The sequence below is a fragment of the Cynocephalus volans genome, chromosome 7 (assembly GCF_027409185.1).
Source record: "Cynocephalus volans isolate mCynVol1 chromosome 7, mCynVol1.pri, whole genome shotgun sequence".
Lineage (NCBI taxonomy): Eukaryota > Metazoa > Chordata > Mammalia > Dermoptera > Cynocephalidae > Cynocephalus > Cynocephalus volans.
Genome location: NC_084466.1, coordinates 112,109,096 through 112,181,184, shown reverse-complemented (window position 1 = coordinate 112,181,184; position 72,089 = coordinate 112,109,096). Strand labels below are relative to the sequence as shown.

General features: G+C 33.7%; 1 pseudogene; it reads left to right on the top strand.

The window, feature by feature from the left end:
* The first annotated feature begins 29,962 nt into the window (after positions 1-29,962).
* LOC134381718 (ATP synthase subunit g, mitochondrial-like) lies at positions 29,963-58,844 on the top strand (annotated as a pseudogene).
* The last annotated feature ends 13,245 nt before the right edge of the window (positions 58,845-72,089 follow it).

Sequence of the window (72,089 nt, the reverse complement as noted above, 5' to 3'; positions counted from 1 at the left end):
GTTTGGCCGAGGCCCTCATCTCCCACCCTCAGGATTGGTTGCAGGTGTCAAGAGATATGGCTGAGGCTCCCAGCCCTCCCCCTTTTCTGGCTTGGTATCCCAGGGGACTTATGGTCCTGCTAGTTGTTATAGGTGCTCTTTGGTGAAATTAGACCTTTACTAGTTAATATGAAACTTTGTCTCTGATTGCAGGTACTTTGTTTTTTCTTTCAGTTCTGTGTTGGATTATTTGCTCTTCCCACCATTTAAACTCTGTGCTGGAACTAATTTGTTGTCCTTTGCTTACTTCTAAAATGGGGGAACTTCCTGTGGGGACCAGTACCTGAGCTGTGTGGTTGAGCTAAATTCCCTAGGGAAGGCATTTTGTGCAGCTCGGATTTTAATGGTTTACTTTATAGGTACTTCTGGCTCTTGAGAGATCCAAAACTCTGGTCTGGGCCTGAGTCTTTTCATCAAAATGCACCTCATGCAATTCTGTATTCCTGACCAGTCTCCTCTGAGTGGTCCTTTGCTGATACGGGTACAGATCAGCTGTCCTTGCTGTGCCCCAGGGTTCTCCCAGTGGGCCTGTCTCCGCCACTGCCCATGCTGCAAACACTTGCCATGGGATTGGCCATGCCCCAGCCCCTTGCAATGACTCATGGCCTCTGAGTGGCTCCTTTTCTACAGTTGTTGTAGCTCATCGCTCCTATGTGATTACACAGGAACCATATTTGTGGTCTTGCTGGCCTGGGGGTCACCAAAGCCCTCTTCTCCCCTGCCTCCTCCAAGCAACTTCAGAGAGCACAGCTCTCTTGGAGAGCACAGCTGTGGCTTTTGCCAGCTCCTACTCCATGTGCTCAGCAGCTCCAGCCTGGATGTGGCCAGCGCTTGAAATGGTCTGAACAGTTTTTTCTTTCTCTCGTCTTGGCTTCTTTCATCTTCATCTTCCTCTTCCCTTGAGGTCTAGAAGCCCCAGCTTGGCTGTCATTGCTTTTTTATAGTCATAAATTGGTTGATTTGTGGGAGAGAGTGATGCTGGGGACCATCTATTCTGTCATCTTGACCAGAAGCCAGAGATGTTATTGTTCTTTCACCCTCCAGAACATCAACAACCAAAATGCATTGAGCATCCCTAGAAACTGTTGCCATGACCTTTGCTCTTGACTAGTTCACTTTTGCTTTGACTGGACCACTTCCACTTCTTGGTAGCCATGGTTCTGATTGTGCTTTGTCTTTAGAATCATACTGGTAAAACCATGTTTCATCTCCTGTTATAATTCTTTGAAGAAATGCTTCAGGATCCTGATCCCACTTGTTTAAAATTTCCGTTGAAAGCTCTGCTCTTGTCTGAACTTGATCTGAATGCAACAGTTTTGGCACCCATTGAGTGGAAAGTGCTCAGCTATAATTTTTCAGTCAGTATTATGTAAGCTGAACCAATTGAGATGTCTGTGGTGTTGGCTATTGTTTCTGTTGTTAATTATTGGTCTACTTCATTTAGGAATAAACAAGATTAGTGTTTTCCTCACAAATTGATGTGGATGGTCTGCTGCTGCAGGCTTCATCTTCAACATGGTCTCCCTTCTTAAAATGAGTTATCCATTTGTAAATTGCTGATGGGGGGGCATTGTTCCTATAAACTTTTGATAAAGCATCAGTGATTTCATCACTCTTCCATCCAAACTTCACCATAAATTGGATGGTTGTTCTTGCTTAAACTTTAGCAGAATTCATGTTGCTCTGATAGGGACTCTTTTCAAGCAGTCATACTATTTTTGGTAACTGTAACTAGATCCTGTTCATACATGTCATAATAAGTTAGTATGAGTTTATTGTGATGCAAAAAATTTTGCAATCCATTCATAGTTCTTTCATGACATGCATTTTTCATAAGCGTTTTGAAGAAACCCCTCATATAACAGTTTTATACTAAGTATCTAAGTATTGAAAAAAAATTAGTAAAATAGTCATTCTTGGTACACATTCACATATTTTCATCAGTTTTTTATTGCTGCCTTTCAGTAATATTAAGCCATTAATGTTTATCAGAATAATTAATTTTTCTAATATATTTATATTGTTTAAATTTTTTACAAAATTTATACTAAATTTTAAAAAATTGCATTTTATGATAAATATATTTGAAATTGTTCACACTTTAATTGCTCTTCTCAGTAGATCATATTTAATTGTACAAACACTGTCTCTACAGGAACTGAGGTAACTGGAAAAGTCAGATCAATTCTGCTAAATGGCAAGCATTATCAAGCCTATTTTATAGATAGAATGCATAAATATTTTATCCCAAATATTTAAACAAAATATTTAAATATATCTTAGCCTAAATTAAGAGTACTTTTCTTTAACAAATATTTAAAGGACAAAACTCATAAAGTGAGTTATTTTCTTTCTCATTTTTTTGAATGTTTAGCCAAATTGTGATGTAAAATAGTTGGCTTTTTTTCTTTCTATTAAAATATAGAATATAACTTATCTAATTAAAAATAAGAATTCCAAGTTTTACTTCCAGAATGGCAATGTGAGGAGCTCTGCAGACACACTTTCTAGTGAAACAAGTATAAATTGTGAAAAATAAATAAATGAAAAGAACTTTTAAAGTCTCTTGAAATGGTCTTAAAGACATATTGTAAATTAAGAAACATTATTCAAGGAAATCTACTGATACACAGTAGGAGCAGTGAGAGTCTGTGGTATTTGAACTGAGACCTACTCCATTTCTCTTGTACCCCTTTGAGCTCAGTATGACAGGTTTCAACTCTAGATGGATGCAACCAGGACACAGGATTTCCACTCCCACCTCTCAGCTGAAGGCTATGGTATCTTCCTGGGAAGTTTAAAATACCAATATTTCTCATCTTGCCCCAACCCCAGCTACCTGTTGCAGAGGCTAAATTTCAGGTGAGTGTGGCCAAGAGGTTGGAGGCTCCACCCTTCCACTACACCCTACTCATAAGCAGGGGCTCTGTCACAGGTGCAGCATGCTGGCAATACTGGTGCCCAACTGCCCCGCTGCAGTGCATTAATAGAGTAGAGGTTCTATTCTTCTCTATGTAAAGGTAAAGGGAAGTGAAAAAGATCCGAGGTGCCACTTCTACCCATAGATCTTCTGAAGTAGCAGTGCCACTCTAAAAGAAACAGGTCACTGTCCCTAGCATCAGCTTCAGATCTGTAGCTCAGAGATTTTGACCAGGGGGAGATGCAGGCCATTTAAACAGGGAGCTCTTAAGAGCTCCCCAATTTGAAACAAATTGTGGGCAAGTTTAAGCTTACAGACACTATCAAAAATAATAGTTTTGGTGGAAAGCAGCTAAGAGAAGAAAGTTGGTGGCTTTATTAGACATGTAAACTCAAATATAGGTAAGCTAGTTTACCAGACAGAAACAAGCAAAGAAATAAAGAAGAGACCTTGTAAAGCCAGAACATATTTCAAATATTGACCTCAAAAACCACCCTTTTATCCACTCATCTGATGATGGACCTTGGGCTGGTTCCAACTCTTGGCTATTGTAAATTGTGCTGTAATAAACATTGGAGTACAGGTATTCCTTCAGCATGATGATTTTCATTCCTCTGGGTATATTCCCAGCAGTGAAATAGCTGGGTCATATGGTAGATCTATCTGTAATTGTTTGAGGAACCTCCATACCATTTCCCATAAATGCTGCACCATTTTGCAGTCCCGCCAACAGTGTACACAATGGAATTCTACTCTGCTATAAAAAAAGAATGAAATACTAGCATTCGCAACAACGTGGAAGGACTTAGAGAAAATTATATTAAGTGAAACAAGTCAGGCACATATGTGCTTACCTATTTGTGGGAGCTAAAAATAAACAATAAATACATAAACAAGTAAAGTGGGGGGAGGGAAGAAGACACAACAATCACAACAATTCCTTGAACTTGTTAAGACAAGTGAATAGATATTATGTGGGGGCGGGGAAGGAACTGATAAAGGGTCATGAAAGTCAACTACAATGTATATTGAGAAGTTAAAATTAAAAAATACAAAACAAAAATACACCCTTTTAAAGGAACCATAATATAATAAGATGGCTCTGTGAAGTAATTTATGCTTCAGAGCAGTTGTAAACAACAGAGAAATCAGCAATTTATGATGTTAACAGCTGGTGGTGATCAGAAAAGAGACGAAGAGATCCTGCTAAAACCACTGGCACCGCAAGGTTGTGCCCTGGAGTACCAACAAAAGTTTTTCATTTGCAGGGAAATAGACTTTATTAAAACAGTCCCATCAGTCACTAAACAAATACACAACAATGTGTACTTCCATGATGTATGCTTTATGTCTTCTAAATTTGTATTGACTTTTTCAGTAGCTATATTGATGATGCTTCTTTAAAAGATCTGCCTTCTGGGCCAGCCCCGTGGCTCACCGGGGAGAGTGCAGCGCTGGTATCTCTGAGGCCGCAAGCAGGTTCGGATTCTATATGGGGATGGCCAGTGCGCTCACTGGTTGAGCGTGGTGCAGACAACACCCCATGCAGAGGGTTGAAATCTCCTTACCGGTCAAAAAAAAAAAAAAAAAAAAAAATCTGCCTTCTCATTTTCATGGTCTCTGTGATATCACTATAATCATTATAGCCCCAATGATAGGTTTTAAATGTTGATGAATATTTCATGCAAATTATACTTTAATCATCGCATTTTTTAGTACTTAAAATGCCATATCTAAAGTCTTACTTTTAAATTATTTTAAAAGGATTTATTGTAGATTAAAAATATATTCCTAAAAACTAAAAGCAAACCTCTGCTGCAAAAATATTTATCTATTCTCTACCAGCTCTATGACAGAACTGTTCAGCCTATTTCTGAGCACATTTCATGTACACCTAATGTACAATTTCCCATATTTCTCCTGACCTGCAAAAGACGTAGAACGTTAGGACATTTGATAGCCGCAGCATAACCCATGACAGCAGTGCTGACTGTTCAGCAAGTGTCCAGCTGAGTCAATAACATCAGATATTTCTCCAGTTTTCCTTTTGAACTCACCCTACATGACATCCATTGCAAGAAAGGAATGGGTTACGCTGTGTCTAGAGCTGTTGTGGAAAAGATAGAGTTGTTGCTATTAGCCATTTTTCATATTTAAGCATAGTAAATGACAGCCATGAAAAGTGCAAAAGCTGGAAGTACAAAGCGAAGGCTTTTGGAACTCATCTCCAGTGATGTTCATACATTAAAAAAGAATAATAGTAATACATGTACTCTACCACAGCACATTGCTTAAAAATGGAAATCCAAGAGATGCTGAATTGGATAGCACCCAAGACTATAGGTATAATTGGAACTCTCACAGAAAAACATCTAGTATGGTTACATTACCATTGGTGGAAAAAATTTAAACTAACTCAACATATTTAATCAAAAATGGATATGTGCTTACAAGAATACAAAACGATCTAATACAGTTGAAGAACACAAGAAATGAGGTTTCCTAAGAGGAACTGCATCTAAAAGGTGCTTTTCTTTGCATAGCTGCTCTTAATCTCTCACTGTCTAGTACCTCTCTCTTGCTGTATGCTATGGGGGAGAGAGGTAGACTAGCACTAAATTCTAAGGCAATAAGAAATGGATTGGCTGGATAATGAGTGGTATTATGAACCATGTTAGGATGTTTGAATTTATCCTCCATGTTATGAATAATTAAGGGATGTAGCAAAAAAAATATGATTTACATGTTAGAAAGATAATTGTTACTGTAGAAAAAAATATCTTAGGACTATCCCTTCTTTCCATTAAAATTCCAATAGAAGAAAATGTAAAATCTCATTTTTGGAAATTTTCTATGCCTCACCGACAGCAGGCTCCCAGGAAGTGATTTACTTGCTGATAGGATGCAGCCTAAGTGTACAAATTAAGCATTCCTTCCGAACCAATCTCATAGGCACTAAAAAGAATCCTCTGAATTGTACTTATATTTCTCATTATGCTCCAGGTGCTCAAATTAGTGTGAAACAACTTCCTCTGTGAACAGTGTTTTGGATACTATGCCAAGGGAATTACACCACAGGGTGATAAATGAAGATGTTTTCTGAGTGGAAGCTTCCCCTAAGTAAGATCATATGATTTCAATCAAACTTTCTTTCATGGCTATGAATATTTGCAACATCAGAATACAGATAAAATGGCTTAACATGTGTAAATATTAAATTTTAAATACCCCAATATTAAGTATAAATGTCAAGTATTGATTTCTGTACCGTATTTTATCATATTATATCTTTTTAGTATTTTATTTCCTTTAGAATGTCTATTTCAATATAGTATGTATTGGATATTATCTTCAAGGAACAATGACACATCAGTTAGGGCTGTGTTACAAGGTCCTGTCTGTAGATCAGCAGCAGGCTGGCTCTTTGAGATTCTTCTCTACAGTTTATTAAGTACAAATTTTGTAATTCCCCTCCTCAAAACTCTGATTCAGTGGATCTGAGAACCATTTATGTAAGTATTATAAAGATGACCTGGGGAAATTCTCTATCTAAATATTTAATATTTAATACTTAATATTACTATTTAATATTTAAGTTAGAAATGTTTCATATCAGCTCCTTGTATTCCACTCTCCCTGCTCCATCTCAATATATGAAGGTACTTAAAAAAGTTCATGGAAAAAAAGAATTGAAAGATAATATGAATCTTTTCATGAACTTTTTGAAGTTCCCTAGTATAGTATAATCACCTTTATTCATGCTTACTCTAACACCTGAGCCTTCTAGGTGGAAATCTTCCTGCCTGTGGTTGCAGTGTATCTTATCTACTCCTGTACATGATATATGAGGGTACCTCAGAACATGTATACAAAAATTGTGCTACCTGTTAAACCCATTTTTCCATGAACTTTTAAAAGTACTTTTGTACTTCAAAGCACTTTGATTGTGTAAATTCCTATCAATTTTACCTTCTAATGAATACAGTTACTTCTCACCATCTTGACTAACACCACTCAAATCTAAGTTACACTCTTCCTTTAATAAGCTACAGATTTAGTTTCCTAACTAGTTTACTTTATCCATGATACCCTTTCTCAAATATGTTTTTCAAAATACAGAGAATAGTTGACTTTCAAAAATGCAAATCTAATCATACCATCACCATCTTACCCTCACTTCCTTATATTAAACATTGTCCTTTACAGCTTTATACTGCATTTATTTTATTTTTATCTTTTTATTGGTTGTGTATATTCATGAGATACAGAGCTGATTGTCACTCCTTTTACCCAAGATATGGAGGCCAGATTCATACTGACAGCATACCCATTAGCACAAATTGCGTTTGTACCCTATTTCCCCACCCAATTATCCCCAACCTCTCTCCCCTCCTTCCTTCCCCCCACACTCCACTTTGTATCCCAAGGTATGTTCTCTCCCTCTGCAAGTCCAATGCACCACTGTGGTCTTTCTTTCTTTCCTTCTTTCTCTCTTAGCTCCCACTTATAAACGAGTATATGAGGTATTTATCCCTCTGTGCTTTGTTTATTTCACTCAACATAAGTTTCTCCAGGCTCATCCATGTTGTTGCAAATGGGAGAATTTCATTCTTTTTGATGGCAGAGTAGTATTCCATGGTGTATGTATACCACAGTTTCCTTATTCAATCATCCATCAATGGACATTTAGGTTGGTTGTATGTCTTGGCTTTTGTAAACAGAGCTGCGATGAATGTGGAAGTACAGGTATCCCTTCGACATGATGATATCCATTCCTCTGGGTATGTACCCAGAAGTGGGATTGCTGGGTCGTATGGAAGATCTATCTGTAGTTGTTTGAGAAATCTCCATACTGTTTTCCATACACTGTGTTTATCATTAAGTCTACATTCCTTAAAAGAACTACAAAGTCTACACATCCTAGCCATAATGACCTTTCCAACATCACCTCATGCCAGGATTTCATTTTTCTTCTCTGCTGTAATCACTGCACCCTTCTTTTAGATCTCTGGTCTGAGGTTGACAGATTAGTGGTCCTCCCCAAGATGTACAAGTACTAATTCCTAAAATTTTTAAATATGTCACACCATATAGGAAAAGGATATTAGCATTGCAGATGGAATCATGGTTGCCAATAAATTAATTTTAAGGTAAGAAGACTATCCTCTGTTATCTTGTTGGGACCAATTTAATCATATTCATCCTTAATAGTGGAAGAGGAAGGCAGAAGACTGAGTGAGAGATATGTGACTTGCCATCTTAACTGAGGAATGTAGCTCCCTCTAGAAGCTGGGAACAGCTTCTCACTTCCAGTTTACAAGAAAATGGTGACCTTAATCTTCCAACCATAAGGAGCTGAACTACATCCATAATGAGCAAGGAAGTGGATTCTTTCCTAGAGACTCCAGAAAGAAACAGAACCTGCCAGCACCTTGATTTTAGCACCATGAAACCAGTGTTGGATTTCCAACCTACAAGACTGTAAGATAATTAATTCAGTTTGTTTAATGCCACTAAGTTGGTGGTGAATTGTTACAGCAGCAGTAGAAGATAAAAAGGGTTCATATACCCAAGACCTTAACAAATGATGTTCCCTGCCTGGAATATGCTTTCCTCTTATCTTCACATAGTTAAGTATTATTAATTTGTCATATTTCAGTTTCATAAATTCCACTCAGTTTTCAATTTTTCTATAAAAACTTCTCTCTCATGTAGGATCAGAAATTAACCCCATTTTGAAAATCAACTTTTGTATCTATGCTATTTAGTGAGTCTAGACTTATCTAAAATCCAGGACTTCTTTTAGTTATCAAACAGCTAAAAGTTAAAATCCTTCAAAAGGAATACATAATTATTTTGGCTGAAAAATTGAAGTGTAGTGCAGAAGGATGCTAAAGGAGTAATTTCTTTATAGTTGTCCGTGATTTTCAAGACAATTTCTTTCCCAGAATTTTTTTCAGGATCTCAAAAAGTTTTTTAGCCTGCCTATGTAGTGCTTACTTTTTTATAAGAATAGCTTCATTGATAGGAGTGAAGAAAAAGTTGTGAAGGGGAAATCATGCTGGGTATATATTTGTTGACCACAGCTTATTTCCCAGGTTTCATAGATCTCACATTCCATCCTAATGCAGCCAATGTCATAACCAAGATTTAGACATAACAATTTAATATGCCTGAGCTCTTTGATATTACCAAGGACTTGCCCTGGTCTGTCTCTTGATGGAGCCATGTGTAGTGTAGAAAAAACACCATAGACTTTGCAATTTGACAGGCCTCAATCTGAATTTGGCTTGATCACTAACAATTGGTCTGAACTTTGAAAAATTGCATAACTATTTTGAGCTTCAAAATTCTACTCTATAGAATGGGAATAATTCCTGAATTCATTTGATTAGTGAGAAAATTATTGATATATGTAGTGGATTGAGTTATGTCCCCCCAAACTCCCTGAAGCTTGAATTGTGTCCCCCAAGTTTTATGTATTAGGAACTTAGACCCCACTGTGACTGTAAAGAGGATGGGAAATCCCATTATGGTAATGTAAGGTGGGGCCTTGAAGAGGTGATTGGGTTGTAGGACCATGCAGTAGTGAATGGATTAAAAATGGTGGTCAGGGGCTTGGTTCTGAGGGCTTTAAAAGAAGGGGAGAGTCTGTTTTTTTCTCTCTGCTTCTTCCATCTGGCAATGTGAGACCCCTGGGTCACTGTTGCCACCACCAGATGGACTTTGGACTTCCCAGCCTCAGAAACTGTAAGCAATAAATGTCGTTTTTCTTTATAATTACCCAGTTCTGTGTATTTTTTATAAGCAACACAAAACAGACTAGAACAATATATTTTAAAAGTATTGGCTTTAAACATTCTGTATGTTCATGCTTTTGATGGTTTGAGAACTGAGTTAAAAGCTTTGATTTTAAATATGTTCTTATGAGAAACAGTGAAATTTATCAGATATTTCATTTAATTCTTTAAAATTAAGATTTGTCACAAATAATTTGATGTTGTATAAGCAATGAAAATTAATCATATATCTTCCCTTATAAAAACCTATCAATGACTCCTCACTGATTGGGGGGTAAAGTTCAAACTTATTATCATGAGTTAAAAGTCTGTGCTGTTTTCCTCTTACATAATTGATTTTCAACTTTCATATGTAGCCTCAACTCACACTGTCTCTAAATCCCACAATTGTGTTTAGTCATTTTAATTCTTTAAGTTTCCTAAACATAGGCTTATCTTTTGCCTGTGGACATTTGGAAATTATGAGGCTATTATAGTCCATTTTATAAAATGTTTTCTTCAAATACTGCAATTATATGACAATGTAAGAGAAAATAATACAGTTAAATTCTACTACTCAAGAAAATGAAGTAGAATCTAAGCCCTACCATTTTACTGTTATTTTCCTAGCAGTATGCCTTTTTTTAAAGAAATATTTTTGATGTTTTTCACGCTTTTCACATAATTACAAATTTTTTTGCAAAAAAAAAAAAATGCTGACAAATGATTTTCCATTGGTCGCTAGTCTTAAAAAAAACATTTAAACAGTTTTTAATATACCTAATTTCTGAATATAATCTTGTTTTTTTCTACTTTTAGTGAACGAATAAGTGAAGTAAAAAATAAAGAAGCAATATGTTTCACTTCCTGGCTTTGTGATCTTGGGCAAATTGTAAAACTCTTTAAGCTTCCAATTTTCTATGCATAAAATTCAATAATGAAGGAGTTGTGAATTCAATATTGGATGATGAAATTTCAAAATGAGTAAGTTGAGTAGACTTCTGGCTTCCATGTAGGATGCAGATGTCACTCAGTATTTATGAGAAAGACTGAAGGCAGAGTGAGAAATGGGGTCTGAGAAAGCCATCCCGGAGCAGCATGTCTGGGAAATGGGGGGCCAGGGCATAAGTTTCTGCAGAAATGACACAAAGGCCCAAGCAGATTATATTCTTCTATACTTCCTGTCATAAAACAGCCTTAGATTTTGGAAGAAGAGGAGCAAATGATGTTTTTATAAAACAGTGGAAGTAAGTAATGATAAAGGAGTCAATTCACTAAGAAAGTATAACAATGCTAAATGTACATGCACCTAATAGTAAAGATTCAGAAGCAAAACTCATGGAACTGAAAGGGGAAATAGACAAGTTTACAAGAATTATATCTAATTTTTTCATAGATTTAATAAGTAAAGTATAGAGAAAATCAGTAAGGATAAAAAAAAGTGAGCAACACCATCAACCAAATTGATTTACTCAACAGCTATAGAATGCTCTGTATAAATAGAAGAGAATGCATATTTTTTTCGGTGCATATGTGCCATTCACCCAGGTAGATCATATTAATGATTAAAAAAAAAAAGTTCAAAATATTAAAATCTCACAAAACTATATTTTTGGGACATAATTAAACAACACTCAGTAGCAGAAAAATATCTGTAAAACAGCCCAACTATTTAGAAATTAAAAATACAATTCTAAACAACCAATGGGTAAAGAGAAAGTCTAAAGTGATATTGAAACATATGTACCATTGAACAAAATTTCTGATAAAAACTCATTAAATTTGGAAGATGAATCTATAATAATGCTTAGAGAGAGACATGTATAAAATTAAGTCCCTATATTAGAAAAACACTGATGTCTCAAAAATTAACTATGATAATAGAAGGGAAAATTAAATGTAAAGCTAGCAGCAGAAAGTAAAAAATAGAGATAAGAGCATAGCAAAAAGAGATTGAAATAGAAAACTTATACAGAAAATCAATCTGTTGTAAACATGTTTCTTTGACACTCTACTTAAAAAAAGAATGAAATTCTGCCATTTACAGCAACATGAAATTCTGCCATTTACAGCAACATGGATGACCGTAGAGAAAATCATATTGAGTGAAATAAGGCAGGCATAGAAAGAGAAATACAGCATGTCCTCACTCATAAGTAGGATCTAAAAAAAAGAAAGAAAGAAAGAAAGAAAAGATACAACACTTACAATAATGCATTTAACTTACAAAAGGAGAAAACAGAACTGAGGTTACCAGAGGTGGGAAAGGGGGAGGGTGAAGGAGGGTAAAGTAGGAATTGGTAAAGGGTCACAAAAAATGATCACATTGTATAATGTTGAATATACTAATTATCCTGATTTGAGCATCACATATCACAGATATTGTTATTCAACTCTGTATCACACAAATATGTACAATCAACTATGTTACAATAAAAAAATAAAAAGTAATCTGCATGCAAAAAAATAATTAATTAGTAAAATTTATGCACCTCTCATTACACTGACCAAATACACAAAGAAAAGGCACAAATTTTAATATAAGGAAAGAAAAACAGGACATAGCTACAGACCCTACAGACATTAAAAGGTTAAGGGAATATTAAAAACTCTATGTCCTTAAAGTTGGTTATTAGATTAATTGGGCACTTTTTTAAAGGATATTAATTGCCAAAGATTCTTCAAGAAGAAATAGAGCAAACAATCATAATTGTATTTAAGAAATTGAATCCATAAGATATATCCAAGGAAAACTCCAAATTCAAATGGCTTCCTGAGGACTCCTACCAAATATTTAATGAAGAAATGATACCAATTTTATACAATCAGTTCTCAAGTAAAGAATGAAGGGATTACTTCCAAACTCACTTTTATGAGGCTCAGAATTAACCTAACACCAAAACCCAAAACTGATTTACAATAAAAGAAAACCATAGGTAAGTGTCCTCTCCACAAATTACTAGTAAGTCAAATCCAGAAATATGTAAAACTGGTGACACACATCGACCAATTGTAGCTTATCTGGTCACTAAAGACTGATTCAAAGTTGAAAAATCATTCAATGTAATTCTCCACATCAACATACTAAAGAAAAAAAAATACAGTCATTTTAATAAGTGAAGAAAAACCTTTTGAGGAAATTTAGCATTTATTCATGATATACAACTTTCAGCAAACAATAAACAGAAGTAAGTCTCTTCAGTATGAAAAGGATATCTTACGCAAACCAACCAAAAAACTGCAGCTCACACAATACTTAATGATCAACCATTAATTTAGTTATGACGCCACTCTATTAAATTAAGAGGATGATAGGATGATAAACAACTATTGAAAGTATCTTGAAAGAAGAGTCAACAGTTATTCCCCAGAGCTGCCACATGTGGTAGCCAGGAAATGCAATGATGGCACATTTTTGTTTTTGAGGAAAGGTAACAGGTCCGTGTGTGTGTGTGTGTGTGTACCTGTTTATCACTTCAGGAAACTCTCTTGCCTATCTTTATGAAGACCAACTCTGGGAGGGAGCTGAAGAGACATAGAATTATAATGAGAAGTTGTTGGAGGTATTTGATCAAACACTCACACACATCTGATATGAAGCTAGAGAAAATTTGATTTCCTGTACAAGAAACAAGCCTTTAGTCTAGAAAAATAAAACTGTTACATTTCTTGATGACTGTCTGTAAACATAGCATTTGTGTTTAGATATACTTTATGAAAATTCTCTCATTATCAAAAATAATAATTGTGTTCTGTTATAAATCTTTTGAATTGTGTCCTCCCTTCATATGTAGAAGTTCCTACAGTTCTTCAGAAAGTGACTGTTTTTAGAAGTAGGGCCTTTAAAGAGGAAATTAAGTTAATCGAGGTCATATGCATGGGCCCTACTTCAATATGTTAACTGGTTTCCTTATAAAAAGGGGAGATTAGGACACAGAAAATGCACAAACCAAGGGGCAACCACGTGAGCACACAGAAGGAAGGAGGTCATCTTGAAGCAAAGGAGAGAGGCCTCAGAAGAGACCAAACTGCATCACCTTGATCTTGGCCTTCTAGTTTCCAGAACTGTGAAAAACAAATTTCTGTTGCTTAAGCCACCTAATCTGTGTTATGTTGTGATGGCAGGCCAAGAAAACTAAGACATGTTCTCATTTCTTCTTCCTTCCAGACCACAATGCCACTTTCTGCCTCATTTCCACAAACAATTCTACAAAATAGGAGTAAATTAATTAGTCATTTAGAATAAAAACATGATTGCTTTACTTCTCTGTCCAAAAAATTCAAGGTTATTGCGCAAATAAAAATTATCTAGCATAAAATCTATAATATGTCAGAAATTAGTTCCAATCTACTTTTATAAACCTTCATTACCAGCTTACCATTCCCCAAACAAGTCTTGCTCTTTATTTTTCCTGCTTCCCTGACTTTGCAGATGTTAAGCAGTTTTCTTATGATGTCCTTTCTCTCCTTTTCCAGCTGGGAATTTTTGATCCTGCTCCAAATGTTATCACAGAAACCTCTCATTTTTCAAACTTTATTTGACTACCTCCAGTAAGAAATATCTTTCTCTCTATACTCTATAGAACTTTGTACTTATTTATCCATTCTTGAATATTTGTTGAATACTTATTTGATACCACACACTCTTCTAGGTAAGGGGAAACAGCAATAAACCATATGAAGCTTCATGAACCTTACATTCTATTAAAAGACAGGTATTAAATAAAAATGTATACACATTGTTAGAATTATGGTAGCACATGCATTTGTATTTATCATCTATCTTTGTTAAGTTGTGCATAATACATTTGTATGTATTCATATCAGTAAATTACAAATGCCAAAAATTAAGAATGAATTCATACATAAACAGGGCTAATATTGTTAGCCAGGTGGAGTCAGAGGCTTCCTACATTCCATGATGCCAAACACCTTATTCACCTAAAACCCAATCTATCTGCTTGTTAATAATTGTTAATTTGTTACAAGGAAGGAACAATTTGCAAACAGTATGGAGAAAAAGGTTCAATTGCAAATATAGTGTGGTTTTGACATACTAAGATGTGACTTACCGGATTCCTTTTTTTTTTTTTTTTTAATAGAGGTAATGATAGGTTCACGTGAAGTTGTAAATAATAATACAGAAAGACCCTTGGTAAACTTTACCCAGTTATCCCCAATGTTAACAGTTTGTAAAACTCCAGTATAATATCACAACCAGAATATTGACATTATACAATGTATTAATCTTATTCAGATTTATTAAGTTTTACTTTCAGTCATCTGAATGTATTTAGATAGTGAATTAGGCCCTTAGATAGTGGAGTCATCAGATTTAAATTTACTTTTAGTATGATTTTATGTCATCTACATAGGTCTACCACCACAGTCAGGATACTGAACTGTTCTAATACTCAAAAATTTCTCTTGTTAATTATTTATCCAACCCCATCCGATGATATTGAGATATGTTTTACTATTCATTTAAAAAAAATTTTTTAGGTAAAGATCACATAGTATCCCATGAAGAAAAACAGTGGTAATTTTCAATTAGTGGAAAGTTAATTACAAGAAGAAAACAAAAAGGGAGGAGCAAGAGGATTCATTACTCATTTTGAGTCATTACCACAACCCAGTGAAACCAATACTAGGTGCTACTTATATTCCAGGAATTTCACTAAACACAAGAAAGTTTAAAAAGATAAGTAAGATAGTAACGGAGTTTATTTTTTTCCCCTCAGTTATGAGAAGTCATTCTGAGCAAGATAAATACTGTAAGATCTATAATATGCAATCCCTGGACAAAGTAATGGCAGAGAAAAGGAGTGGTTCTGTCCATGTTAAACTATTTCTAGATTAGATTTTTAGACATACACAAGCTAGATTTATGTGTAAACACATTTTTATATAATATTGTCCAATCATAAATGATTCACAGGTTTTAGGGAATGTGAATAAAACTTTTCATTTCTAGACTTTTCAGTATTTTATTTTATTTTTTTAACAATTGACAATAATCTATAAGTTAATATTTGTTCATCATTACTCACTACACCTCTTGGGAATCTCCTGGATTTGTCTCTCCTCTTCAAGAACTATCTCCAGTGAGAGATCTTTGCATGGCAAACTTTCTTAGAACCTGTTTGTCTGAAAACATTTTGATGAGGACCTCAGAACCGAATAACAATTTATCTGAATACAGAATTCTATAATGTAAGTGCTTTGTGTTAAGTATGTTGAAAATATTCTTCTGGCAGATTTTTGTCTTTGTGATTTCCAAATGCAGGTGAAGCCTGAAGGTCCAGCAATCATTTTGGCACCATGAAGGTCTCCACCTTCAGAGGGGATGCCATTATGCTGAAGATGGCAAAACACAGAGTCGCGTAGAAGCTGAGTCTTCGGTTATGTTGATGAGGTGCTGAAATAACCAACATTAAAAAGAAAAAGAAACAGAAAATACTATTGTATCGTTAAATTTTATCTAATGTTGCTGTTAGAAATCTGACAGTTACGCCTTTGTACGTAATTTTATTTTTTAGCTTTTCAAAATTTATTAGGATATTATTTCTTTGTAATATTTTAATTTTTTACTATAATGGACTAGTTGAAAATCAATTTTATCTAGTTGTACCCAGGATGAGTTTCATAAGGCTCGAGGTTGGTTATTGGAGTGCAGAGAATGTCTTAAGATCTCTGGGGTAAATTGTCAGACCACTGACATTGCCAATATAGCCTTTTCTTAGCACATCTACTGTCTGCTATTATGCTACATCTCCTCTTTTTAAAAGTTAACTTCATTGTCTGACGGGCCCTCAAAATGGGATTGTGTGAGTCAGATTGTGAGAAGAATGATGGAGGAAAAAGAAAAACACCAGCATTCTAAAACTTTTATACAAAGTCAAATCTCTGAGTTCTGAGATGCTCTGTTTTTCTTATCCCCAATGTACAAAGCACAGCACCTCATAGCACAGAATAAATATGAGGACAGTGAATGTAGATGGTGGAATCAACAATTTCATTAGACAGAGGCTCATAAGAACACATTCTAAAAGAAGTCTTTACATCTACATTTTAAAATTAAACATAAAATTAATTTAGTACATTTTTGGTTATTTGACTGTCAGCAACCTGCAACAGATTTTTTAAAATTTATTTTTAGTATGGTTTTATAGAGCCATATCTATTGTTTTTTGTTTCTATGAATGAGGGCAATCCAGAATTCTTCAAGCTGCTTTACAAACTTCCTCAGTCATAAAATAGCTTCTAGTCTATCACTAGGTTTATTGAAGAATTTTGTTTTCTGTCTTTTTATTGTATTGAGTGCTGTCCAAGTAGAATATAAACCTAGTGCATTTATATTGTACTAAGTCTCTTTGTACCATTAAAATTTTAAACAAAAACGTCAAGCCATTAGCTTTGTGGAAGTCTAATTAATTTTTAAAACTTCATTGATTCCAGTCTTTAAAAAAGTAAAACTATAAAATCATCTTTGTTTCATGTTGAAGTTTTTCATGAATTAAAATGAACAAAGTCTATTCAAATTAGGTTATTTATTTTTCAACAAATAATATCTTTTTAATGTTTTTTTTAAATGTTTTCTGTATAAAATAAGTAATCTAAATTTGGAGTCTCTGCTTCCTCAACATTCATACATTCACTTCTCAACCCTTTAAAATACAGTCTCTGCTGTAATGCTTTAATGATATGTGTCTCTATGTGTTCACTAATTGTATCTTATGTGATCAATACACTAACAACTTCCAGGCTTCCTACTTCACTATTCTATTTCATTGACTGTTGTGAAAGTGCAGTCTCAAATTTTTTTGGTCTAAACCCATATAAGTACTGTGTGGAATTGTGTAATTCCTTGGATGATTTTAAATTGACTTATTTAAATGCATGTTTTAGATATTTGCAAAGGACATGATTTTGGAAATATTAAGTTGTCATTTAAAGATAAAAATGATTTATTTTTTTCTTGTGAATTAATGAAATCAAAACGTTATAGTGATTTAATACCTATACCATCAGTTTAAAAAATATATGTGCTCATTTTCACTATTCAGAAATTTTATGCTTTTTTTTCTTTGTATATTCATAAATTTATTTCACTTCCCTACAGAAATGTGTCATTCTGTGATGGATTTTATTGCTTGGAAATACTTTATCAACCTATAATTCTATTACAAAATTATGTGCGTGCATTGAAATTTAATTTTCTGTAGGGAACATAAATTCATAAATATTAGAAAGTGCCTATTGTTATTATTAAATATGTTATTTTGACATTATAATTAATATGCAATCAAAGTATTGCACAAATAATTATTAAATGAAAGAAATAAAATATTAATGGAGATATATCTATTAATATTATTAATCCATGGAGAAATATTTTCAGCTTTCTTCAAATAAGTAAATTGTTGAATAGGTGAATTAATGACTGAATGTAATTTTATTAGTCCTCTTTTGGTGACAAAAACTCAATCAAGTGATTATAATTATCACTTCTGTCAGTGAAACTTTGAAATGCTCCTGTCATTCAATTCCCTTGTGGACTCAAGTAAAATGATTCTCTAATCTGGTTTTCATTAAGGTAAATTACACTGTGGAGAAGATCCTCTCTTTCAGAAGTAAGTAATTAGGAATAATATTTGAAATTTCAAGATATCTAAAAATAATAACAATAGCTACCTTTTTCAGAGTGTGTAAAGTGCTATTTTATTTTTCTCGGCATAAGCCTATGAGATAAGATATCAATGTTATACATAAAGGAACTGAAGATAAGAGAAATTAAATGAACTTTCAAAAATCTTGCATCTGCTTAGTAGTGTGCAGAACCAGAATTAAAAAATCAGAATTGTCGAAGTCCAAAGCTCTAACTTGCTGTTCTAAACTACCTCCACACACAATGAGTCTCATTAGGAGCAGACTTTCTTCATTTTACCAAAGATAACTACAATTATAAGGCATTTGATTCACTTCATTTTCGTACCTCATTGGTAAACCTAGTAACAAGTATAATTCAATACATAAAATATTCTCTTCTGTGAGTTAAGGTTCTCTTATTTTACATATTATGAAAGTAAAAATAAGTACACTGCATAGGCTTCATAGGCTTTCTTTTTCATTAATGTGCTATGTTCAGTTAGGTCAATTTGGAAGAACCTCATATCTCTGGTTTGAAACTCCAATGTTACATTCGTTATCTTTTTATACTGGTATTCTTTGTACTACTAGTTGAAGTATAGTTAAACAATGATTAAGCTCATGTGGGACATTTCTTACAAAATGAAAGTACTTATATGTTGTATGCCCTATCATCTTGCAAATCAAAACTGAATATGCATATATGAATTTTAATAAAATATACTGGGTTGCAGAGTGTCTTAATGTCTAAACATTGCTTACACAATTTCTAAGCTGAATATACCATTGTTAATAATCATGCAAATTTTTCTTGAGTACTTTATTTGTGGAAGGTATTATAATAGATATTCTGAAATATAGAGAGAAAGTAATCACATTGTTGCTTTCATCATGAGTTCAATCTAGGTAAGAAAATATAACACACATGAATAAAAAAAATGTGGGAATATACACCAACCAGAAGAGATTTGTTAGTCAGATCATAAGGACCCACAGGAGAGATGGCTATATGGGTGACAGCTTTAGAAGATAAACACAGGAGGCAATTGAGAACAAGACTTCATAGAAAGGAACTGAGAGGGACAGCATTCCATATAATAGGGGCAATTTGACCTAGGTTTTCTGAACAGAAGAGTGGTATGCAAATAGCTGAATGCTAATATTAATCTGACAATAATTCTGTAATGCAAATTGGAAAGGAAATCTGAAGGTAGAGACGCTGGTGGCAGAACTAATAGTAACCCTCTTGTAAGGTTATGAGAGTCTGAGGGTGTATTTACTTTTTTAAAATGATGATTTAACAGATTTATTAAGTACCTATGTGATTTTTTTATAGCTTACTTTCTTTTGAACACAAAAGCATCTGAGAGTCCAAAAATTTCACTAGTGAATAGATATTCATGGGATAAACATTAAGTAAAGTAAAAGAAAATATTTAAAAATTAGGAAACTTGAGTAATTTAGGACTTTTTGAAAATAGCCCTCTCTAAACTGTAATCTAACAGCAACTCAAGTATATTGAACAAACATTGCTACCTCATTACCTTGCAGTATCTGAGCTTCTCCTGTTTGAAGATCACACATTGTTTCTCTTTGTATTGCCATAGCCTAGAACAATGTCTATGCTAAATAAAACAGGGATATTATTCTTAAAGACAATATAGAAATTTGGAGGTATTAGATGCAATTAAGCATGTCAGTGTAAAATGAATCAGAACATGTAGGAAGTCATTTGTAAATCAAATAGAGAGAGAAATAATTGTGTGAGATTTGGGGACAGCTTGACAGAAAGGATGAATTGTCATCTAGGTCCCTCAAGATGAGCCAGCTGAGAACAGGAAAAGTGTACGGTACAGGTATCCTAGGCCTTGGTATTTGAATTAATAGTCTGTAGGGATGTGGACAATTAATGTGAATGCATAAGAAGATGATAGACTAAAACTATTTTTTAATATAATAAATACTTATATTTTATTTCATATTTTTTATCATTGATCATAACTTGGAATGCAGCCTTATATTGACATTTTACTGTGATGGCATAAATATTCCCATGTGTTCTTGGTTATGAGATGCAAATTTAAAAAATCATTAAAGTCAAAGTAAGTGAAAGTACAAAAGAATTGAGAGAAAAACAATTAGAATTCAGTTAGGGTATGGCTAGACCTACGTAGAATGCAACAGCAATCATTCAGTTTCTACTTTTATACACCACTTAAAACAACATTTCTGACACCAGGTGTGTGGGAACTTTTGTCTACAAGCAATTCTCTACTTGACACCAACTATGTGTACAATAATTCAATTTAATTCTGACACTATCTAATTGCAGAGTGGAAATGTGTCAACTTCCAGGTACACCAGCCCAAGAACTGTTCACCAGCCCAAAAACTTTCTGAATCCCTCAGTGCAGGAAATTTTATGGAGGCCTCATCATGTAGGTATGATTGATTACTAACTCCATTTCCATCCCTACCTCCCTCTTTGAGGAATAGAAGTTTGGGCTGAAAACCACAAGCTTATGATTATGGCTTGGTCTTTCTGATGACCAGACCTCATCCAGGAGTCCACCAAAAGTCCCCTCATTAGAACAAAAAACTCATATCCCTCAGGAAATTACAAAGGCCCAAGGAGCTCTGTGTCAGGAACTGAGGTCAAAAACTGGGTATTAGAGCAAAAGACTCTCCTAGCACCCTTATCAATAAGAGTTTTAGGAGCTCTGTCTCAGAAACTGGGGAGAGACCAATACTGTTTCTTACTATTTGACAACTAGTAAGAGAGATCTCTTGGGAGGAGCAGGAAAGACATATGTGAGGAAGTAAGTTTATTCTTAGACCTAAATCATATTGAACAGTCAACAACTTTGTTTAAGAAAGAACCAGAACATTTCCCAAAAAGTCTTCTTGAAAATTTAAAAGTGAAAGAAATAAGTGAACTTGTTAACATCAGTCTAAGTGGACCAAACTGAACAAACAAAGACAAAACTTAGCTGATTTCTATGTAACAAGTTTCCCTGGTAGGAATAAGAAAGACAATGCCTGGGTGAATAATGGATAATTGACATAATTAATCACAATGTTTAGGCCAAGAGAGCATCATTGGCAATTTTCGATACTGCATGGATTGATTAATCAGATGAAATTAACTACTTGGAAATTCAGCTTTCCAGCATATTTAGTCTGTAAGAAACAGCCTAAAAAATGATAAATGTCTGTGGTGATGGATATGCTAATTACTCCAATTTTATCATCACACATTGTATACATGCATTGAAATATAACTCTGTACCCCATAAATATGTACAATTATTTTGCGTCAAATACTACTACTACTACTACTACTACTACTACTACTACTACTACTACTACTACTACTACTACTACTACTACTACTACTACTACTAAAAGAAACAGCCTAAACTGGGGGTGCCAGAGAATAACATTAGAATTCCAGCAATAAAGAAAACTGAAGCTAAAATAGCAATAATATATCTCAACACTGAGGCAAGAGTAACCCGAGGGCATCTTTACTATAATTTGTCATCAAGAAATCAAGAAGTAGAAGCTATTAGAGGTTGCCCTCTCTCTCTGCTTCTGCAGTGCCTTCTCCCTCTGTGTCTCCTCTCTTTCCCCCCACCCCAATTTCCCTGTTGTCACTGTCAACCTTGCTGAAAAGACTTGGTGTGGATTTTGATTTTAGATTGAATACTTTTGGAAATTATTCAAGTACGCAGTTACTAAGTCGGGGTGAGATAAATTATGTATGTTTAATTCATCAAGTGGCAACTTTTGCCTTTCTTTTGTTCTATTTGTACCATTTTTCACCTCACACATTAATGTTCACAGAATGAAATAGCTTATGAAACTGGAAGTTGGCTTATAACCAGAACACTCTATATTTTTGACAATTCTTAGTTAAGAAATATTACTTGTACAGATCAATGTCAAATGAGACTAAGCTCATAAGTGTTGTTTCCTAAAGCTTAAAAAAATCAATGCTTATATCCCTCTGGATTTCTTAGCACAACCATTGACTGCTGAGGTAGTGTAAAGCAGGTGGTTATAAATTGCAAATAGGTATTCACACCGATCAAGATCTCACTGTAAATGACCCCATTGACCAACAATTGAGCAAGTCTCTTATGGATACCGGAAGTAAGCAACCAGCCCACCTGCCAGTAAAATAACTAGTATGTCAAATTGACTTGTTAACATGAAATTTAATTTATCTTACACTTAAAAAAGTGATTTACTCTTGTCTGAATATATGCATTCTATACCACTGTCCATCAAGCAACTGTTAAAACTTCTTTATATTGAGTCTAATGGACTAAATTAGAAAATTTGCCTGATTTCTAAATTCTGCATCTACCTTTTACCAAGACATTTGTTTTCATCACTAAAACTATGTCCTTATTTACACTATGTCCTGCAAACAGATGTATGCTAACAAAGACATAGAGATTTAAATGAAAATCAATTGAACCATGTATTTGTGCCTGTTAAAAGCCCTAATCATGTTGATTTGAACCATTGAGCTACTGATGGCAATTGTAGCAGAAGAACCAGCAAAAAAATGGACTGAGACATCACACCGTCTATCTGTGAAAAACAGAGCATATTTCATCTTGTAGGAAAATTACCTGTTGAACTCCTTATACCCAGTAGACTAAAATCTCACAGTAATGTAGCTCTTAAGACTTGAAAATTTTATCAATGATCACCAGACTTTCTGCTGCTAGAAAGCATCTTGATCACGAAAGAAGTGGGAGACCAGAAACACAAGTTCAATTTCAGTGACTGAAAACTCTAGTGGCTGCTGGCATGGAACTCACAGACACCATGCTGCTTTTATTTCTGTGTTCTAGTGTTTAATCAAAGTGTCCTTTAATCCATTAAACTTTATTTATAGCATAAAAATGAGCTGGAGAAATAAAGGAGGTCGTCAATAAATCCTTTGTGACAAAGTGCCACAAAGTTATAGTTGCCTTACTTATGGAATGTAAGAATTAAACATAACTTTAAGGTTTCTCAACTATGGGGCATTTTACACAATTACATTGTAAATTCTAAGGATATTTCTATAAGATGATGTGGTTGACATTGTGGTTTAGTCTTTTTGTCTCAGTAGTGCTGAAAAATGTGTCTTTTTATTTATTTATTTTTTAATTGACACATACTGATTGTACTTATTTATGGGGTTCAGAATTATATTTCAATACATGTACACAAAGTGTGATGATCAAATTAGAGTAGCACATTCATCATTGCAAAATTTTGTCATCTCTTTGTGATGAGAATATGTGAGCTCTTTTCCTCCAGCCATTTGAAAACATACAATAAACTATTGTTAATTATTGATGCCTAGCCCTACTGTACACCACTAGAACTTATTTTTCCTATCTAATAGTAATTTTGTATCCATTAAACAACCTCTCCCCACTCCTCCTCCCCTTCCCAGCCTCTAGTGATCACATTTCTACTCTGTACTTCTAAAAGCTCAACTTTTTAATTTCTTTCACTCCTATATATGAATGAGAACATGTGATATTTGTCTTTCTGGGCCTGACATTTCAACAAATATGATGTCTTTCAGGCTCATCTATGTTGCTGCAAATGACAAGATTTTATTCTTTTTTCATAGCTGAGTAATATCCCACTGTATATAGGCACCACATTTTCTTTATCCATTTCTATGTTGATGGACATCTGGGTTTATTCCATATCCTGGCTATTGTGAATAGTGCTGCAATAGACATGTGGGTGCAGATACCTACTCAGTTTGTTGATTTTCTTTCTTTCTTTTTTTTTTTTTTCCAGCAGTGGGATTGCTGGATCATATAGTAATTTTATTTTTAGTTTTTTGAGGAAACTCCACACTGTTTTCCATAATAGCTGTACTAATTTACATTGCCAGCAACAGTGTATAAAAGTACTGTTTTCTCCACATCCTTGCCAGCATCTGTTATTTTTTTCTCTTTTTGATAATAGCCATCCTGACTGGGATGAGATAATATCTCACTGGGTTTTGACTTGCATTTCTCTGATAATTAGTGACGGTGAGCATTTTTTCATATACCTGTTGATTATTTGTATGTCTTTATTTGAGAAATGTCTATTCAGGTCACTTGACCATTTTTAATTGGACTTTCTTTTTTTAATGGAAACATTGATTATACACATTCGTGGGGTACAGAGTTGACTATAAATACTTGTGTACAATGTGTGATGATCAAATCAGGATAATTACCCTATCATCATTACAAAACATAATCATTCTTTGTGTCCATTAACCAAATTTCTCGCTAACCCCCTCCTCCTCCCCCTTTCCCACCTCTAGCAACTGCAGTTCTATTCTCTCCTGAAAGTTCAACATATTATTTGATTTTCTTTCATTCTTTCTTTCTCTCTCTCTCTCTCTTTCTCTTCCTTCCTTCTTTCCCTCCCTCCCTTCTTCCCTCTTATGACTGAGGACATGCAGTATTTCTCTTTCTGTGCCTGATTTATTTCATATAACATAATTTTCTCCAAGCTCATCCATATTACTGCTAATGGCAAATTTCATTCTTATTTTTAGTGGCTGAGTAGCATTCCATTGTGGGTTTTTGTTGTCTTTGTTTTTTGCTGTTGAGTTGTCTGAGCTCATTATATATTCCAAATATTAGTGCCTGGTCAGATGAATAATTTGCAAATACTTTTGCCCATTTGTCTGGACAAAATGAATAGTTTGAAAATACTTTTGCCCATTTGTCTCTTAGCTCTTGATTATTTCTTTTGCTGTGCAGAATCTTTTTAATTTCACATAATTCCAAATCTCTATTTTTGCTTTAGTTGCCTGTGCTTTAGAAGTCTTCTCCACAAAATTTTTGCCCAGCTCAAAGTCTTGTAGTGTTTTCCCTAAGTCTTCTTCTAATAGTTTTATGGTTTTAATCCATTTTGAGTTTATTTTGGTATATGGTAAGAGATAGAGGTCTAGTTACTTTCTTCTGCATATGGATAGCCAGTTTTCCCAGCACCGTTTATTGAAGAGGCTGCCCATTCCTCAATGTATGTTCTTGGTGCTTTTATCAAAAATCAGTTGGCTGTAGATACATGGATTTATTTCTGGGTTCCCTATTCTGTTTCATTGTCCCAAGTGGGTTTTTGTGCTTGCACCATGCTGTTTTAATTACTATAGCTTTGTGGTACATTTTGAGGTCAGGTTCTGTAATGCCTTAAGCTTTGTTCTTTTGCTCAGGTTGGCTTTAATTATGTGGAGTCATTTGTGGTTCAATATGAATTTCATAATTTTTTTTCTGTTTCTGTGAAGAATATATTTGGTATTTTGATAGGGATGGCATTGAACCTACAGATCACTTTGGATATTATGGCCATTTTGACAATATCAATTCTTCCAATCTATAAACACAAAATGTCTTTCTATTTTTTGTGTGTCCTGTTTAATTTCTTTCATCAGTGTTTTGTAGTTTTAATTGTAGAGAACTTTTACCTCCTTGGTTAAATTTATTCCTAGATATTTTAATTTTGGGGAGCTATTGCAAATGGAATTACTTTCTTGATTTATTTTTCAGCTAAGTTGTATTCATTGCTTCCAGCCCCTCAGTGATCTGTGGGATTCAGTAGTCAGAAGAAAGGAATGGAATCATGAAAATATGTTGTGTTTTTTTAAATTATTATTTCTGTTTGACCGTGGAACAGAGAATGCCCTTTAAAGAAAAAGAATAATGCTTAACAGTCAATACTCACAGATCATATCAAATAAGGTACCCAAGGTCATGCCAAAGATGTGCTGAGATTAAACCTTTGACACATTTTTAGCTCAATGTCAACACCTTTCAGTATATGGAAATACAAAATTGTATTCAATGCTCTGTGAGAGCCAAGCAGTCTTCTTTTTGCATCAGTTGCCTATAACAAGCAAGAAAATATTATTTATTTTTGGTTAAATGTAAATGATCCTCAAAGATGATCTGAAATATAGTTTTATTTTTGATGTAAAATTTAAGGCTTTTTATTTTTCAGGATATGTGATTAAAAGTAAGACTAAAATTCTTCTAAACATTTCATATCTTATTGAAACATTGTTGCCTTATGTTGGTGGAGTGCCTATCTTACCTGGCAAAGAAGAAAAAAAAGTTGGCTACGTGTTTTTATGTTTTCCTTCTTTTACATGCTAAAACAGAGAAGTTTGGGGGCTTTGGAAGGCCTAGAATTATGTTGTATAATTTAAGAACATAGACTTTCATCCAGACTGAATGTGTGAAGATTCTGGCTCTACCTCTTGGGAATCACTCTAACTTTCAGTATGCTTATTTGTGAAATGGAGACAATGGACACCTTCCAAATAGGGTATACATTTTACGGTTGAATACATTATGTAGGTAAAAATCTTAAAAGAATATCTGGCACAAAATAATTGTCTTTAAGAGCTACCTGATATTGCAATGCAATAAAAGTTTTAAACATTTAAACAAACCAGGAAAGTAACATATTTGTTTGTGATATTAATTATTTGAAACGATAAAAATCACTTAAATTGAAGTAAGCAAATGACAATAGACATGTAAATCAATCATCTATGAATTTGTTACTTTTTTTCTTTTATATTGAATGAAAGGCTCTTCTGAGTGAGCCCATGTTAACATCCAGAGTTGTATGCCTAACGTTTGTTTGTGACAAATAGCGTTCTTGAAATATAGCTTTAAAAGAAGAAGGGATTTTCAGTTTTATTTTTTAAAAACATTTTTATAAATATTTACCTGAAAACTCCGTTGGCTGTTTTTGATGTCAGAGGAAGAGAGAAGGAGCTGATGCTATTAATGACTTCATAAGACTCCAGTCACAAGGAGCCTCACTTCAGTGTCTAGTGAGAGAGTGTGAGCTGCAATCTTGAGAGCAGGCCATTACTCGCAGGCCTGGCAACCTGACAGAGGACTGAGAGTTGTACAAGCACCAGGAGGCATGGACACTGACACTCAAGCTTGAAGCACTGTCAACAGCTTCTATTAGATTCTCTCAAACACCTTACTGCATAGGGAGAGGTGACCAGGATGAGAAGAAACACAAGGGGAATTAAGAAGATGAAAGACATTGGGAAGTATATCCCCTCCCTGCCACAAACACACATGCACACGTGCGCGTGCACACGTGCACATGCGCGCGCTCACACACACACACAGAGTTTGTGGGCAATATGAAATACACCTAGGGAATTTCCCCAAATCATTGGAAGTTTTAAAAAGAAAGCACCTTGCAAAACGGTTGAATGTTCCTAAGACCACATTTAAATTCACAGACCTGGGACATCTGCCTACATCTTTGTTTAATAGTTATTTACTTCACAAAGGATGCTGAAAATGTGAGAAAAAAAACTTAACAAAGTTTGTCAGAGGCAGATAGAAAATTCTCTTGCTAATTCTGTGACTTACTAACCATTTTTGTTAACTAGTGAATCTTTGGGAATAAAAAATATGTGTTATATCCATTGGTAGTTTTAAATCATGCCTTAGTAAACTTTTAAAAAAACTCCTAGCACACAGAAAATGACAATGATTATTTACTAATGAGGATTATTAATTCATATTTTAAAATTATAAAATAGTCTTTAAAAACATATTTAGAAGCACACCTACACACATATGTATTTTAAAAATAAGATGCTCTCAACACATTAGTATTTCTATGTAATTTCTTTTTCACTTTAGAGTTATAGACAGACTCTGGCAAGGGAGGTATAAATATAATATTCTTTTTTAATAGCTACATTGTATTTCATTGCATAGTTATGTTAAAAGTAACTGAGAATTTCTCAATTTGTAGATATTTTGGCTCTTCCTAGGTTTTTTTCACAATAAACAGTGATAAAATAACTATTCTGACATTATATCTTTATAAACCATACCTTCTTCTTTAGTACCTTCCCAGAAAAAGAATTGCTGGATCAAAGGACAAGTCACTTTAAATATTAATAAATTTTCCCAGATTTTTTTCTACTGAGCTGTTTGGTACTTTCTCCTACATTTGTTTATTATAGATATTTTATCTTTTGGGACTCTTAGTTACAAGAAACACAAGTTGACTCAGGCTGAGTTAAACCAAACAATAATAATTCATTAAAAAATACTGAATAGCTCAGCAGATGATTGGAAGGGCTAAGAAGTGAGAGGGAAAATGCTCCAAACAATTTTGAAGAATTATAATTGATAAGGAAGCTAGTAAAAAAAAAACAATGTAACTACTTGTCCTTTGCACATTGAAGGAAATGGTGAATGGACTTCTGTGGTCAGCACCCAAGGACGTGTTCACTTGGCGAACTCGCAAACGAGTTAACCAAGAAATGTCAAGGATTGCAAACAATCCATGACAACGCTTGAAGTCGTGAGAACACTTTCTTAAGATGTTCCCAGGAGACGCAATATAGATAACCAAGTGCTTGAGAAGGGAGGTAACGGCCTTCTGCTCTCGAGAAAAGTATAACAGAACTTATGCATTAACGCTTATCTTGCATGCACTAGCTTGCTAAATGCAATAAAAGCTGTAACAGCGGCTGGGTTGGGGCTATTTGCCTGAGAGAGCAGTGGCCCCCCGTTCTTCACCTGCATCTCATCTGCTATGTCTTCCTTCACGTCTCCGGTCATTTTAATCAACACACATTATGTGAGTATCTTTGTAGTTAAAGTTTGAAGGTTTGGTTTAGGTGTATCTGAATGGAGAACTTAGGTCACATGGTCATGTCACTGTTGCAAGAGAAGCTGGAAAACAAGTATGGAGCATTTTCCATTCCTACAGCTCTTAAAACGGGAGTACGTCATGTAGATAGTTGGAGAGAACTTTCTAGGCAGGAACAACCACCACTGCAATGACCTTGAGGAAACAGCACACCTGGCATGGTTAACACAGAGCAAGCTGGGGTGGACAACGGAGAGGACCAGCAAAGGATCAGGAATGGAAGGGGGATTAGGTGAATCAGAGCTCAGTAGACCATAGCAGGTACTTTGGATTTTTCTCTAAATGAGATGTAGAACCACTGGAGGACTTAGATCAGAGAAGTGAAATGAACTGACTTACATTTTAAAATGTTCATTCTGACTCCTGAGTTGAAGATAGACTGAAGTAGACAAGACGGGAGGTGAAGATGCAGGCAGATGAGTGAGAAGATTGGTGATGGAGCCCAAGTGATGGAAGAAGTAGCTTAGATGTGGGTAGCAGCAGTGGACCTGGTGATAAGTGGAGGGGTTATGGCTAGAATGAGAAAGTAAAGCCAATATTGCTTCCAAATGAATTAAATGTGAGTGTAAGGCAAGAAATATCAATCAAAGATACCTTCCAATTTTTGGTCTGAGCAAATGGAAAGTTAAAGTTGCCATCAATTGGGATACAGGAAACAATAAGTGGGTCAAGTTTAGGTGTATATGGGTAGGAGAAAGCCAGTAATTCCCATTTTGGAACTTTTAGTTTTAAATGTATATTTGATTTACAAGTGGAAATACTAAAACAGGAGTTGGAAATTCGAAAGTGTGTTTGCAGATGGAGATATAAATATGTGAGTTACTGGCCTTTTAAGGGTGTTTCAAGCCATGGTAGTGAATGAAGTCACTAAAAACAGTACCGTGGATACAGAAGAGGTGTCCAAGGCCCGACACCTGGAACATAAACAACTTGGGGAGAAACAGAGGAACTTCCACAAAAGACTGAGAAGCAGTGAAAAGTAAAAAAGAAGAGAAATCGAAAGTGTGTAATATCTAGTTGTAGGAAGCACAGGTAACAATTCTGTGCAAACTAAAATGTGTCCTTTCATCATGGCACAGTACTGCCATCTGCTGGAACAAAATTTCACAAACTATATTAAGATTCCATGGCCCCAAGGTAAATATTGTCCCTCAGAGTCTAGCAGTGGAGAAAGTGTGGCAAGGTGGAGAAAGTATGCCAAATGCTCACAATAGGTTAAGACTTGTAAATACTGAGAACTGACTAATGGATTTAGCAATCTGAAGGATGTGGTGACCTTGACAAATGTAGTTTTGAAGTTGTGGAAATGAAAGTCTAATTATTGTGGGTTTAAGAGAAAAGTGAGAGGAAAGAATTGAAGATAGTGACAATTGACAATTCCATCAAGGAATTTGCTGGAAGGAGAGGCAGAAAAGTAGGTCAGTAACTGATGGAGAAGTTGCTACAAGGGATTGGGGGAGAAAGTAATTGGTAATGAAGGAGAAAGAAGGAAAAATTAAGACAACAGTATTCTGTAATAAAAGAGACAGAATGAGATCTAAGGCACTAAAGAAGGAATGGACTTTAGAGAGAGGTGAATATAGTTTATTTCTAAGGAGAGGTGAGAAGTGGAGCATGTGAGCAGAGATGCATGAAAGAGGGTAGATGTGGTGACTAGGGCCCTTGGACCTTTTCTTCTTTTAACAGCATAATGAGAAGCAAGGTCAGCAGAAGAAAGTGAGGATGAGAAAGGAGATTTAAGAGCTCTCTGTCTAGCAGCTTCTCACCTGCACTAACACTATGGGGATTAAGGCAACCTCAGAGATATTCATACACATGTTGGAGAATACATTTTTCCAGAGAATAGTTAATTGCACTAGCCCAGGCCAAATTATTTACTAGAAAATGCTCCTATTTAGTAATTCTCTATCCTCACAGTGCTGTCCCTTCAACTCATATTTTGACAAATGACCATTTCTTCTGAAAATCACCGAACAGATTTGCATCCCTCTCTGACCTTGGACAGTAAGTAGCATATGTTCCTAAACTCATTTTCTCTTTCTATTAGAGGTACACATTATGATTCTATCTCCAAACTTTGTCCACTGAAAGGGTGATAATACGTTCAAGTGATAAAATAATCACCGCTAAGTTGCAATGTACAAGTATATGTAGAAGTGTGACTTGTACATCATTTGTGAGCAGCTCCAGTGCGAATCTCAATCCAGACTGACTCTATTATCCTTACAACCCTACTTCCCTCTCTGCTGACCCAAAACTTCAGATTACATAGTAACTATCCTGTTCTATGCCTTTAATATTTTCCCCTGTCTCATTATTAATTAGAGAGGGATCATTTTCACAGCTCAAAAACATGTTAACAGTCCCAGCTGCGTTTGCTTTGTATGATTATTATGAGGAATTGGATGAAATAAATGATAAAACTTAATGTGTAATTAATTATCAGGTGCTGGTCAATACAGAATTTCTTGACTCTACTGTTGACACGGCGACAAAAATTTCAGTTGAGTTTCTACCTAATTTCAGCTTTTATCCTTGAATGGAGGATTTCTCCATTCTGCACATTGTCACACTGAAGAAGCCAGTCACAAGAAGTATTTAAAGATAATACTGGTTATTCTCTTACCCAAAGTGGACATTTTGTATCTCCAAGTTTCCAAACTAATGTGTATTATTCCCACTAACTTGTCACCTGTAATCAGATTTTTCTTTTCCTCGGTTCCAATACTGACACAGTATGACCAAAACTGAACCATCATGAGCAATGTTTATCAACTTTTGGCATACCATCACCAGTGAGCTATGGATACGTGTATGTGTGTAGACATGAACTCATCTGTAAATATTATTATTCCTTTCATCTGCCATGTTCTTGTGTTCTTGCCACACTTGACATTAACTAACTTTAAAATACCTTCCAATCCAGTGGGTATAAGTTGATATCTTGTTATTATTTTATTTGAATATTTTCAAGCTGTTAATTAGTTTGAGCTCTCTTCTTGTCTTTATTTCCTCACATAATCCACTGGGTTGTCCGATCTTTTCCTTTATAATTTACAGGAGTTCTGTGTATCTATTACATGATAATCCTTTTTTGGTTATGTAAATTGATAACATCCTTTGACAGTTACAATTTAATCAAACTTTTATTTATCTCTCAGATGGTAGCCATTATTGTTGAGGAATCTTTCAGTTTTATATTGTCATATTCGCCTGATATTTTCTTTATGTTTTTATTATGGGGAGCTTAATTAAGAAAATTTTATACACTAAGTGTTATAAAATAATAATTGTGTATATTTTTGTAAAACATTCTTGGAAGAAAATTCTTTTCTATTTAAGTTTTAAAACCAGACAAAATTTATTTTTAAGTGGTGTCAGAGGATCTTATTAAATTTTTACCTAATATATGCAGTCAATTTTCTTAAGATTATTTCTTACATGATCTAACTTTTCCTTCTGCAGAGTGACATCACCTCTATTTTGTATCACAATTACAAATATGTATGGGTCTATTTTCCTAGTATACATTTCTTGTGCTGGTGCCACAGGTTTTAATCACTGAGTCTTTCAAACATGTCCTAGGGTCTGCCTAAGAGCATCAAATTCTCTTCTTTTTCAGAATTGCTTTGTTATATGAATATCTATTCTTCCATGTGCATTATAATGCACCTCTTCTCCCAAAATATGCTGCTTACAGTTACTTTTAATTAACTGTCATCGAATATAGATTTATTTAGAAAAATTGATACCTTTAAGATATTGACTCCCAATCTGCAAATAAATTATATCTCTCCATTCAAACAGATGATCTTTCACATAATTCATATTATTTAAAATTGATTTTTAAACATACTTTAATTTACAGTTAAATTGATTTGTATGTACTTTTTATTTTTGTTGCTGTTAACAGTTACCTTTTTTCATTGCCATTAACAATGTTTCTATTTATTTGTTGATGGTAGAAGCAAAAAGTAATGATTTTAATATATCAATTTTGTATATATTATTATTATTATACAATAATAATATATACCTTGCTGAGTTTTTTTATTATTTCCAATAGCCCTTTACTTATATGGCATTTTTACATAAATTAAAATATTATGTTCATTTAAAAAAATACTTTTGTGTCTTTTCTTCCAAACAATAAACCACTATTTCTTTTGTTGTTTTCTTCCAAGCTCATTGTGTTGTCCTGATTATTCAGTAATCTATTGAACAGCAGTATTGATAGTGAGATTCTTTTCCTTATTCCCTACCATTAAAGATGATTTTTATTATAGACATTTGCTAGTGTTTACAGGTCAGGAAGTTACCTTAATTTTTATCTTTCTATGAGTTTTTATTAAAACTAAGTGTTAAACTTTAGACAGTCTTTTTTATATCTACTACATTAGCCACATATTTGTCTTTATTAGCCAACTAATTTCATGAATTGCAATAATAGATTTTACAATGTATGGCCATTTTTACACTCCTGAAATAAACCAAGCATTATGTTATCATTTTATCAATAGACTCACTGATTTATTAAGTATTATGTAAATAAGATCTGCCTATGACATTATGTTTCTACTTGCTAATTACATTATCAAAGTTGTAATAACCTCATAAAACATGTGATAGTAATTTAAGTATCATCCAATTGTGGAAGAACTTTTGTTCTCTGCTTTTTCCTCCACATTGTTTTGAATATGTTTGTGGACTCCGTGTAAGGCTAAGCCAGAATGTGTCATGTCTTAGGGAATCTTAACTCACTAGGGCATAATTACAGTCATGCATCACATAACGTTGCTTTGGTCGGTGACAGATAGCATATATGACGGTGGTCCCATAAGATTATAATGAAGCTGAAAAATTCCTGTTGCCTAATGACGGCATAGCCATCATAATGTTTGTACCGCAATGTATTACTCACATGTTTATGGTGATGCTGGTGTAAATAAGCCAAGAGCAAAGTATGTTGAAGAAGAGTGCCTAGCTTACCCATGGGTGACACTCCCCAAATTAGGTCACACTTTTAAGGTAGAAAAACAAGCAATTGACATATTAATTCTACTTTATAAAAAGTGCATTTAAAAATGTTTCCCACCCATCACCATAGTAAAATAATAGTTAATAACAATTGGCTAACACTCCCAGGGTGCTTGCTGAGTGACAAGCATAATTCCTACCTGTAATTTAATTTTCATAACTTTGTTTAGGTGATATTATTCTAATCCCCATTTAACAGATGAGGAAAGTGAGACACAGAGAGACTTAGTAACAAAACTAGAGGTCCCAGTAGAGAATAGAATAATTCATTGCAGTTCACTTTCATCATACACTTTCACAAAATGACAAAATTTCCTAAGGATGCATTCCTCATATCTCTGTACGAAAGCCACACATAACTGTATACCTATGACAGAGGATAAAAATCCCTTCATAGGATAAAACAGAAACGGGGATAAAGATAGATCTTTGATTCAAAATGTAGAAGTTCTAAGCTGTCTGAAAAATAACTCGTATTAAAAATGTTGCAAATCTGGCCATTTGAATTAAATTCATCTTGAGCATCTTTAAGGGGTGCTTATCCTTGACTCTGAATAAATATAAGTAAACAGCTTAAGAAAATATGGCATTATTCCCCTCTGTAAGCATTTGAACTGGAATCAGAAATTGTTTAAAGAGGAAGATCAAGTCATCAACAGAGCCAACAACTGTTAAGTAGAGAAATGTCAGGCAGAATAATCACAATGCTCAATTAGTAACATGATCAGGGGATTACACACTTAGCAAGGAGCACCTTGAGCAATGGTATCTTCTGGAATGGTAACCAGGCTATTTAGAGTGTTAGAATGAAGACTAATGATAAGAATGATGATAAAGATGATTATGAAGAGCTCTAGAGATAATTCAGGACAAAATAATTGAAGGGCATATGCTATGATGAAGTTTAAGTAATGTGCAATTAAAAGTAATATCAGGAAACAATAGTAGACATGGAAAAATACAGAGCAAAGGGGACACTCACCTGAATTACAATATTATATGTTTGAGTCCAGTAGACTGAAAAATTTGATTGTACAATAGGATAGATGTAATACACAGTGAACGCTAAAGTCTCATTTCAATATATGAGAGCCACTAAAAAAATACTTCAAGGTCTTTTGCAGGATCTGTTCCACTGTAACCATGGATTTTAGCTTTGCCCTAACTTTGAAAAGAGTTTCCTTTGCAGCTTTATGTGAGAAAAATACAATATCAAAATGAGGTCATGTAATATAGAATCTCCCTATTCATCAAAATTGTCATTACTGAAAGAAGTGAATCTGGTAGTCGGTCAGTGTGCATAGTAAAAGAAGGACAGGATTGTCTATCCAGGCAAATCAATAGTCAGTCACAGGAGAGAAGAATTTGGGATTGTATTTAGAATACAGAACCAGAACAATAGCAAGATTCTGCTTCTAATTATGTAAACTCCAATGAAAACACTTGTAAAAAAAAAGCCCCAAACAGACATAAAATCTCTTCTTAAAATTTTATTTACTTATTTCTAAACAATAAGATAAAAATGTGGTAGATAGGAAGGCTAATACTGCTAGGACACAGACATGCAGATATCAAATGCCAAATCTTTTTTCTAAATTGAGATTTCAACCATTTATTTTGCTATTTGAATATACGGAAATGATTCTTCTTCTCTCACTTGATATATTTAGTTCAGAGTTCATAGATATAATTACTCCTTAAACTCATAGTTAATGGATTAACACCATGTTAGAATTAGAAAAGAAAGACAGCTGAAAGTTTTCAGCTGTAGTGTATTTATTACCAACAGAAAAGAGAATCTCAAAGAAACTGAATTTTATAGTTATAATGGATTTAAACTGTGTCTAATAATCTTCTGTAAATCTGAGGTAATTTCAAAGGATTTCATGAGTTTAAAAAATGTCAATGTAATGAGAGTTTAAATGAGATGACAGTTATTTTCATTTAAATTATGCAACAGTTATAAGACTATAAGCTGCAAACTGCTAATCACCTAGGTATGAACTACAGAAAATAGAAGAGGATAAACTAACACATAGGAGTGCAAATATTATCCTTAATCACTCTCTTTTTAGTAGAAACAGACAATATATGCTTGGTTTAATATTTAATGACTGATGTTGAGCTGTCATAATCCCAGCTTCTATCTTTTGATAAAGATGCTTATCCCATTATAAACCTAGATTTTAGTTGATCAACCATTTGTCTCAGGATGAGGGAATCAGTCTTGCGTGTGTTAGTTGAAGTTTGTGGTGTGATATTTAGCCTGCAGATTAATCAATGTTACAAGAAAATCTAACTATACGTAAAACAGACCAATATTTCTATACAACACATCAACACATCTTTGGTGCAGTCATGATTTAAGTGAGAATGCTGTTTTAGAAATTTAGTTCTATGTGATTAAAGCTTAGCAGATAATTTTATTAAAAATAAAATCTGATCATATAGAAAACCTGGTATAAAAGAAAGATTTCAAGTTTTAATGAAGTCAGACTACAGAAAATAATATTGTATTGTTTAACTTAAATGTGCTAGAGAGTAGATCTTAAGTGTCCCCACACATACACACACACAATGGTAGCTAGGTGTCCTGATGAATGGTTTAATTAATTTGATTGTGATAACCATTTCACAATGTATATTTATATCCAATCCTCACATTGTACACCTTGAATATATACAATATTTAATTTTTTAATTTTAAAAGCTGAAATAAAGGAAAGATACCTGTCTTCTCTCTCTCTCTGTCTCTCTGTCTCTCTCTCTCTCTCTCTCTCTCTCTTATTCATTAAAAATTATTAAGCATTCTCTCTGAGCCATATCAGGAATTTGTACTATATCAGGAATTTGTACTCTTTTTCAGTAGCTGGGTGGCTGCAAATTACAAACATCTTGAGCCTCAGATTCTTGGTATTTTAATTGGGTTAATAAACCCATTTTAGCAAACTTTTGGGTAAAAAATAAGATAAATGCCAAACAAAGATAGGTAGTCACTAAATAAAGACTATATTTACTCTTTCATGTTTATAATTTTAACCTTAAAACTTTTCATTTTGCTATTAAATTTCTACATTTATACCACATAATATGTATGCATTAATATGAAGTAGGGATGATACATATTGTTTTATCAATTTAAATATTGAGTCAAAGACCATTTTGTGCTGATGTATAAGTGATTCTTAAAACAAATATACAAACAAATAAACCTCCATGATTTTGTTTCTTGCAACTTTGTTTAATTTGCTGTCTTTCTAGGCAAGCATCTTTTTTTTTTCTATATATATGTAAATTTTTTTTTTTTAAAGTTTTATTTTGTCGATATACATTGTGGCTGATTATTGCTCCCCCTCACCAAAACCTCCCTCCCTTCTCCCTCCCCCCTCCCCCCCAACAATGTCCTTTCTGTTTGCTTGTCCTATCAACTTCAAGTAGTTGTGGTTGTTATATCTTCTCCCCCCGCCCCCAGTGTGTGTGTGTGTGTGTGTGTGTGTGTGTGTGTGTGTGTGTGTGTGTGTGTGTGTGTGTGAATTTATATATTAATTTTTAGCTCCCACCAATAAGTGAGAACATGTGGTATTTCTCTTTCTGTGCCTGACTTGTTTCACTTAATATAATTCTCTCAAGGTCCATCCATGTTGTTGCAAATGGCAGTATTTCATTCGTTTTTATAGCTGAGTAGTATTCCATTGTGTAGATGTACCACATTTTCCGTATCCACTCATCTGATGATGGACATTTGGGCTGGTTCCAACTCTTGGCTATTGTAAAGAGTGCTGCAATGAACATTGGGGAACAGGTATACCTTCGACTTGATGATTTCCATTCCTCTGGGTATATTCCCAACAGTGGGATAGCTGGGTCGTATGGTAGATCTATCTGCAATTGTTTGAGGAACCTCCATACCATTTTCCATAGAGGCTGCACCATTTTGCAGTCCCACCAACAATGTATGAGAGTTCCTTTTTCTCCGCAACCTCGCCAGCATTTATCGTTCAGGGTCTTTTGGATTTTAGCCATCCTAACTGGGGTGAGATGGTATCTCAGTGTGGTTTTGATTTGCATTTCCCGGATGCTGAGTGATGTTGAGCATTTTTTCATATGTCTGTTGGCCATTTGCATATCTTCCTTAGAGAAATGCCTACTTAGCTCTTTTGCCCATTTTTTAATTGGGTTGCTTGTTTTCTTCTTGTAAAGTTGTTTGAGTTCCTTATATATTCTGGATATTAATCCTTTGTCAGATGTATATTTTGCAAATATTTTCTCCCACTCTGTTGGTTGTCTTTTAACTCTGTTAATTGTTTCTTTTGCTGTGCCGAAGCTTTTTAGTTTGATATAATCCCATTTGTTTATTTTTCCTTTGGTTGCCCGTGCTTTGGGGGTCATATTCATGAAGTCTGTGCCCAGTCCTATTTCCTTAAGTGTTTCTCCTATGTTTTCTTTAAGAAGTTTTATTGTTTCAGGGTGTATATTTAAATCCTTAATCCATTTTGAGTTCATTTTAGTATACGGTGAGAGGTATGGATCTAGTTTCATTCTCCTGCATATGGATATCCACTTATCCCAGCACCATTTGCTGAAGAGGCAGTCTCTTCCCCAGTGAATAGGCTTGGTGCCTTTGTCAAAGATCAGATGGCAGTAAGTGTGTGGGTTGATTTCTGGATTCTCTATTCTATTCCATTGGTCAGTGTGTCTGTTTTTATGCCAGTACCATACTGTTTTGGTTATTATAGCTTTGTAGTATAGACATTTATATGGAACAATAAAAGACCACGCATAGCCAAAGCAATGCTGTGCAAAAAAAATAAAGCTGAAGGCATAACACTACCTGACTTTAAGCTATTCTAGGCAAGCATCTTAAAAGAAGTTTTGATTCTTAGTTCCCAGTTCCTCAATTAATGTTTACTTAAATCATTATACATTATATGAAGTCTTCCTATTCATAGTGCTAATTGTTCTCTCTCCCAGGCATTTGACATTGAACTAAAATCTTGCTTTTTCTTTTTCCTCATTTGGCTATGAAATATGCGTCAGTTCTACTCAATCAAGAACCCTTGTACCTAGCCATCTTCTGCTGCTGTCTTGGTTTTTACCATCATCTTTACTGAGAGTGTAAACTAATTTTATGACAGCAATGCTGACGTCTAGTGATTTATAGTAGATAGGCTGTTAAAAATTAATAACTAAGTTTCTATTATTATCACAAATTCTTTGAGCAATTTTTATTCTCTCTGTCAGTGCAGGAGTGCATGAATTCAATATCAATTAGAAAGCTGGAAAATAATACGCAATAAGAAGCCTGAAGGTAAAAAACAAAAAACAAAACCCCTGAACACCTGCTTTTGAAGAATTAATGCTCTGGAAGTTGTGCTTCCATATAGATCAAATTGAGATGAAAAGAGATCTCAATTATGGCAAGAGCATATTGGTTCAACTGGATGATGTCTGAAAAAATATATCTTTGCCACAAGTTCAAAAAGATCTTGACCAAATAAGGCAGACGTTCAGAAGATAATGAAGTCTGCAGAGAAAACTGAACAAGTTTCTTGGACTCTATATAAGAAAGTTCAGAGAATGAAAAGTCATCAAAATATTTAAAAGTAAAGCTCATGATCACTACAAAATTATGCTATTGAAGATTGTATATATCTGAGAATAAAACGTTGTTATTAAAATATACTGAAACATCAAAATTTTATTTTCATTAGTACCTTACTCTAAGCCTCACTTCCATTTACTCTGTGTGTGTTTGTGTGTATTCTAAGATTAAAGGATTTAATGTACATATGCATTTTTTTTCCAGGATTAAAATCTTTCATTTGTTTTTCATTGCTTATTTGATTGCATCTAAACATACTATGACAAAGATCTGGTTTCAGTTTTATCTCTAAACATTTCCCATAAACACCTAGATTCCAGCTGTATCAAATTTTGAATGTCACTTAAATATCACATATTATTTTAGTTCTCTGGGTATTGCCTTAGTTTTCCTAGAATCACCTTCCCTTATTTGACCAGGTGGAAAACTCCTACTTATTTCTTAGACCCAATTCCAGTATTTGTACATTTTTAAAAGCTTCTCTTGTCCTTTATAGGTAGATCTATATAGTGGCTTTTTTCCTTTTCTTACTACACATTCTTGGTTTTTCAACTTCAGTGTTTTAAGAAAAGTTATTTTTATCATTTTTCGGATGAACATTTTTCTGCCCCAATGCCAAATTTGTTCACGAGAATTTTCAGAATACTCTCAAAACTACACTCAGAAGGATCCAATACAGGTACTTTAGGAAACATACTTAGAGAAGACTGCTCCAAAGCTATTAGTAGTTTTCACATTAATCTTTCCTAATTGACTATTTTTCTTAAGAGCAATCAGTGTATAACCATTACTTTCCTAGCAGCTGTCCCAGGGATATATAAGTAGTATGAATTTAATAATTGATAATTATATATGTATCTATCAGACATTTATATGGAATTTCATTCAGGCCTATACATTTGTCAGTCTTTTATAAATATTAAACAAATATAAGTCTCATTATGTACCTTTGAAGGTGATACTGTTATTAATTCCTTTCTTCAGGTGAGTAAACACATGGACAGAACTAGTAACTTGCCTAATTTCAGATAGTTAGAAGTACAGCTGTAATTAAGAGACAGGAAGGCATGGTTTCAGATTAAAGAAACTTAACCACTACACAACACTTTTGGAGTGTTAATTTTTGTAAATATTTATTGAGACATAATGCAACACTAACATATGCTTCGATGTCAAATGTACAGCCTGATAAATTGTCCAAAAGTGAGCAAAGCCTTAGAAGATGACCTGTGCATAGAAATAGAACATGAGCACCATCCTAGGAAATCTCTCCTTGTCCCCACACAGTTACTACACTCCCTCTCTCATTATCCTGACATTTATTGATATTTTTGCATCCATTTATGATATTTTACATATTTTGCATTATGTGCAAACTGGTGGTCTAAATCACTTGGTGTATAATAACACAGCTGAATCCAATTTCACTGATTGAATTTTATTTCTACGGTCTTCTATTTATATATTGTAAAAAAAGACACCAAAAACCATAACACCCGTGTAATGCCATTTTTATGCTTTGTAATGTTTTTAATATGAAAAATATAAAAGAGCATTTTAAATTATTTAAATAAGTCAATTATTTTAAATGTGAATTTAGTACTAGAATATATAGTGTATGCTTCATGATAAACATATTTTTAGAAAAATTTACGAATTATATAGTTAAGTGGTGATTTTTGTTCACCAAGCATTTAGTTGTGGCCACATACAATACACTTGGAAAATATTTTTGTGGTTTTTGAATGAATTTGAATTTTTCTCTCATAGGCTTTAAAAAAATGCTAATAAACCAACACTTAAACATACTGAAATACTTTTTATTCATCATTTCTAGTGTTATAATAATGAGTTGGTTGCTACCAAGTAATTAGGCAATTCAGCAAATATTTTGTTCTAGTATTACAAATGTCAGTATGTTTTCATTCTGCATGATTTTGCAAAGATCAATACCACATACTTTAGGGATTTTTTTTTTTAACATAAAGTACTCCATGTCTGGTTCAAGCACATAACAAAACCTTTTTAAAAGATTTAAAAGCTTTATTTCTACCTAACATAATAATTCGGTATTATATGATGTACAACTTGTATGGAGCTCTAATTCAGGGGATTGTTGACAAACTCAGAGAACTATATTTTCACATTGTCGCTCAGAGTTGTGTAATCTGATTTTCCCAGTACTGGAGGATAATATGTCACTATTCAATGTAATATAATAGAGGAGAGATGATGGTAATATCTCATTCAACAGAACTGAGGTTACCAGAGGTGGAAAAGGGGAAGGGGGACAAGGGGTAAGGGAGGAATTGGCAAAGGGCCATGAAAAAACAATTACATTGCATAATTCTGAATATACTAATTATCCTGATCTGAACATCACATATTGCACACAGATAATGATATTAAACTCTGTACCCCACAGATATGTGCAATCACCTATGTTACAATACAAAAAAAAAAAAAAAAAGGAGGGCCATAGTTTCAAATTAAATTAGCATTATAAATCTATAGGTGGGGACTTGGGGACTAAGATCCTCAAAGAAAAGAAATGGAGGGGGCCGAGCCCGTGGCGCACTCAGGAGAGTGTGGCGCTGGGAGCGCAGCGACGCTCCTGCCGCGGGTTCAGATCCTATATAGGAATGTCAGGTGCACTCACTGGCTGAGTGCTGGTCACGAAAAAAACGAAAAAAGAAAAGAAAAGAAATGGAGGAAAATAGTCAATTTGAAGAATAAAATTACAAACAATGAATAAAAAATTAATAAGAATGTGAATGTATTATATTTGCTCACATTTCAATGTTTATCATGTAGTTACAAGGCTAAACAGACCTAGAGAATGGAGAATGTAATGTTTGTTTTGAGAAAACAAATGCTTAAATATACGTTGCATTGGTATGAAATAAGATGAGAAGTAATAGAGAGGATTTTCTAGTCTTCTTTACTACAAGTAAATTGCAGGATTTGGCTACTTAAAAAAATAAGTTATTGATATTTATTAATTTTTCTTCAATCTAAATGTCATATCATAGAAAGCAACTTATTCAAACTAGATCAGAGTCCTAAAGTACAAAACTTAAACTGTAAACCCTCCAGAATAAAACAAAAGAGAAATTAATTGTGGACTTTGATGAAACAAAGATTTCATAAATATGGCCCAAAAGAACAATTCATAAAATAAATTTTAAAAACAATAATAATAACTATGATAAACATGACTTTGCTAAAATAAAAATTCTACACTTCTACAAGTCACAACCTGTAAGAAAACATTTGCAAAATATATACCTATTAAAAGATGTGGATATAGAAAACATAAACTCAACAAAATTGAAATATACAACCCAATAAAAAACAACAATCAAAATAAAAGATTTGAACACAAACTTTGCCAGAGAAGATACAGAGATGGCAAATAAGCACAATCACAATATATTCAATATCTTTGTTTACTGGAGAAATGCAAATTAAAGGAGGTGCCATTCCATACCTATGAGAATAGATACGATTAAAAGGACTGATCATCCCTTTTGTTGGCAATGAAATGGAACTGAAACTCCCCTATACTGAACAGGGGAGTGTAAAATGGTTCAACCACTTTGAGAAAAAATTGGCTATTTTTAACAAAGTTTAATACACACCCACCATTTCACCCGCCTTGTTCTATTTCTACTATTTACACAGAAAAAAAAAATTACAGCATATGTCCACACAAAAATGTGCATATAAATATTTATGGCAGGCTTACATAAATAGCCCCAAACTGGAAACAATTGAAAAGTTTATCAGTACATTAATAAATAAACCAAACACGGTATACCTATAAAGTGGAATAGAAACCAACAGTTAAAAAGGAATATCTTTTCAAAAAATGTTACCATACCATGCAAACATCCACATGCTGCAAGTGGATCTAGACACTGACCTTACACTATTCACAAAATATGAATGATAGACCTAAATATATAATGCAAAACTCTAGAAAGATTTGATGCTGGATTTCATTAAAATTAAAATCTTCTGCTCTAAGAAAGCTGTTGTTAAGATAATTAAAAGACAAACCAAGATTGGGAGAAAATATTGGCAAAACAGATATCTAATACAAAACTTGTATGCATAATACTCAAAAAAATAAACAAATAAACAAATAAATAACCCGATTTAAAGTGGGCAAAAGATATGAAAAGACATTTCACCAAACAAAATATACAGATGGTGAATGATCAAATAAAAAATGTGCTCCACATGATATGTCGTTAGAGAATTGTCAATTAGAAAAACAACAAGACACCAATACATGCTTATTAGACTGGCTAAATTCCAAAACACTAACAAAATCAAACACTTTGAGAGAATTAGTAGCAACAAGAAGTCTTATTTATTGCTTATGGAAATGCAAAATGTCATAGCCACTTTAGAAGATAGTTTGGCAGTTTCTTACAAGCTAGTCTTACCATAATGAACCAGCAACTGCATTCCTAGGTATTTAGCCAAATGGCTGTAAACATTTTCACACAAAATTCTGCATATGAATGCTTATAGCAGCTTTATTTATAATTGCCAAAGCTTGGATGCTACCAAGATGCCCTTTATTAGGTGAGTAATGGGTAAAAAAACCCGGTATACCTATAAAATGAAATATTATTCAGCAATAAATACACCATCAAGCCATGAAAAATCATGAAAGATCCTGAAATGCGTATCACTAAGTGAAAGAATACAATATCAAAAGGTTATATAGTATACAAAAATTCAATGATGTGAAATTTTGAAAAAAGCAAAACTGTAGGGACAGTATGATCAGTAATTGCCAGTGATCCAGGGGAATGGATCTATAAGAGAGGCACAGGGGATTTTGGGGGAAGTGAAACTATTCTTGGGATACTGTAATAGTGGATACATAACATTATGCATTTGTCCAAACCCACAGAATGTAAAATGCACGAGTGAATTTAAACTATGGACTTCAGTTAATAATAATGCATGATCCATCAATTATAACAAATGTATCATAGTAATAATGCAAGACGTTAATCATAAAGGAAATGCGGGGTGAGAGCGGGTGTATGGAAACTCTCTGTACTTTCTGTTCAATTTTCCTGTAAACATTCAATTGCTCTAAAAGTGATAGCTATTAATTTAAAAAATGAACAATTCTTACATGTATCAACTTGAATAAATCTAAAAGTAATTATGTTGAGTGCAAAAGACAGACAAAAAAAAGAGCAGATTCATATTTCATTGATGTAAAATTCTACCACGTGCAAAGTATCAGAAATAGATTAGTAGTTGCACCAACACTGAACAGGGAGGAGAGGAGGGAGGCATTAGTAAGGGCACAAGGAAACTTTTGGGGAAAATGGATATGTTCATCATCTTGATTTTCATGGTGTTTTCTCAGGTACGAATATGTCAAAACTTTACAAATGATGTACTTTAGATATATTCTGTTTATTTGATGTCAATTATACTTCAATTAAAACATTTAAAAAATTATTTATCTTCCTGTTATGTTTATACAGAGATCTTATTGTTCTACACCTGCCACATATGCTTTTTTAGCGTTGTATAAAGATATATAAACATGGTATTTATAATATTCGATTTACATGCAAAGTATAGTTTACATTGAATTTTCCATCTTTTTTTCTATTTTTATTCTGTGTCCTATAGGCATTAACATTGAAAATTACATATAAAATTGAGTATTTAAAAATGAATCACTTTTATTATAATATGAAATTTCAACAATGTATCATGATAGAAACAAAATATAAATGAAGTTGCCTTATATAGATTCATTTTTCTCATTAAAACATTTTCATTGCACAAAGCACATTGACAACTATTAATGTATATATTTAAGTGCATTATGTAATGCGAAATCATGAAATGGCAATGATACTGATGCTCACTAAATCAAAAGTTATAATCTATTGAATAATTATAGTATTTAGTTTCTCAAAAGTAACCCATACATATTCTATATTAATAAGTAACTTCTCTATCTCTTTTAACATCTCTTTTTTGGTGACTCACGTATATAGCCTTATGCTGGATTTTATTAGAAATAGAATAAGCATATGAGCGTACTTCAAACAGTTCGTGAAAAAATAGAATTAAAAGATAATACAAAATTTTCCATGAACTTTTTGAACAACCCTTGTATCGCATTATGTCTGGAATACACATAGTGTATTTGTCCCTAAGTCATTATCTGTTACTGTCCAAATGTTTCAAAGTCATTTATAACCCTGCAAAATGGGGGAGGAATATAGAAATATTTTCTAGGTTATCTACGTTTATATCCTTTTCTCTGTTATTAGGGAAAAGAAATGTTCTCTAGTTATTATTAGAAACGTTCTCTAGGTTAGCTATATTTATTATCTACTTTTCTCTATTATTTCTTGTCATAACTCTTCCCAATGACTTACCTAAAATTGGTCCTCATATACTCTTCGATGAAAATTTTGTGGTGTTTTATTACCTTCAAAAATGTCTGACTTCGCTTCAAGTATGTTTTATACTTGCTGTTATATAAGAGAAAAATAAAGGTCTGGACTAAAGAAAAACACGTAATTTTATTTTCTCTAATGGGAGGAAGTTGAATATATCCACTGTTATTTCAGCTAAAAACATATAACGATGTGCTTTTATTTACAATAAAAATGGAATAGTGCAGTGGAGCATTGGAAATGTGTAATGGGAAATGTATTTATCTCCCTGGGCAAACTGAAGTGGCAGGTATATTGAATTCAGTAACACTGAGTAATTAAGGCTTTACTTTACCTTCAGATTAGAGAATTCTACTTAATAAGTTAAATCATTTTCTATGTATTTGTTAATCTATCAAAAGGATTTATACATTTCACAGGGGAGACTCAAGCTAAGCTAAATGTTTATAAACACCACCAATTCCCTAGGGAGGAAGTTTTAAGCTTGTTTTTCCAAACTTAATTCTTTCATGAAGAAAATAAAGCCCAATATACAAAACAGATGAAAGTAGAGGATAACTGGCTAAAGTGACATTGAGTGGCCCAGAGCTCACCTGGTCCACAGCACCTGATAACCCATGTCATCCCTTGATTTACCTACATGGTTCACTTAAAGATCCAAGGTGATGTCTGAATACCACCATTTTAGAATATTATGCTTTTTAAAGCAGTCTGCCTGCTCAAAGACCTCTTCTCTGAAAGCCCATCCATACACCATATTTGGAGGTTTGACTGTATGTATAACTCAAGCCCAGCTGGCCCAGTGGACTGAACTATGAATGGGCATCTGACTCAGGTGGAAGCTATCCATCTACTGGTCAGAAATCAATAAGCCACTTTCACTTGAGAATCCTAATTGGGATGGAGAACAAAATAGCGATGCATACTGCAGGAGCAAAGCCATATAGTTCAGGGAGGATAACACTAAAGAGCCAGAAGCAAGCAGTGGGTGCTGGTTGAAAAACTGGAGATAGAAAGAAGTCAACAGGAGAGAATAAAAATAAAATAAAATACTGCCCTGAAGCGAGACAAATGGATAGAAAGCCACTGCCTTGATGGTGGACAGCTCCTCAGTTCTCTGTTCAGTTTTCACCTCCTGTTCTTGGATTCTATATCATTCATTTCCAAGCAGCAAATGGCATATTTACATAATTAACTTTAGTAAAGTTTATTAACAAAATGACTTTGACTAGAGCAAAAGCAAAAGTTCCATTGAGTATGTCTTTTATGAAATATTTTGGGAAAAATTAAGTAAAAACCATTAAGAGTTTTTTAAGAGTAGTTTCTGAGATATGTGTAAAGATAAGATAAATTTTACTAACAGCTCTGCAGCTTTCAAAATTAAGCAGTCATATTTCTAATGCACTTGACAATTTCTAAGTGTCCTCCAGTAGAATTTTCCATGCTCTAAATGTATGCTATACAGTTAAATTATGTTTAACTAATATTCAGTTTGAAGTTTATTTGAATTTTTCCTCTTGAGGGGAAAACATTCTTAACATTTTATTTTAAAATTATCCAAGCTTTTTTCTCTTTTCTATGTTCAAGCTCAATGCATAGTTAAAGCATCTTATGGCTCCCTTCTAGGCAATTTATATATTTGTCCCAGGAGTTCGACCTGTTCTAATCTCAGAGGATTACTTCACTGGAAAAGATATGCAAAGGAAAAGTGTAATGTAGATTCATTCTAGTGCATTATCATGTTGAACTTTGTGATAAATTTACAGTGGTATTACCCAATTTGAAATTAATAATAAATTTTCAGAATGTATAAATAAAAATGGAATAAATTACTGTATAAACATAGACTTATGGCCATCAATAAAAATTGTATGGAAATAAAAATGATTTAATTTTAAGACTTAGTGAACCATAAATCAGATATTATGTAATTTTTGATTATAATATTAATTGTAAATTAATATACAGAAGTAATTTCTTAGTAATAAATAATGGGTTAATGAAAAGAATAGTTTAAAAATAAAATTATATTGGATGGTTAAATTGTGAAAAATATACATTTAAAATTAAAATAACAAAGAAATCATCTCTGGAAATTAATTTTCTTTAGAATATCAGGTGTCTCAGAAAATTGCTACTTTTTTTGATCTATGAATCATTATTATGTGACTTCTTTATTCCAAATACGTTTAAAACAGTATTATGCTTTTAATAGGCATAGCATTATTTAAGTATTAATCATAAAATACCTTCTGTGAAAATATTTTTAAAATATGAAACAGTACTAGAAATATTATTTTCTGAATTTATGTATTCTCAAATTACTTCCTTAGATTTTTAGTATTTTCAACTTATCTTTGGCAACATTGTGAAAGTTATACTTGCATGTAAAAGGTTTACAATGGAATTACCTGGGGCATTTTTTTAAAGAACATGAATGTCTGGACCTCATCTCCCGATTCTGATTTATTTGTTTGTGGATATTGCCCGTACATCACTTTATTCCTGATGTCTGCTCAGTAATCAGCTTCCAGAAAGAGAAAATGAGACTGACTTATGTAGGTGCCGTTCAGTCCAACTATGTACTTACTAATTTTCTGTATGCTGGATCTGTGCATTACTGATAGAGGTGTGTTGAAGTCTCCAACTATAATAGTGGATTCATCTATTTGTTCCTGCAGTTCTTTCAGATTTCACCTCATGTTTTTTGACAGTCTGTTGTTAGAGGCATACACATTAAAGATTGTTATGTTTTCTTGGAAAACTGAGCCCTTTATTACTATGTAATATCACTTTGTATCCTTGATAATTTTTCTTTCTTTGAAGTCTGCTTTGCCTGAAATTTGCTTGTTCACACTGAGCCTCCAGAAATTCATGAATTACAATTAAGGTTTCTTACCTGGGTACTGACTCCCATTCATTTTGTTGTTGTTGTTGTTTTGCTGTTTTCTTGGTTTTTTATTTATTTTTTTCTTTTATTTTTTGTCCCCCTGGGCTTCTGCTCCACTAGGATCTTATTCTTTCCGTTTTCCCATCTCTCTAATTTTGGGGGCAACAGTTTGCTCTGTGACCTAAATTCTCTGATGGATCTATAAGAGTTTTTGATAGTAAGTTTGTATAGAACTTTTCTTGTTGTGAGGATGGGAGTGATGATTTTCAAGCTTCTTATATTTTAAAGGGGATAACTGACCTATTTTGTATTATGCACCCACCTACCCTTATATTGATAGAAGGATGCTATGGTTTGTGGTCCCCAAGAACCAAAGTACTGGGAGAAAGTAATTTTCTGAAGGAAAAGTGGCTGCCTATTGCAAAATAATAATAATAATAAATAAATAAATAAATAAATAAATAAATAAATAAATAAATAAATAAATAAATAAGGTGAGTGATAATGGCCAGTTTCAAAATAACAGAGAAACTGTGAAGATAGGCCACCAACAAAAAATAGGAGGCTGATAGAAAGACATAGAATTGGTAATCTGTATTTAAATATTTCCTTGAATACTAATATCTTGAATTTAAACGCAATCACTGGATATTGGAACACAGAAAAATAAATAATAAATAACTTGTTCAAATAAGCATTTTATTATATTTTATCCATTAGATACATTTTAGAGCATTTGCTACTGCTTGACTAGACCTAAGAGTTTTAAAGAGTATTGATTAGTTCAAAACAAATTTCCCTTAGTGTATATTTTATTACAATTATAATTATGGAAGGAGAGATAAACTAAGGTTATAAGCTCTACTATAGTGTCTGCACAAATAAATTGATTAGTACTAAATGACCACTCTCTTAATAATAACACTATGCATGAAAAAAGAATATTTTAAAAAATAGTTATTATTGAGTCAAAAACAATTTTACAAGCTGAAACAGCATTTTTGGACATGTTAAAGTAAGAAATGTAGCTGTAAGCATCTTATCATTATGACTTTGCTAGGAAAAAATAATTACTGTTTCTAATAATCTTATATTTAAATGGTGCAGTAGAAAACACAGTTGCTATTCAGGGAACACATGTTACAAACTCAGAGGCATTTTGGGGCCTTGAAACTGATATAAACTACAGAAATTTCCTGAATGGAGGCAAATTGTGATAACTAGACCCTAGAGAGTACATTCTTGGTCTAAAAACCTCTAACCACACAGTCCTGGGATTGGAATGTGGAGAGTGAGACACTCACCTTGGGCAAAAAATTTAAGAGGGTGACAAAAAATCAATAATCAGGTAAAAACATTTATGTTATTTTTAAAGTTAATGCAAAAAGTCTATTTGAATAAAATGTTAGCATTTTCAATAAAGACAGAATCAGTATTAATCTACCACAAAATAGTATTAACTCACCTGAATCACTATCGTGATTCTTAACTACTTTCTCCATATCTTCTTTCTCCACCTCCAATAAGATGACACCCTGCAAAAATCAGGACCATTTTAAAATATAAATCTTTTAACGTTAGTCTCCTTCTGAAATCCTTTCAATTGCCATTTCATTTCTCTTAGGAAAAGCTCCACATTCCTGTATGGGATTGAGGTCTCTCTTGCTAGGCTCTCCTCCTGCCTCTGCAGTCCAGCCATAGAAGCCTTCCTCTAGTTTTGAGAATGCACTTTTTTTTTTGCCACACCAGACTCTGCCTGTTGTGTCTCTTCAGCTGAGAAAGTACCTGTCCCTTCAATTACCTAGTTAACTCCAACTTGTCCTTCTGACTGAAGCCAAAGTACCACCTCCTGAAGAAATCTTCCCTAAGAACAGGCCACATACAATCAAGTGGGTCCTTCTTATGTCCCTCTGATGCTCCATTACCCTTTCTTCACAGCACTGAGCCAGAAAATATACTTCTGGAAAACAGGGTAAACAGAACTTTGTTCTTCCTTTGATCTCATCATTGCCTAGCCCAGTGCCTGGAACATGGTAAATTTTTAATATATATTTATTTAGTAAGTTAGGGTAAAAATAATAGATGTTTTGAAAATTGTCTAAGACTGTTAAAAATTAAATATAGTTAAAATGAAGTAAAAAACACATAAGCCAATATTAGTCTAATATACATGCTGATGCTATTGTTTTTAGAAAAAAATTAACAAAATGATTTACAAGATACTTTTAATAATTCAACTGAGGTTTAAGAGATTCAAATAAAGAAAAATGTATCACAAAAATTTCTAAATGCTTTGCTGCAAATAAAAGGTAATCTTAGGAATTAGCAGAAATAAATTAACATTGACAATATCAACTTACAGGATGATAAGTGATATTTTTCTAGATAAAAGGGGGATAATTAGTAGTTGACATAAAAAATCAAAAAGTAGTTCAACACACTTTTATATGAAAATGTAAAATATTATTGACATTTTTAATGTGAAAACACAGGTCTCTGCAAATGAGTTCCCACTCCTGATGTGTATCTTTCAAGTCATTCTATAGCCCAACTAGTTATTAATGACTCAAAGACATGAAAGATTAAATCTATTATTTTGTCTTACATCACAGGTCTCTTCTGTAGCTGTCTGACACAGTGTGATTTATGACATATAAGTTGTGCTTGGAGCTGGACAAGGTGAGTGTGATTTAATTTTATATTTTCTTAAAACCATCTTAGATCTCCACTTGGACAAGTATTTCTTTTGTAAATGTTCTCAGAACATAATGTGCGTAACTTAATGAAGGCAAAAGTTGTATCTTCATTTATACTTGTATCATCTACATATTGGCAAATAAAACTTCTTTTAATTGTTAAAATACATACATTTATAACAGAATCTAACAGTTTCTGCTTGAATTGCTTTAGGCATCAGAAATTTTTAGTTTAAATAGAAAATGGTTACCTTCCTGGTCACAGTTCAAACAGAAAGCAGATTTTATCAGAGTTTAGAAGGGTTTAAACTGATGAAGTTACAACATCTTAACTTTTGTTTTAATACTTTGTTCAATCAATAAATCAATCAGACTCAAAAAATAAACTTTTCTGATGGGCTTGTAGTGATCTGTATTCATGCTATGGGTTATTTCTAGCTAAAAGTAATACAATTAGTGAAGAAGTAGAACATCTTCTATATTAAGGATTGAACTATATTATTCTTCATTTGTTGATGCTATGACTTATTTCTTTCCTATTCTAATTTGGGGCTAATTTACTCAATATATTAAGATGACCAAGAATTTATTTGATCCTTGTGCAGGTTAAAGGGTTGACTTAAAAAAAGTTATGACAATGAGCAAAACTTTTAAACATTGGGATTTTCATAATACACAGTGTTGATCAGAAAGGGAACAAAAAATATACAGAAAATAACAAAAATATATTATGATAAATAGTAAAACCAATTCAACTCCTATTTTATGATAAAGTTAGCGGAATTATATTTGTGTTCATGAATCTATAGGTTAACTAGTATTTATCCATTAATAAATTGAACATACTTATTATTTAGGAGACTTTGGAGACCATCCACAGGTGGTGTGGATACAGTGGTGAAAAGATCAAAGTCTCTTGTTTAAATGTGCAGTCATTTTACTTCACCTTTTTCTGAAAGGATTTAGGGTGAGTTATAAATCATATACAGAGCAAGATAGTATTAATTAAGTCTGAGGGTTAAGTAAGAAAAACAAGCATGGAGATATAAAATAAAACAAGAAGTATAAAAATTTCAGCATTGTGGCAGGCATTATCATTATTTAACAAGAGCTAGTTTTCTACCACTGCTATACGTGTGGGAAACAGTCCTTGTCTGCTATGGCAAAGAGAAATGAGGTCAGGGAGCTGACTTTGGCCAGGTATTATGAGTACACAGGATGTGAGCTCCTGACAGCTGATCTTCCTCATTAGTCTCCACCTTCTCTCTTACCTTGACGGAATGACCAGGGAACATTTGTTAATTAAAGGTGCCGCAAAGCTAAGCTACCTAGAATTTTGGGCTTGAAGCGTGAGTTACATTTGCCCTAGAGGGTGTTCTGAACTTACAGTAGACTTTGTAAGAGTAACTATGATCTTTTTCTGCCTGTGCTAAACTACCAAAATTCTAGAGTAGTTTGTTACTGCTAAATAACCTAGTCTATCTTGAATAATACAAGTATATTTGAGAAGATCCTAAACCTGCCTATAAGATTTCCAGCAGGTAGTAGAGTTGATTATTATGTAATCCACAGACTTTAACATGAAAGACATATTTCTCTGTTAATAATTATCTATATATGGTTCTAATAACAGTAAAAATTCTCTAAAAGATCATAAGAAAAAGTGCATTATGTGATAGAGTAAAAGAAAATGATAATAGTTACTAATATTTACTGTGCATAATGTGCCAGAAACTGTACTAAGCATTTTCTTTCAAGAATTATTTTCTTTAGTCGACATAATAATCCCTTCAGGAATATACTACAATCATTATCTTCAATTCCTAGGTATTGAAAATGAGATACAAAGAGGTGAAGTATTTTGTCCAAGGTCAGGAAGCTAGCAAGGGTGATGCAATTGAGAAAAAAAATAAGCCTTTTTTTTTCTTTTAATCTTAAGGGAAATTTGGAAAAATCAATATGTAGGTTCCCTTTTTAATTAAGGAAAATATATCCAAAATGTGAGTCTCTCAAAGCAGGAAATCAACTTTAATTAAATTGAAGGAATACACAACATGTTGTTGTTTAAGCTCTATATTAGGCGTCATTGTCTCTGCTGAGAGCAAACAGAAAGAATAGAGAATGTTGATGACCCAAGTTGATAAGTAATAAACCTCCCTGCTAAGTAATCAGGATAGACCAAGAAGTGAAACTAAAAAGTAATTCTTCTTGACCACATATATATAAGGAATATAGAAAAGTTCTTATTGTAATTTTACTGAGATTGATAGGTACAATTGAAACATAGCATTTTAAATTAAAGCTTAATAATAGTATTTGCCATGAGATGTTTTAGTAGGAAATACTACCAGTTCATATTATTTTTAATTAAATGAAAATATAACATCATAACATATTATTTCATTGTTTTCCTTCAAAAAGTTAGAAAACAGTTTTAATTTTATTCTGTTGATCGCTATTACATTTTTGACTGCTCTTACAAATCTCTTTGAGCAAGGTGTTTTGAGGCAGGTAAGTTTTAAAAATTATGAAGAAACCAAAGTACTTGTGAAAGTTTCTAAAATAAAAGATACTGAAATAGCTGTCTATATGTTATAATAAATAACAAGAATGTGAATACAGACTGTTTGACTCTCAGAGCACATGTTCTTGCAGATATCGACTGGATGTTGATGTATTACTTAGAATTCTCTGAGGGGCAATACGTAAAAATATCAAAATTAGCAAAAACATTTACTTATACTCTATTTGTCCCCGGCATCAGGGCAATCTCTAATAGATTCAGTAGAACATCTCCAAATATTTTGCTGAAACAAAGGTTTCTGCAACATAGACTCATGGTGTGGGCTGACTGAGTCACAGTCTTTGTGTCTCCTTGGGGCTCATGGGAGGCATTTATAAAAAAGTTTCTGTGGCTTAAGGTCTGAGTTCTATCAGTCTGAGGACCTCAGTTTCTTTAGAAGAATCAAATTCACTTTAGGATAAGGATTTAGTAGGTTTCCTTGGCCTTATTAATAAAATATTAATATCACAAGAATTTTCAACCTACCTGAACATTTCATATTTAGTGCTTGCTGTTTAATAATTCAAAAAGCATACTGTGTCTTACACTAATTAAATTAAGATACTCTTTTTATCTAGCAAAATCCTTTGCTAAACATTAGTTACAAATCAAGTGAATTGCTTTGGCAAGAGGTGATCGTACCGATATGACCTCTTACTTCCCCACACCCTCAACTAAAAGTACTTTCTGCAGATGTCCTTTTAGAGAATTTATCCCAGGGCATGGAAAAAGAAATTAGAAAGGGCAGATAAAAATACCTTCTCTGAAATTTAAAAGTAATATAACACAAAGGCCTAAAAGGACCAATTTTTTAGAGGGCTCTTTGGCAGGAAACCCTTTTTCTATCACTTTTTAAGCTACTTTTATAAATTATTTATTTTTTTTAGCTTCTACTCTTCAGTTATTCACCTGAAAATGCCATTTGCTATATTGCACACTCTAAATCCTTGAACAGTAGTCCCTAATTATCATGTAAATGTCTTAATAATTCATAAGAGGAATAGCACTATTTTCCTTCTTATGTTATCTACTTTGTAACAAAGCGTTGTTTAGCAAAGAATAAATGGAAAAAGAAAGAACACATTAAAAATTAAAATGGCATGTTAAATTTTTAGATTAAATAAGCTGTAAAATAAACATCTAAAATAAATTTTAAGCATTTGCATGGATCTTTGTAACTCAAATAAGCAACCATTTAAAGACAGATAGATGATTTGATTCAGTATTTTGTTCCTTGAAAATATTGTAATATCTATTTGGGGTAATGTATATATTTCTGTTATTAATAAATAAGCTTTCAATCATCAGGTGAATTTATGCCTAACTTTTTGCAAATAGTAATACCATGTTAAACTTATTCAGGGATTTTTTAAAAATATGATTTTGTGGGCCGCCCCGTGGCGCACTCAGGAGAGTGCAGCGCTTGGGAGTGCAGCGAAGCTTCCACCACGGGTTCGGATCCTATATAGGGATGGCCAGTGCGCTCACTGGCTGAGCGTGGTGCGGGCAATACCAAGCCAAGGGTTGATCCCCTTACCGGTCACAACAAAGACAAAAATAAAATAAAATATATATATATGATTTTGTTAGCTTAATTTTACTGAAGTAAATATTTGTGGCATATGTAAGCTACTCTAAAATGGATATAGCAGAGTATTCAAAGTGTTCTTTTGTAATATTTTATAGCATTCACTTTTGCATGTAATTGCAGGTTTGATACAATTTAGGCAAACCTTCAACATATTTGTGAAAGGAAAAAAGTACTACTGAGAGTTTATCAAATGAAAACAAATGACAAAATATGCTGACAGAATTTTTCCATTCAAAGGTGAATACATTTTTATTCTATCTAATTTTTTCTTTAACCTATTTTATTTTTTAACATTCAGTTGTAAGGGAAATTACTACAAGCATGACTAAAAACATGGTAAGATTCGTAAACTGTTTGGTACCAGCATTCTCAACTAAACCTCAGACTTCACACTGTGAACTTAGTATGCCAGCTTTTTAAGCGTGGTGGGACCTGGTGCTCCACACTGACATGTCTCTGAATCTCACCCCTGCACTGATGCTAACATGAATTGAGTCGGGGAAAATTTTTTCTTCTTACATGGAAATGTGAATATATCCCAAAGTGAAGAGTTTGATACTGTCTGCCGTTTCGCGTATCCACTTGGGGTCTTGGAAAGTATCATCCATGGAAAAGGCACCCGTCTATGATATTTTGTTATAGAAGCCAAAGCTGATTATAGTCTTGAACAAAGTAGAGACGTGTGCAAAATCTAGTTTTAGGAAACTATTTTAAGTTGTAAGATCTGAAGTAAAAATCATTTAAATATAACTACATACTCTATTTCCATTACTAAATTAAGAAAATTTATGTTTTAATCAAGCTTTTTAAAAATGAGCACATTCTTTCTGCAGAAGTAATTAATAACTCATGAATGTTAATTATGTTTGATAGGTTAATTTTCATCCAGTCTTACGTTGCAAGAAAGGTTCAAATTTGATGAATCATCTTCCATTTGAAATGTCACTTTAAACTAAGGTCTAACAATACGAACCTCAGATATGTTATCTTTGTCAAGTCTGTGATTCAATTTCGTAAAACCTCTCAAACTTGAGAATGGAATTGACAATTAATCAAACATGCAGTGAACTTCCTTGTAGAGTAAGTTTCAGCCTGCCTAATTGTATCCAGTCTTTAAAGAGAATGATTTTTTCTGTTGCTCTCTACTCCATGAATTTCATTAAATAATTTCTGCAATGGTTATGTTTTGATGAAATTTTAAACTTTGATTAAAAATATTTAAATATATTGCTGAATTACATTAAGCTTAAATGACTAAGAGAGTGCCCGAAAGGTCACTTCTCCAAACATATGCTTCCCCTGATATTTATGGGGCCATTGATAATAGTAATACCTTGCTAGGAATCACCTTGCTGCTGATTTGTTCATGGAAGAACAAGGGTAAAGCCACCCTGGTGGATGACTTTTCCTCATAGTTTATGGGAAAGCATAGCCTGTCTCTTCCACTCACTGTGAGCAAAAATGTTGCCCAAGATACATCCAGGTTGTTTACCAGGTTACATCCATGAGTGAGACCAGCGTTAGCATGAAGCCAGTGCTGCTTAAGAGAGAGCAGGGAGACAGACCAAACCTAGGTCACAGTGACATCGTTTAATTTCTAATTCAATTAATTCCTCTTTCTCTGGTGTTATGTATAATAATATATTTTTTAAATTATTCAAGTTACATTGCGCTGAAGCTTCTTTAAATTATACCTCATAGCATTATAACTATTTACGTTAAATTTATTTTTTCAGAGGAAATACTTTAATTCATTTTCTTTTTTTAAGACTAATTTTTTAGAGTTGTTTCAGTTTCATAGCAAAATTCAGAGTAACATGCAGAAATATCCCATATACACCCTGTTGACACACATGCATAGCCTTTCCCATTATCAATCCCCCACCAGAGAGGAACATTTGTCACAACTGATGAACCTACACTAACACATTATTAGCACTCACTGGCAAATATGCATGATAAAATTTACCATTTAAGCATTTTTAATTGTATGATTCAGTGATACTGAATACATTCACAATGTTGTGTAATCATCACCACTATCTATTTTGACAATTTTTTGTATTACCCCAAACAGAAACACTGTACGCATTAGACAATAATTCTCCATTTCCTTTTCCCCACCCCCATTTGCTGGAAATCTGATAACTGCATTCTCTCTCTATGAATTTGACTATTCAAGATATTTCATGCAATAAATTGTGAATTGAATCACATATTATTTGTCCTTTTCTGTCTGGCACAATGTTTTTAAGGGGTATCCATGTTGTGACATGTGTCAGAAATTTATTTCCTTTTCATGGCTGAATGATATCACATTGCATGTACATACCACATTTTGGTTATCCACTCACACTGAATTGTTTCCATTCTTTAACTCTAATGAGTAAGAATGGGTGATGGTGGGCTGACACTCAGCCAGCTTTTCAGGGTGATAGGCTTTCCATACTAGAACCATAGCCCAATTTGCCTGTAACCTTCTGTAGAAAGCCCCAGCGTCGGTGGATACTACTGTGATTTATTTGAAGCCCTGTTTGGCTGCATTTTGGCACTATACCAAGATTGAACTGGCTCCTCCAACACCTGCTGAGATTGCCACAGCTATTCAGAGCCTGAAAAAAGCAGTAAATATTGCTCAAACTGGTAGCTCTAAACAGCTCACAGTTGGACACCAAGATCCAGGGTCTGATCCCTGTACCAACCAGCCACACACACACAAAGACTGGCCATTTAGCAGGATCGGTTAGAGTATGGTGCTGACAAACAGCTCACAGTTAAGGAATCTGTGTTGAATGGTTTGGGGGCAACTGAGGTGTGGATGTTTTAAAATGGAGAGATCATAGGCAAGCGTGGCATGATTGGCTGTAATGTTCGAAGACCAATCTGTAACATCTGATCATGTCGGATTTTTTTGAGAGGTCATGGGCTATGTGTAATCAGACTGCTATCTGAATAAAATATGATATGTCAAAAAAAAAAAAATGGGTGGTGGTATGCTTGTGCATGCAGCCATTTTCTTACCAAAGACCAGCAACCTCTCCTTCATCCAGTACTCCAACAGCTGTGATGGGACAGATTAGGGTCCAGAGTTCCAAAATAGTTAATTCTTCTTATTTTCAGTTAATGGCTGTTTTGGTGGAGGGACCAACTATATTCCTTTCTTGAAATGGTCACTGGGCTCCTACCAACCTGTGTGATCCTTGAAGCACCAAACTATTCTGCCTTGTTGTTATCTTTCTGTCTTCACAAATGCCCTTGACTTTATTCTCGACTTCCTTTTTCTCTGTTCCAACCTGTACTTCTACTTGTATTAGATTCTTCAAAGCAATTTGTTTTCGAAAAAGTATCTCCCAATTTATTAGTACGTGACTCAGACTTGTTTTAACTTAGGTTCTGCTCACCATTACTTGATATGCATTTATTTACAATAAGTGGCATAGTTAATTCATTTTCTCTAGTTTTATTTTTCCAACTAAATAAGAATTCCTTGAGAAGATATTTCTTATTAAAATGTTAACTGTATAGAAAATATATGCTGGTGACTGATTTCTAATAAAAATATCTTAGTATTCTTATATGTGGATGATATACACAATGTTTTTGTCGTCTTTGATATACAATTGCCTTTAGAAAATGTATTGTTATTCATTAACATCCCTAAATGCTTTCCAATAATAACTGAGAAAACAGGCCACTGAACTATGAGAGAGTTATATAATTATTCTACTTTTGAGGTGAGATGAGAAGCCACAGAGAGACCATCTTTCATTTATGACAACAATTAGAGTCAATTTTATAAATAAAAGAAGAATTTTGCTTTCCTAGGTCTTAGGCTTACTGTTTGTTTGTCTGTTTGTTTGTTTAATTATTTCCCATTATTTCACACTCTGCAATAACTGAGTATTTTGTCAGAAATTAAATGGATAAAATGAGAGCACTGGTGGATAAAGTGACTGTATTCCCAAAATGGAAATTACTTTTTAAAAATTGTTTCAGTTTAGCCTTATAGAATATTTAATGTTACTTATAAATGATGTACCAACAAAAAGTCACCATCCCTACCTTTTGGATTTACATATGTAAAACAGAGTTGTATTAGAATGTCTTGAAATTGACTGCCCTGCTCTATGTAATGGCATGAGGTGATCAGTATTGTTTAATAATTTACATCTTTAAATCTGTTGCCTCATTCTCAAAACACACAGCCAGTAACTCATAAAAATTAAAAACTCAGTTCCCTACAGTGTTTAATGTCTTTATTCCTAAAATGTTTGACTTACCTCATGTATCATTTGTTTTCACCTCTTCTAATTCTTCATTGTGTTTAGTCTTGTAAATCATCTTTCTAATTTTGGACTAACCTAATCACTTAAGGTGATCACTAATAGTCCAGCTTTGAATCATTTCCTCTATTCTGTGCCATGTATTGAATTCTTCCATTGATTATGCTGCCTTCAGCATCTCTTTCTTGCTCTGGATAGACTCCTGTACTATCCTAGGCCTTTCAGCTCAAAAATTTAAAATGGTTTAGTGAATATAGGAGTGTGTGAGAAATGGAAAGTAAAATAAAAAAATCATAAAGACAGACAATAATCTTACTTTTCTATAAATTTGTTGGCCCTTTCTTAGATCTGTTTACAGAGACTTTCCCATTCTTCTCTCCCCATTGATACAGCTAGGAATCAAATTGAAATCATGCATGTATTTACATTTCATAATTTAAAGAAGAAAAAAAGAAAAAAAAAGAGAGAAGAGAAGATAAAAGAGTAGAAAAGAAAGGAGCTCAAAAGGAAATAAAATGGCTCATGTGAGCTGGTAAGCTTGTACTCAAAATCCTTCTTATTGAGCACAATGTCCTTTCTATTTTTGTAAATTCATTTACAATAAGAATGAAACAGAGGAAGTATAAAACATGTCTTTAGCTGATATCGTTAAGATGAGAAAGCCAGAATCTGTGATTATGCAAAAATCTCTGACCACAGTCAGAGAAACCCTGTAACTTTTATTATGGCTGCTGCAGTCGTCCTTTACGCCTTCCTCACAGATCTAGTAAATGTGACACCCCAAAATGTTTATCAAATTGCTACAGATGAACTTGATTTTGTTAAATGCAGATGATGTCATGAACATGTCTCTCTCTGATTGCATATTCTGATTCATCATTTCTTAACAAGTGACAAAAGCCAAGATAAAGCACTGCTAGATGATGTTGAATGACTTTCAGTTTACTGAGGGCAGGGCTCAGCGCCACCCAACACACTTCTGTTGCCATGGGCCCCATATTAAATGCTTTCTTGGCCAAAGCATATATGACATTCTTTTATTCATCCTTCATGTTTTAACTACAAACACAACTGTGTACATCTCTGAGCTTTCTCCCTTATTATGGAAGAAAAACTAAACATAAACATTTAGAAAACACCAGCTCTTCAGTGCTTAATACAGAGGAAAATACACATGGCTGTACAATAGGAATAAAAAATTCATTAGCTTAAACTCAGTACATCACTTACATGACCAACCATGGAGGGTGTAAGGTACTGAGGGTGTGAAAGAAAATATTGCATGACAGATACTTGCTTTCTCTATGGGAATTTCTGTTTAAAGACTGTCAAGCACAAAGTGTGACTGACTGAGGAGGCCCCTGTGGGCCTGTCTCTAGATCTAACACTTGCTATTTGGTGCATGATAACAATAGCTATTATAAGTGTAAATAACAAGTCATCAATATAGTATATTAGATGGCCGAAAAGGTGGCCTATCAAGCAGTCATTTGTGACGGACAGCTGCCCTGATTTAAAGAATGAAACAAAAGATGGTTTTGGGCAGGCTCAAAACCCAGAGAACTTTCATTTATATCTGAAAAGAAAAGACCACAGAACATATGGTCTCATACCTGTATTTTTGAGCAAACACTATCATGGAGAAAAAGAAGCAGAGATTTGTAAAGGGTCAGTGGATTCACTAGTGAAACAATTAGCATCCCCTGCCAAGAACACAAATGATTTTTCTTACATGAAATTTCTCACTTTTAGTCCATTTGTAATCTATTGCCTCAAAATTTCTTTTTCAGTTGTAGAAGTAATATTTAACAAGATTACATTTGTATTAGTGGCAGTTTTGGGTTTAAATAGAACATGGGATACAAATTTGGAAGCATTTGACAAGAAAGTAATAATAATGCCATCCATTCATTCATTCACACATAAGTGATCAATTCTTTGTGGTATCATAGAAAAATTCAAGCCTCTGATAGAAAGGTGGATTCTGATGAATAACAAACTGGAGGTCTTTAGGCTAACAATATATTTGTTTGACTAAAAAATATCACTACTTCAAAATACTTCACTACTTCATAGTAATCAAATTAGTTGTCCAAATATAAAAATGGAACATTTTACATGGACATGATAATATATGGTATATCTTGAAAAAGCAGAACATCTCATCACATTTTTGATAAGCACAGTCATAGTTTCTGCCATGTCTTCTCTAATTATCCCCCCCATCCCATAGTGTCCCTAGTAGTGAGATTGGTGACATTTGTCATTTATGGTCATGCTTTAGCTATTTTTTTCACACCCATCTTGCTTCCCCCATGTTAATCTCTTGTATGCCACACAGGCTTTCAGTTTTCTACTCTTGCTCTGAGATGGCAATAGATACATTTTGACTAGAGCTTTCTGCTTTTCTATCATTTTCCTCATTTTTTCTTTCTTAAATTATTTTCTCTGAGAACACAAGGTTTCAAATGATGCATTTAAAATCCATTTCACCTAGGAAACCAATGCTAAATTATTAAGAAAGAATAAAAATAAATAAATAAACTGTCCCAAATCCCCGAGCTATTAAATGACACATCTGAAAATATAATTTTGATTTTTGACTTCCAGTTTAGTGCTCCTTGGAAGTATGATCTGTTACTCTAATTCAGTAATTTTAATAATTGAAGTACATTGCTTACCATTCAAGTATTATATAATTAAAAGACCTAAATTAGTATTTATATAGTCAAAGAATTCTACTTTTCAATTCCAAATAGCAAAGTGCCTTATTTCAGGGTGTTAGATCTATAATGGAAGAAAGATGCCACACAAATATAAGTAAAACTTTGAAATGTAAAATAAGACTAATCAAATCAGAAATCATGTTTGATAATAAGTATTATAAATTATTACTTACAAAGTATCAATTGTTGTGGGAAATTTTTTAAAGAGATCTGTCGGAGCATGTCATATTCTCTTTATAAAAGCAAGAAGGAGTAAAGATTCAGCATGTATTGAGTCCTCACCATGTACCCATTATTATATCAGGCTTTATAGATGTATTATACCATTTAATTTTCATGAAAAGCCTGTGGATACGGTATTATCATGCACATTCTTTATGGAAGCTGAGTATACAACAGATTAAGTAAATTTTGTAAAATCAAAGATTGTTGAGGTAAAGGCAGACCACTTAGCAATTCACGAGGCAATTTCTACCTTAGTTCAGGCTGCAACAACAAATTTTCATCGATTGAGTGGCTTACACAATAAATTAATTTCTCTCATCTCACAGTTCTGGAGACTGGGAAATCTAAGGTCAAAGCACTTGCAAGTCCAGTGTCATATGAGGGTCTGCTTCCTGGTTTGTAGGTGGCTATCTTCTCATTGTTTCCTGTATCATCACATGGTGGAGAGACAAGAGAGAGAAAGCAAGCGCTCCTATCTTTTCTTATAATGGCATTTAATCTCATTCATTAGGGCTCCACTCTCATGACCTAAATACCTTCCAATACCATCACATGGGGGTTAGAGTTTCAACATATGAATTTCAGTTCATATAGCAATTGCTAATAATATTACTCTTACATGTAATTCATAACAATTACTAATATTATTGCTCTTATACAATCATTTTTCTCATTTTATTTTGACTCAATTATATAATGAATTAAAACAGTGGAATTACCCTTGGTATGCCCATAGCAGCTTAAGAATGTATTTGTGAGATGTATTTGTGTGTGTGTGTGTGTGTGTGTGTGTGTGTGTGTGTGTGTGTATGTGGTGTATGTGGTGGGGAATGAGTTTGTGAAGTGGGAGGAGTGGATTGAGTATATTATTGATCCTGGTAATTTTAATGTAAGATAGGATCTAGTTACCCACTATTCAACCAGTGGGTACTTCACTATGAGGCATACATGGTGACTGTTATCTTCATGTAGTAATCTGAGGTTAAAATTGACCTAATAGAAACACTGCTTCCTGTTTCTTAGAAATATGTCTGAGAAATAGAGTATATGATTGCCAACCTTTCCCCAGGTATTTGTAGGATAATTAGACAAACTCATCCAATAATTATAAAAATTAAAACTGAAATAGCTAGTTTAAATTATGAATGAGAAAAATCATTCCAAGTAATAAAAACCTCATATCTTTCGTACAAATTACCTATTTTTTCCTTCTTAAAATAAAAGTGTCAGAAGTAGAAAAAAAATGAATCAAAACAAATCTAAGCATAAAGAAAATTTGAATGAGAAACAGTGCTTTGCAAAAGCCATTCCATTCACTTCTGTGTGCATGTGTGTGTGTGTGTGTGTGTGTGTGTACACATGTATGTGAGTATATTTGTAAATGAATTTAAGTGAACAAATTTACTAATTGAATTCAAGGGCAAATGTGGTTAATGTGTGTATACATGTTTATGTGTGTGTATAGTTGTGATGGAATTTAAGCAGACAAATTTGCTGATTGGATGATAAGGCCTGTATGTGTTTGTATGGGTATATGCATGTGTGTATTGGAATTGTTATTCAGATTTTACAGAACATTCAAATAGAAAAATTAAATAATGCCATCTTCACCTATATTGCATAAAGCACCAGAGAATTGTCTTGAAAATAAATGCAGAGAATTGCAGTTAGAGTGAAATGCCCAAGTGCCCTGCAATCCTGAAAAAGTAATTAAGCAGAAGAAATTGCTTTTAGAGCTCGGAAGGATTTAAAGTGTCATTATTAATGTTTGAGTTGGATATTATTCCATTAACAGAATACATCCTTGGACACTGCCATACTGTGCATCAGAATGTACTCACTTTGTATACAAGGATATAAAGGCTCCCATACTTTATGTGAATTTACTGCTGGGTAGAAATATTTCCATGAGTGATATTTCCCATCTTTTCCTGATGTAAATTTAATTCACAGTTGTAATCAAACTGAATTAGAAATTTTTCTTAGAGAAAGATTGAGTCTATATATGTTTTAGATAATTGTGTTTGCATGACAGAATGCATATGCTATATGCCAAATTATAGTTTTGTTAATCTGATTCATTTTATTTTACTTGTCACTCTTTCTCTCTTTCTTATCTACCTACCTATCGCCTATCATGTATTAATCCATCTCTTCGTCCACCCATACATCCATTTTCCTTCCTTCTAGCCAATTTTCTATTTTTTAAAAATTTTTTTACTGCATTACCTAGTTGATTTGATTTGTATTAATATAGACTGGTGGAAAACAAAACTACAGACTGTTGTTTGCATGAATCTCCTGAAGTCAGGAAAGAATTCGCTATGGACTCTATCTACTCAAATTTATAACTATGTGAAAATGAAGGACACAGATCTGGAGCCATACAGAATTTAAATCTCGGACCCTGCCATTGATTGACTGTGTGATTTTTGTTTACTTAAATAATCCAGAATCAGTTTCCTCACTTATAAAGTGGAAATAATAATGGGCCTATTTTTATAGATGTTAAGCTACATAATTTGCTTCAGATATTCAAGAAAGGAATCGACTTCTTGGATTAGGTATCTCAAATAGAAGCTTAAGATCTCAGGAGTGAAACCAATTCAGGAACACTTACTTTCCTGACTACTGGAGAGCCGGGCTACTTAGCAGGTATGAATAGGTCCCTCTGACCACCTTCTAGACATTTCCAGCCATGTCAGCAGTAGGCAGAATGCCAGTCTGCATCATGTCTCCTTTGTTTATATGTGACAGCTCATGCGATGTCAACTAGAGAGACACTTCACACTCGCATCTGCTCTTCAGTTCTCCAGACAACAGGATGCCTCCAAATGTAAAATGAAACTCATCAATAGTAGAAGCCGAGGAATGAGTCCCAGCCAATCCCATTTTGTAATTACATATATTACACCTGTCGGGCCCACCACTTGTGGCTCAATCAAGGACACCATCAGCTCTCCACAGCACCCACCTTTTACACATACACATCTAAAAATACCTCCATTTGTTTTACGTCAATATTTTATCTTACAAAATATTATTTTAATGAATATTTTGCCATAAAAATATGCTGGTTCTTACTATGGTCTAACCTAGTTGTGTAACAGAAAAGGAGAATACAAATTCCTTGGCCTGTCGGTTATTTAGTCATTTCGGTTTTGTGATATTTATTCCTAGAAGTCATAAGGATGCTTGTGTCATAGAAGTGATTATAAAACATATTTGATTTATAAACTTTCACATATCTCTTTTCTATAAATTAGCTCTCTTGTGCAAGTGGAGGAATAGTATATGCCTTCGATACTGAGTTTCTCAGAATTGTCAGGACCTCATCATTGATTTTTTTTTTTTTTGTAAGAAGTGGGCTTTGAACAAAATCAGACCATATAATAATTTTGATCTTAATACTCTTCTGAAAGACTCATTTAATTAAGTAGTCATCTATACTCACTTATTAAAAAAAAATCAAAGCTATCCCATACTGTAATACTTTTTTATTCATTTTCTTTTTAAAATTTATTTACAAATACTATTTCTGAGGGATAACAACATTTTTCTTGGATCCATCTCTATGCAACTGTAGAAAACAACATTTATATTTACTTTGTCCTCTGCAGGAATTGTATAGCTAAATGAGAGTATCATAATAAGAGCTACATTGTAAAAACTGCTTCGTTACATGTTATGTGTAGTGTGGGTGTGTGTGTGTGCATTTGCATAATGGCGACTCCCACTGCTGATCAATAGAAAGTACATTCTGTGATAGATGAGAGAGCTAGTACAAAGTAAGTGTGAATTTGACTTATGAACGTTTTACATGCACTACCTCATAAGCATGACAAGGTAGAGAATTTGGAGACCTGAATCTACAAACCACAGATGCCAAGGCTAAAACATTGTGTTTTCATTGTCACTTGAAAATGCCTATTCAATTTACAGATTTTTTTTGAAGAAGAAAGTAAGGCTGAGAAAAAAAAAAAAAAAAAAACACCCCTAGTTCATGTCCAGAAAAAAGGGAAAGTATAAGTATAGGAACTTTATTACCCTTACCTGCACTCTCTCAAATCTCCCACTTGGTAGGGAAATTTATGCTGTCCCCTCTCCACCCCTCAAAATGTATAAAAGTAGGTGGAGGAAACACTCCTCCTTAGCCTTAGAAGGAAAAAGAGAAAATTATCATGAAACATTCCTATGCAAATAGGAGTAATTGAACATTCTTAGGGAAAGAGAAATGCGGAGGATGAGACTTGATACATTCCAGCTCAGGGAAGGAGACGTAGATAGATCCACAGCTACTTTACCACATTCAGAGCCATCTATGCAAGCAAAGGCAGAAACCAAAGCAAGTGTAAAAGTTATTGTCAGCATATTTTATTTAATGTTAAAACATACCTTTCTAGAATATGTGGAATGCAGCTTTATTTGGGAAGATAATCTAGGACTATGATTATTTACAGAAGCCTGATTCTATTTGCCTCATTAGGCCCATGTGGTTGTACATTAAGGCTTGAACATAAGGTTTGTGATATAAACTTATCTTTAAATTGGCTCGATGACATTTGAAGTTGTCTGCTGGGAAATAACCAATTTTTACAAATTCATAATAGTCTCGCTTTGGGGAAATTACTTTTGATTTGTTGAGAAAATGGCTTTTTAAGGATCACTGAGGTGGGGAGTAGTAATGGGAAGCAGTCATACAAACCACTAGTTAACATATGTTGGGGATAATAGGTAATTAGATGCTAGTGAGAGTTGATTCCAGACAGGGTGAGACCCCCAAGAGAGAGGGTCTCAAGCCCTGAGCCAAGAGGGTCCTTGCCTTTGCAAGAGAAAGAATTCAAGAGCAAACCATTTAAAAGGTAAAAGAAAGGGCAGGCCCTGTGTCTCACTCAGGAGAGAGCGGTGCTGGTGGCGCTGAGGCCGCGGGTTCAGATCCTATATAGGGATGGCCGGTGCGCTCACTGGCTGAGCGTGGTGTGGACCACACCATGCCGAACTTGTAAAAAAAAAAGTTATTTAAAAAAAGAGAAAAGGAAAGCTGCTTCACAGACAAAGCAGCAGTCTTCCCTCTGAGTTGAGAATGAGACCCCTCTCTTCTGTGGGTGACAGCTTTTATAGTTTTTTCAATAATTAACCAAGTATATGGAAAACTACAGCTTATTACTGGGGTTTATCATTTACATCAGGCAGTTCATTCTTCCTCCTATCTTAAGGTTGTAAAACAAACTGCTACTTTGGGACATCTGCAAACTATCTCAAGAATTTTCTGGTCTTTGTGGTTTACAATCTCTGAAGGGGTTAGATCTCATGATCTGTTAACTTCATTCTTTTAGGTTAGTGGTTAGGCAAAAGTTAAAACTAGGGCTTTACTTTTGTCAAGATTGCCACACTTGGATAGCTTACTCTTGGGACCTTCTTTCCTCTATCTCACAGTGAGATCAATCATGCCAGTTAACTTCAACCAAAATCAACAACAAATACTAATTTCATTGTAAAACCTGCAGCCGTTAACCTTTGTTAACTGTCTATCTGTCTATCTCCATCCGCCTGTGTGTGCTTTTCAGAAACAAATGAAAGATATAAATTATACTTTTTCATGCACTGATATTGTAGAGGGCCTGCTATGTGCCAAATTTTAAGCAAAGACAATTGAGTAAAACTATATTAAAACTACTCTCTGCCTTCAAGGAACATAGTTTATAACTAGGGAACTCAGACAAGTAAATAGGCAATTACAAAGTAGGTTAGCAAGTCTGACAATATGGTTAAGTACAGAATTGACCCACAATGGGGCACATAGGACTTGGGGACCTCGTGTAAATTAGGGAACTTACCAATTCTTTCCCAACTGGAGCAATCACATACTTCACATATTGTACTGAAAAGAGAGAATATCTTCTTACTCCTTATTCTTCTTACTTCTTACTTCTTATTTTATCATTGAAGAAACTGGAGCACATTGGTCATTACTTGCCCAAGTTGAAGAAGCCAATTATTATCAGAGTTATGAGTAGAATGCAGGACACCAACTACAAACCCAGTGCTTTTCCATTCATTATGTTGCTTCTATTTAAATGTCTTTTTGGAGACAATGGAAATTAGTGGAAATGGAATATTTGTAATGTTAATTCTTCTTACTCATTTTCCCTTTACATTTCTTCAATTTTCTATAAAATATATGTAATAAATAAAGATGTAGATAGTTAACTAATCAAAGTAATGGCTAAGATCTGAAGAATAATGTCATAAAAATCATTATAAAAACCACTGTTCCATCTATTTCAATGTGAGGTAGATTTGGGGACACTAACAATTCATTTTTCCTTTGGTAGGAATAAAGAAAATTGTGTTTCTGATCTGGCCAAACTAGTATAATCTTTTGGATTTATTTGTTAAATTCTGTACTTGGATATAATATAATATAATCCAAAGTAATACATTTATACTGTACACAATACTTCATTACAGATTTAATTAACAAGTATTCAGACCCCCATCTGTGTTACTATAAAAGAAGAGGCTCATTATAATGATTAAATCTAACTGCATGCTCAGGCTATGTAGGTTAGTAAAGACCAAGAAAGTAAATTGGCCCTTCTAGAACTCTGGAAGAGAGGTGATCACTTCATAAGTTCACTCTTGGCTCTAATTGACACTCAAGATAACAGGATTAAATATCAAAGCTTTTCTAAACCACATCGGTGTAGCAATAATGCCTTTATATCCACAACTGATTTACAGGTCAAGTGTAAGCCCAGTGCCTTTGTTGCAAAGGCAGATTAATTTTATCCAAAATACGTATTACAAAACTGATTACAGCTTTGGCTATGAAATCAGTAAAACCTGTTTCAATCTAAGCTCTAAGAGTCTCTAGCTTGCTGAGCCAAACATTTCTGAGATGTTCTGAGTTTCAGGGTTTTTTTTTAACCCATAAAACTAAGGTGAAATTTCAAGAAAGAGATCAAGAAACTTTGTATATACTACTTCTACTATGTAATAAATGTAGATTCTTTAAATCTGAAGGTGGACTATAAAAATAAAGTGTCTATAAAGGCAGTTCTCTTTGGGAATTTTCAAAATTTGGCCTTTAATATCCTATAGCAGGAGTCAACAAACTTTTCTGTAGTGGGCAAGATAGTAAATAGTATCTGTCTATTACTATCTAATACTAGTAGATAGTAGTTTTGTAGGCTATATGATCTTTGTTGAACTCAATTCATTGTAGCATAAAAGCAGCCATAGACTATATGTAAATATGTTGAAATGGTTGTATTTCTAAAAAAAAAATTATTTGCTAAAATAAATGGGGTGAGTGATATCAGCAAAATTTTGGATTATGCAATTCCAAGCTCCTGTCCCTTTACAGAAGTGTCAAAAAACAAGCAGAAACTGTAAGAAACAACATTTTCTGAATTCTTGAACACAATCAAAGTTATATAGCAACAAAGTAAACACTAAATTAAAAAAAAAAAAAAGTCAACTAAAAAGTGATAGGAAATCTTTGGGCATTTTTACTTTTTCTTTCCATACCTACTCCCCAACAGGTTAGCAGTTTTGTCTAACAGTCTTTGCTACCAGAGTAAAAAGAACCAAATTTATTTAAAAATTATTGTGTCTGGGGCTACCTGAAAGTCTAATGAAGGATACTTATCTCTGTTTTATCTAATTCACAACCTGTCCAGGCTGGAAATTTGGCAGAATTTTTTCCAAAACATTGCAGGTCTGATAAAAAAGCTGTAGATGCTTGAGGCAAAAGAAAGTTGAGATATATATATAAAAAAAATCCAAGGCCTGGGAGGAAAAACTGAAGAGAAAGTTACTTTGGGAAATTAGTATAATCACGAAGACCTACAAATTAGGAGAGATTTGGAAAGCCTCACACCTGCCAATTTTAAGATGCAGGTTCCAAAAAGACCTGAGACAATCTTAAGCTTTCTTTCACTTGAGACTAGTTCCTAACCACAGTGCAAGCCTGGCTAAATATTTAAGGACAGACTCAGCATAGAGCCAAACAGTAAAGACAGTGAAAGAAAGATTTTTGTTTGTTTGTTTGTTGTTTGTTTGTTTTATTTCCTGGTGTTCAAGAAAATTGGCAAAACAGTAGCTCAACAGAAGCTAAACAAAAGAAACTTTATTGACAAAACTTAACAACAAGTACATTCTCTATAAAAATAGTTGGGAAAAATAATTAGACAAACATGTTACTAAAGTCTTCAACAATCAAAATAACCAGCAAAGCCTGGCAAGGAGATAAATTGGAATTCCAGATTTACAACATTGTAACATAAACAAAAAATTACAAGACATACAAAGAAGCAGAAAGTAAGATCTAGTTAATGTAACAAAATAAATTAATGAATGCCATCCCAGAGGAAGCCCAGGCATTGGACTAACAAGTAAAAGACTTCAAAACAATTAGCTTAAATAAGATCAAAGAACTAAAGGAAAACATGGACTATCAACTAAAGGAAATGAGGAAAATAATATGTGAACAAAATGAGAATATCAATACGGATACAGAGATTATAAAAGAAACAATAATTCTGAAGTTATAAAATGTAATACCTGAAATTAAAACTTAGAGAAATTCAACAGAAAATTTGAGCACCCAGAAGTAAAAATTAGCAAATTCATTATAGGACAATGGAAATTAACAGGTCTCAAAAGCATTAAAAGAAGAAAGAAAAGAAAAGTGTATAGTACCTAGAAGATTTGTAAGACACCATCAAGTAGACCAACATATGCATCATGGGAATCCCAGAAGAAGCAGAGGAAGAGCAAGAGGCAGAAACAATATTTGAAGAAATAATGGTGGAAACCTTCCCATATTTGATGAAAGATATAAATATAGAAATACAAGAAGCTCAACAAATTCAAGTAGGATGAACTCAAAGAGATCCATAA